Source organism: Danio aesculapii, chromosome 3 (genome assembly GCF_903798145.1).
Source record: "Danio aesculapii chromosome 3, fDanAes4.1, whole genome shotgun sequence".
In the NCBI taxonomy this organism is placed as follows: domain Eukaryota; kingdom Metazoa; phylum Chordata; class Actinopteri; order Cypriniformes; family Danionidae; genus Danio; species Danio aesculapii.
This window is the reverse complement of record NC_079437.1, coordinates 22,621,104-22,693,192: the sequence shown is the minus strand read 5'-3', so window position 1 is coordinate 22,693,192 and position 72,089 is coordinate 22,621,104. Positions and strand designations below refer to the sequence as shown.

The 72,089-nt window shown below is 36.3% G+C and overlaps 7 protein-coding genes across 8 annotated transcripts; all 7 read right to left on the bottom strand.

The window, feature by feature from the left end:
- Nucleotides 1–10,183: 10,183 nt before the first annotated feature.
- hoxb4a (homeobox B4a) lies at nt 10,184–14,431 on the bottom strand. The gene is made up of 2 exons (XM_056453392.1): nt 12,736–14,431; nt 10,184–11,802 (listed from the first exon to the last, which is right to left on the bottom strand). The coding sequence occupies exons 1-2, from the start codon at nt 13,157–13,159 to the stop codon at nt 11,486–11,488; spliced, it is 741 nt and encodes a 246-aa protein (XP_056309367.1). The 5' UTR covers nt 13,160–14,431; the 3' UTR covers nt 10,184–11,485.
- A 9,563-nt stretch (nt 14,432–23,994) lies between these two features.
- hoxb5a (homeobox B5a) lies at nt 23,995–26,664 on the bottom strand. Its single transcript, XM_056453386.1, has 2 exons — nt 25,727–26,664; nt 23,995–25,115 (listed from the first exon to the last, which is right to left on the bottom strand). Exons 1-2 carry the CDS (start codon nt 26,304–26,306, stop codon nt 24,868–24,870), a joined length of 828 nt encoding a protein of 275 aa, XP_056309361.1. The 5' UTR covers nt 26,307–26,664; the 3' UTR covers nt 23,995–24,867.
- Nucleotides 26,665–28,455: 1,791 nt separating this feature from the next.
- Nucleotides 28,456–30,897, bottom strand: hoxb6a (homeobox B6a). The gene is made up of 2 exons (XM_056453393.1): nt 29,967–30,897; nt 28,456–28,896 (listed from the first exon to the last, which is right to left on the bottom strand). Exons 1-2 carry the CDS (start codon nt 30,394–30,396, stop codon nt 28,640–28,642), a joined length of 687 nt encoding a protein of 228 aa, XP_056309368.1. The 5' UTR covers nt 30,397–30,897; the 3' UTR covers nt 28,456–28,639.
- Nucleotides 30,898–37,928: 7,031 nt separating this feature from the next.
- Nucleotides 37,929–42,306, bottom strand: hoxb7a (homeobox B7a). Its single transcript, XM_056453394.1, has 2 exons — nt 41,782–42,306; nt 37,929–38,710 (listed from the first exon to the last, which is right to left on the bottom strand). Exons 1-2 carry the CDS (start codon nt 42,203–42,205, stop codon nt 38,451–38,453), a joined length of 684 nt encoding a protein of 227 aa, XP_056309369.1. The 5' UTR covers nt 42,206–42,306; the 3' UTR covers nt 37,929–38,450.
- A 1,100-nt stretch (nt 42,307–43,406) lies between these two features.
- On the bottom strand, nt 43,407–46,340 carry hoxb8a (homeobox B8a). 2 transcript variants are annotated; one of them, XM_056453387.1, is made up of 2 exons: nt 45,405–46,340; nt 43,407–44,650 (listed from the first exon to the last, which is right to left on the bottom strand). In XM_056453387.1, the coding sequence occupies exons 1-2, from the start codon at nt 45,826–45,828 to the stop codon at nt 44,334–44,336; spliced, it is 741 nt and encodes a 246-aa protein (XP_056309362.1). In that variant the 5' UTR covers nt 45,829–46,340; the 3' UTR covers nt 43,407–44,333. The 2 variants fall into 2 exon arrangements, with proteins under 2 accessions (XP_056309362.1, XP_056309363.1); XM_056453388.1 differs by having other exon boundaries at nt 43,407–44,647; nt 45,405–46,338.
- Nucleotides 46,341–51,605: 5,265 nt separating this feature from the next.
- On the bottom strand, nt 51,606–56,875 carry hoxb9a (homeobox B9a). The gene is made up of 2 exons (XM_056453384.1): nt 56,000–56,875; nt 51,606–53,530 (listed from the first exon to the last, which is right to left on the bottom strand). The coding sequence occupies exons 1-2, from the start codon at nt 56,511–56,513 to the stop codon at nt 53,295–53,297; spliced, it is 750 nt and encodes a 249-aa protein (XP_056309359.1). The 5' UTR covers nt 56,514–56,875; the 3' UTR covers nt 51,606–53,294.
- A 5,102-nt stretch (nt 56,876–61,977) lies between these two features.
- Nucleotides 61,978–65,258, bottom strand: hoxb10a (homeobox B10a). Its single transcript, XM_056453383.1, has 2 exons — nt 64,145–65,258; nt 61,978–62,945 (listed from the first exon to the last, which is right to left on the bottom strand). Exons 1-2 carry the CDS (start codon nt 64,713–64,715, stop codon nt 62,674–62,676), a joined length of 843 nt encoding a protein of 280 aa, XP_056309358.1. The 5' UTR covers nt 64,716–65,258; the 3' UTR covers nt 61,978–62,673.
- Between the last annotated feature and the right edge of the window lie 6,831 nt (nt 65,259–72,089).

The following is a 72,089-nucleotide window of genomic DNA, read 5'->3' as shown; positions in this document are numbered from 1 at the left end:
ACACATGGGCCATATGGTTATTGCAACCTGCAGGCTTCGGCAAGGGCGAACACGGTCAACCTCATTCCGATAATTGTTCCCTTTCCTGTCGACATCCAACACGATTATTGTCTCCTTTTTTCGTTTTAAGCGAACGATGCCAAATTCCGATAGATGGAAAAAGCGTTTTACTTGATATTTTCTTTAGTTTAGAAAAATAAGCTTGCATAATATTTTAGTAGGTCACACTTTAGTCGGTTTTGTTTTGCAGACTTTGTCCTAATTCACATCACCGGTATTTGTTAGAATTGCATTGCAACCCTCCAAGTCACTGCACTTGGCTTTCCTTCTTCGAGGCTTTTGTGTTGTAGGTTGTACACAACCCACGCATAGATAGCATAAAACAACAGGCGCGTGCGCTCCCCTCCCCACACATACACACACGAACACACGGCAGATATAGACGGAAGTTCAATTATAACTATTTAAAAGTGTGATGATAGTATCCATGCTATTCTTAGCCACTGCATGAAAAGGCAGACACTGGCTCGAACATTTCCGGCTAAATTCTCTTATCGCGCTCCCCATGCTCCTCAAATGGATAGGAATCCAGCGTGTTGCCTCTGGATAGCGTTTCTCTGCTCATTTTTCATGTGCTTTCAATCGCTGCTCTGTGTAGACCGTTATGAATTAGAGAGAGGTTTGATATTGATTTATTTCCAAATGGGTAATTATTCGTGCATTAGCAGACAAGGGAAACACCTGGAAAACTCACCTAAGCTAACAAAATAAATCGTAGTTACGTACAACTGCTACTGCTGGCCTAATAAAATGACGAATCTAATGAAAGACAAAAGGACTTAAGTGACCAAAAACATGATTGCATTAAGTCACCATGCTTAGTGACATGAAGTCCACGATCAAAACTTATTACGCTATTATGATTTAGTGAAAGCGAATACACAACTTTAATCGTCCAGCCATTATTGTTTGGTGGCACACACACGACATTCATTTTATTTTTTATTTTTTTATTTTTCTTTATTTACTGCAAATGTAATCCACAATAAACGAAGAGGTTTATCTTATACCGAAGCCGTGCTAAATTATTATTATTATTATTATTATTATTATTATTATTATTATTATTATTATTATTATTATTACTACTACTTCTACTACTACTACTTCTACTACTACTACTACTACTTCTACTACTACTACTACTGTTATTATATTTTATTATTATATTTTTATTATTGTGCCTACTCTCTTAAGTGTTATAATGATTATATGTTATAAACTATTGAAGTTTTTTAAGATGGCTAAACAGAGGCTTAGTTTATACATCGCTCCATCTTGTTGGTGTAGATTTTGATGCAATAAGAGGACAATATGGCGGACATCCAATTCAAAGGCTAAGGAAACTTGCTAGTGATGAACTAGCAGAAAGAAGGAGAAAGCTACACAAACATCTCCTGTCATATATTGCAGGCCTGTCTGAAAACGTTTATCAAAACGCATAATACCTTGATTTATTATTATCAGTATTTGCTTTCTTTAGAGGCTATTAAACAATTTTACATCACGATTTTAATTCTGACACATTACCATGCGACTAATCTTTATGAAGTACCACTAATATACTATTTAATAATTAGTGAACATTACAGGATTATATATTTGATTGCATAATTTTGAATAATCTACACCACTGGCTTTTCTTGTGATAACCCTAAATGTATAACTGCACATACTAAAACTATTTTTCCTGCAAAGATGTGGAGATTTAATGTCTATCAAAACTGACTGGCGTTTTGAATCATTTATGCAACCTCGCCCGTCACTAAACACGTGAAATCAGATATGAGATCTGCCTGACGAGTCCCTGCACGAAAAAATGTCCCATCTCTTCGCCCCCTGCGCATCCTCCAAAATGAGCTCAGATATTGTTTTTGACACACCGCCCGGCAACAAGGTGCGCTGCTAGAATTATACATTTTGAACGTGCTCGCCATGCCGGTGTGCCCATTAATATTTGATAGGAGCCAAGGAGTTATTATAATTTTTGCTATACAAAGGTTTGTTCTATACCCAGGTGGAGAGAAGGTGAATACAAAACATTGGCAATGCAATAAAGCAAAGCATCCATCAACCGTTATAATAATAATAATAATAATAACAGCAATTATTACATATTATTGTTGTTTGCTTTATTATTATTGTTGTTGTTATTATTTTCTGGTGCTGTTGTATTGTTGTTGTTGTTGTTGTTGTTGCTGTTGTTGTTGTTGTTGTTGTTGTTGTTGTTAAGTTAGGTTTTTATCTTGAACTTATGCATGCATTTTTATGTTTATCTGAATAAAATAAAGCTCGATTAACCTCTTTGTTTCTGGTCGTCTTCCTCAGCAGCGCATGTGCATTGCACAGTTAATGCCATCTACAAACCATTAACGCGTCATAAACAAGATTTGCTACAGGTAAAGTGGCTCACTTGACAAGCCTCCTCTTCGTGTGATGAGGTGGATTTAGTTCATATAGCATGCCAGCTAATAAGGCTAGATATTGTGCTATTCTATTCTAGGTTTTCACAGTTTTGAAATCACTGTTGTAAATAGAATTTTTAACATTTACATGGCTGTTGGTAGCTACTTGTATTGTTCAGACAAGTCAGAAAGCCTACTCCTAAATCTGGTAAAATCAGTGTATTTAGCTTGTCCCATATTCAAAAAGAACATAAGAGAAAAAAAAGATCTTTGTGTTTGAAAGGCTAGTCCGTGACCCTCTTTTAGCTTAAATGCAATTTAAACTCTGTCGGTGTTCTAGTTAAGAATAAACTAAAGCAGTAGCTGCCCTTTTCTGCTCAGTAAGTACGCCTATTAGGTTTTCACACCATGAAGAAAAACAGCTGCAGTCCAGGTATGAGACCCCTGGCTATGAGTTTCCTGGCGGGCGCGGACACTTTTATGAGATTTACAAGGCGACGAGGCGTTCCCATTTTGCCAAATTTAAACAAATCTTCCCTTAATTGGTAATTGCATATTCAGTAACTCAAGACCTGCAGCTACTTAGCCTTCATATTAGTCGCTGATCTATTGTCGTAAATCGTTCGCGATAATCAACTTGGGTGCTTAAATCTGAAGGAAGAGAGCAAGGGGTTCGCGGGCCGTTTTCGAATCAGAAAGTCGGCGAGCTTAAACGGTAATCCGGGGAATCTCTTCCTCGTTCCCGCATATCGTTGCTTGCCCATCATTTTCAAAGAGAAATGATTTATCGCGCAGACGGCCATAAACAACACAACTCCCTCACAAATACACAATGGCAGCCCCGCTGCCGCTGACACACATATCACTATAAATCAAGCGAAGTAGCTGGCTGAAAAGACGGTACATAGTGTGAGAGAGAGAGAGAGCGACATGTAAAGGAAAGGAGAAAGACGGTTTATATGGGATGGCGAGAAAAAGAAGGGTAACACGCTGCTGTATATATATATATATATATATATATATATATATATATATATATATATATATATATATATATATATATATATATATATATATATATATATATATATACATACATACATATATTGATATAAATGAATCATGGTGTTATGCTATGACATGTCGCATCACTCCTGTTGGCAGCTGAATTCAAACGATGGAATGGGTTTGTGATACATGCATGACAAGGGATGGCGAGGATGAGTATTTCTGGATGATATTTACCACAACACCACAAAACGGCAAATAAATGCAAGGAGTCGGGTAAGCCTGGAACGGTTGGCGGCGGTCGAAGTGGCGTTCCCCGTTTCCTCGTATACTCACAAGCTTCACACGGTGAGACGCTCCCCCGTCCAAATTTGTTTTATTGCAGCCTCCGTGAGGGTCTCTGCCTGTGCTTTTTTTCGCTCCGCTATAGGGCTTGTTTTTAAAAGGACAGTTGAATTTCACGTCAGACACTAGGAGACCATGTCTGCGATATTCCTGACGAATACATATCTATTCTGCAACCACTGCATTAATTATTTAATGAATCACGTGACCAGGAGGGGGATGGGGGCACCACGGCTTGCACGCTCGCGGGATTACTATGACCCAACACTCCACAGCTACACTACATGCTGTTCTGTTCCTTTTATTCGTAAAATGAAATTCTTCATTCTTTTCAGGACAAGGTAAAATAAAAAGTTTGTTACGGTACATATGTGGTAAACAGTAAAATATACATGGTAGTAGGCTATATAGCAAATAGTCATAATTAAGATTTAAGTTGTGTAAGTTTTCTCTCTTTTATAAGTGTATTTTATCTACGTAGATAATTACGTTTATATGAAGTAGTTTACATTAGTTATCAGCACTGTATATTTAATATTTATTTCTACTTTACAATATTTTTCCAGTCAAATTGTTCATCGAGCTATGTCATGATTTGTATAAATTCTTTGTAAAGTTGCTTTAAATATATATTATATTAAAATAATAAAGAAAAACAGAAATGAGACTCTTTCTCTGTGAAGAAATTCTTACGATAACAAGCACTCTGATGAATGGCTGTTGGCATTACAAGTGATATCACATACCCAATTTTCACCACTGATTCCTTGCCAGCGTATTTAACACTACAACCAGGAGTTTATGACACTTTATCAAAAAGTTGTCAAGTTAATGGTATAAATATTTTTGAATAAAAATCTGTAAAAAAAAAAAAAAATGAATGAATGTAACCATGGTTAAAATTTACCAAATTTACGAAAATGTACTAAATTTACCCAATTAATTTTCAAACTGGTCATTTTATCATCACAATTTTGTTTTTTTTAATTCTCTGGGGGTGTTTGGCTGGCGAAGACAGGTTACATGCGACAAATAAAGGAGAAAAATCTCTTGTGGAGACCCTGCCGTGAGCCCTAAGCAACAATAGTAGGATGCCCTTCTGCACAGCGCTGAGGCAAAACGGAAACAATAGACCTGGGGCTGAGTCAAAAGAAACGGAGCAGTACAGAGACTTTGAAGGTCAAACAATAGCCTGACTTGCAGTGTGCTTCGAATAAGTCTAGCGATTAATTTGCACTGACTTTTTCTGTAGCTAATAACAGTCAAAACAGCTCGAAGGAACGAATAAATCGCGCGATTAAAGTGTAGCCAGCTCCGTGGCAGTTTTTATCAAATGCAATTATACTATTTGCCAAAGAAGGTGAATGCAATAAAGATAAGATTCTGACCGCTGCAATTTTCTTCTAAATGTTCAATTGGATCCATTTCTAGTGTGCAAGGTGTAAACATATGCGATAAACTGTATGTGGTTACATTAAAGCACCTCTGCCTTGCAGAATAAAGTATCGGTGTGCATGCGTTGACTGTTTTGTAAGAATGAAAGAAATTGTGTGATTTCAGAATGCATTACGAACGCACGTGTTAGGCTTTCTTTGGGGACTTTGGTATAAATGAATACGATAGCATGGATTTCTGACAAAAGCGGAGAATTTTGTCATCATGCGCTTTTCGTTATATTAAAAAGCTAAATAGGTGCAGGCTAGTCATTCCTATAAGAAGCTTTATATAATAATAGAATAATTTGAAAATAAATGCTATATTATTCTCGAATTTCTTCGATTTGCTTTTGGACAGCTTGTTTAGTGCAAATTAGTTAAATGGCCAAATAATCTAAAAATTTCGTTTAAAACTAAGTAACTGTAAAATAATTTAGAAACGGAATCAATAAAATACAATTAGAATAAGCACCACAAAATGAAAATATAAAAAATAAAATTATGTTTTTGTTATTGTTATTATTATCATCATTATTAGTATTAGTATTATAAATTTGTCTGTTGCTGTATATGTTTTATTTGTTAGTTGTTGTTAGGACATACATTTGGTGTTACTGTAATATTTGCTAAATGCGCGTCTGCAGTATTATTATTATTATTATTATTATTATTATTATTATTATTATTATTATTATTATTATTATTATTATTATTATTATAGAGAGAGAGAGAGAAATTAGATTAGAAACATAGCTTAATGAATATCCCAGATTTTGCAGGCGCTTAAGTAAACAACGTTTGGCTAAAGGCTAGGTTTAAACAGAGCGGCGGAGATTGATTTACGGCACTGAGCATACCCTCTTTTATTGGCGACTGTAAATCTGTCAAAAGCGGCAGAACGCGTAGTGCCTTCAAAAAAACATATTCTTTGAAAGGGAGAATCGCAGGACAGCTCCTTGTTGGAATAAACCTGTATTTTACGCCAAAATTATTAAAGAGAGTAAATATTTTTTTAAAAATCACAATAGACTAGAATTAGGTTTAGTGTTTAAAACATGTATTAATAATTAATTAATATCTTTTCACGTGATATGAGTGGTTTTATTTGTTATAAATAAATAACAATAATATGCGGTAGGACTTGCTGCTGCTTGTGCAATCTTTAATCTGCACATTAAATGAGTCACGTTTTCAGAAGCAAGAGTAACAAATAAAGCACCTGAATATTCCTCTTTAGTAAGCTCACTCATTACTCTTCGCTATCTCAGGAAATAATGGAATCTGTATCGCAGCAACCATTCGGTTAGTTAAATATTAATATCGAATGAAGAGGAGCCCAGTTGGAGAGATACGGAGGGTTAAAGAAATAAATGCACGCGTAATCTGCATATCTCAAACAAGAGATTAAACATATTTACTAAATAGTTGTAGTAAGCCATGTGTAACTCTGTAATGTTAGCTCTGTAATATTACAGTAATACTGAAGAAATAGTGGATTAGTTATGCAGTAGAGAAGGGGGGTTGCGTTTTGCTGGCAATGTTAACAATGGTGATTTGCCTTACTTAATATGTGTCTCTTTAAAACACACACACACACACACACACACACACACACACACACACGCACACACACACAAACGCGCGCACGCAGGCTCTCAGCCCAGGCCCGCAATGCTGGCGCGCGCGGGCCATATATCTCTGTGACTATGCGGTGCTGACCTCCGCTCCGTGGCTTTTCACAATAATAATTCAGCAATGCGCGAGGGCTATTTGTTTCGCAATTAGCGGCGTGAGCTAAAACAGGCACCACACCATCACATCAGCGGTACAAGGCCAAACGGAGAGCTTTCCAACAAACCTTGAAGGAGGGAGTGGAGACCAGAACAAGGAGAGCAAAAAGGAGGGGGCTTACATGATACAATGCGAGGCGTTGTCACACAAAATAGCCGTCATATTTCTGAAGCGGAAGGCCCTCTTGGCCTCTCTCGCAGTGTTACAGCTACTGAACTACATATAAAGGAAATCGTAAAGTAATCGCACTCTGTGTATTCTGCAGGTCTGGACACGCATGGTGACTATTCGGGCCTTTCTCATGTGGCTCAAACCCAAAGACGGGGGAGAGGTTTAAGGATGGGTCTTTGCAAGGCCACGACTGCTGTTATTTTAAGGGCCCCAATAGTTTACTAGACTGTCTGAGAGAAGAGATAGCACGGTGCCCTCGGGTTACAGTGCCCTGGCCGCGCTGTTATGACAAACTCGCCCTAGAGCTTTGTTGGCCATGTAACACATAGCGCTGTCCTGTCCGCGCCGGGTCAAGGGTTTCAGAAGGGTCAGTCTGAGACTTCGCAACAGACCTAATCGGTCAGAAAAACGTGTCCTCTAGTTGAACCCATTCCTGCCATTCTGACTGCCTGCTACAAGAATTGATTTTTTTCTGTCATCCCTCAGCTTTCCTCAATATCGGTTTTTATATTTTTGTCTTTTTTGCCACGCTTCATGCCACCCAGGTCCGCAGAGGGAGGCGAAAGCTGTAAACCAGAACCACTGGCCTTTTCTCCAGTACGCACAAAAGATTGATTTGCAGAGGTTAAACGGCGGTGAGCGTGTATTGGAGCATTCGTGCTCATCTAAGCAAACAACATGGAATTGAAGTAATTTGCTACAAGTCGTTTGTTTTAGGCAAATAGTTGCTCTCGAGACATTTTCGTTGGTATCTTTCATTCCTGTCTGACCAATAGAGCATCGAATTATTTATTCTCGATACTGACCACTTTGCGCCTGTGTGGCACACGAGCTCTCTGGTGGAATTGAAAAGGCGCTCTGGGTTGTGGAAACGCATAGAGACACAAGCAAAAACCATGAATGAAGTGCAAAAGAAATAAAGTGCATTTAAACATTAGGGCAAAATATCATATTCGCAGCTGAAAGACCTAATCTTGTATACTTTAACTTATACACTGCAAATCTTGCTCACGTGTATATATGACACATTGCAACTCATGCATATTCACTGTGTTGATAGAAGACACATGCGCGTTCACGCGCAGAGGATCGGACAAACAGACGCTTGCATTTTTACACAACATCTCAAAGGCTCAAAGAAAAGAAAACATGCTGCCACTTTAGCTGTGATAGCACACACCTAAAAGCTATCACAAACACACGACAGCCGGTACCCAAAAGCTAACTTTTTGTCAAAGCAGCCATAAAACCATCCGTGCCACAACAGAACAAATGGGCCTATGCCACCCAAGTGTGAGAAGGCCATAAAGCAATTAAAGTGCTGCAAATAAAACAAAATTACTGTACCTTAAACGCTGCCATCTCTGGTCCTGTGAAGATTCTCACTCGCGCTAACATTTTCAAGAGATTCTTTATGGGACATCCCTCGCCAAAAAAGTTTTCTTGTGGCATGACTTGGTGAATAGAAGATGGTAGAGAAGGGAGGGGGGTTGTCTTCAAGTGCCCTTCAAGATTTCACTCCCCTCCTAACAGAAGGTCCGAGCAGTTGTGCTGCCGAATGACAATAGGAGAGAAGACTTGTTTAAAGAGAAGAGGTGATTAATGATTTTTCTGTATAATTCTCACATTTTTCTTTAGGCATCTGTCTGCAAATAATGGCGGTGAACTTTTGAGGCCCTCAAAAGAAATCTGTTCACTCCTATTCAAATCAACGTGGCTAAAAGGTTTTGGGGGAAAATATATATACATATAATAAAATGTGACAACAATAGAATTCCAAGCTTTATACAGATGCCACACGCACATGCATTCATTTATGTTGTGGAGAAGCCTGTATTTTGAATAGACGCTTTACAATTTTGAATTTTGAATTTGAACTACAAATTCTATCTTTGTAGTAAGATTTTACCCAAATCACAAATGAGTGTATGTGTATATATAAATGTTATTTAGCTGTGCTAAATATTCATATCACTGCATAGCTCTTAGAAAAATGGCAAACTCGTAGCCTAGTTTGTACACCAATTCTAATTGTATATTGTTCCTAAAGTGTTTGACCTAGCTGATTTTTTTTATTATTGAAGTGTTTGACGTTTGTGTCCAGACAGCATTTATTAAATAAAGCTGGTGGGTAGGGTGGCAGACAAATGGCTTTAGCGGGTTGTTTGGCGAAAAAGCCTCTCTGATATCAACAAGCATGTAATAGAAAATCTTCTCTGTGCCACGGAATGCAAGAAGACCAATTTAAGGCCATACTTTTGTGTAAAGTTCAAGCCAGCAAACGGAATGTTATTTTCTCCGGCTCTATATTTTCAATACCTGCTCTGAGAAAAGAAAATGAAAATTAATACAAGGGCTGCGCCTTCCAAAAGAAGCCATTTGTCTTCTTGATTATCTATTTGGTTGTCAGGGTTTGAGCTATGGCACCGACCCGCTCCTTTGTAATATAAAAAACACACAGCTTGCGCTGGCAAACAGTACCGAAACTGTTGTGCAAGAATTACACTCATTAAAGCATTAAAAGCCCACGAGCCGAGAAACTATTTAACTTCAGCTTTTTTCTACCATGGATCCATATTTTAGGCGCATTCACGGCGTCGTTGAGCAGAGGGTTTGTGCACCGTTAAATTAAGGAGAGGCGAGACAGAAAGGAAGGGTTTTGTGATTTAGAATAAGATTACAAGGCGTAATGTACCAGGATTACTCGCAATGCAGCGATATAAATCACCAGATATATGCAGTGATCTTCAAGACGAGCGAGAGCTACAAGTCTAACGAAAATGCGGAATGGCAACCCAAATTAAATGAAATAGTTTTTAGCAAAACGCAGTGGACAATGAAATCCCCCATATGGTATATATATATATATATATATATATATATATATATATATATATATATATATATATATATATATATATATATTGAAAATAAGTACATAATTTTAAAAGCACAAGAACACAGGACACATGTAGAAAGATTATACTTTTCCGCCATTTATTAAATTTCTAGAGCTATTTACATATAACAAAGGTAAACAGTGAAAGGTACAAGCAGAAAGGAGACAAAATACAAACATGTAAGGGAAAATTTACAATTCATGGGCGAGAGAACGGATCTTTGGAATGTAAAAATTATCAAATTAAAAATTAATAAAAATAAGAGAAGAAAAGAAATATGGTATGTGCGTATCTCTATGTATCATAAAATAAAACGAGGGTGGTAATGACATAATAAAGAATAAAGGAAAGATATTCTGTATTTGTTCATGCAATATACGCACTTTATCTCTATACAACCCTGGTCACTCTTAACTTAAAATTCATTTCATCTTGCAAACAAACGCAGAGATTAGCTATTACAGATATTTTTCATTTAGTCAAAAGAACTTAAAACGTGTCACTTCATTAAACAAAACAGAAAATACAATTGAGGTAATTCAAATAGTACTTAGCAGTGCTCTCATTAAAATGCTTTGCGTTGTACCGGTTTTGGTTATGCATATCTAGCCGTCCAGCTTCATTGAACCTTTTAATTATATTTAATCTTAATGACAACTAATTAGTGATATTTGTTCTTAAACTGAAATGCGCTAAACAGGCGAGTGAAACAAGTCCCTGTATTTATGATGAGCGACAAATTGACCACACGCACAACAATCCTCAGTCCCATTGGCATTGCATTCCAAATGCAAATAGCAAAATAACCTAATTGCTACAAAATACAAAACTTCATATCAGTTGAAAAACACTCGGCTAGTTATTTTTAAGCCAGGGGAATAAAAGGAGTTACAAAAGGTTTCTTGGCAAAACAGAGCGACTCATTTATTAAGCACAACGCTAGACGTCGAGGTAATGGGCAGGCCTACGGTTCATCCCTTGTACCACAGAGTAAACATGACAAATGGGGCCGAGTTTGGCGTGATTAAAGATGAAACGCGGATCCATCTTCACCAAATCTGAAAACTATCTGCCGCCTTCTGTGCTTATGGAAGGGGCGAGTGAGTAGGAGAGGCGTGCGGGATAAAATGGGAACCAGACTGGGAAGGCAAGCCCATCTGTAGTGGCATTTGTGTTCGAGCCTTCACCCATTTTAGTGTTTAAAAGAGATGAACATTTCTTTGTCCTTTCCCACACATCTTGCTCGTACTTTATCCCTGTTTCTAATGTGCAGGGGAGAGTAGGGAGACACAACGCGGGTAAAATCCACGTTCTACACTCCAGAAAATGTGTCTTTTCTAATTGTACGTGCTTGGGCATCAGTGGAGGGCTATAGACTTGGCGGAGGTCCGCTTGATCGGCTCTGATTGCTGCACAATGTCGGGCCGCCGCTTGAATTAGTGCTTGCAGAGTTACTTCGTATTTTGGTGTTCGGAAGCTTATGATCCTTCTTCCACTTCATGCGCCGGTTCTGAAACCAAATCTTAATTTGTCGTTCAGATAGGCATAGTGTATGGGCAATTTCCACTCTCCTTCTGCGGGTCAGATAGCGGTTGTAATGGAACTCTTTCTCCAATTCCAGGACTTGCTGCCTCGTGTACGCTGTGCGCGAGCGCTTTGGTTCACCCCCTGAATAGTTCGGGCTCACTGTTGGGATAGAAAGAGCGACACGTTACAAAAAGTATGACACAAACAGACACACACATACACACACACAGCCACACATACAGTGAAGTTGGTAGATATACTTTCAAATCACATGCACACGTTATAATAATATAGTATAATATTTTTCTAAAACATTAAGAAAACTATCTGCATGTATTTGCAAGTAAATATGCGACTGTTAAAAGATTAGATTATGCAAAATGGTAAACAAAAAAGGTCATTGTCTGTTTAGGATAACATTTGGGATAGGGACAATGTGTGCTGATTTAATATGTTACACGTTGCATAAGAAATTCTAAAAATACACGGTCAGCATGTATACTACGGGGAACAGCAAGTCTTTGTATTTGAACGACTGACGATTTTGCAAACATTGCATGTGCCTCCTTTTCAACGCACACCATGGCAGCTAGTACATGCGCTAATTATGGTATAATAATAGTTCATAAAAGAGTGCGTCTGTTTGTATTACCATTAATGTTTTATTATCTTCCTCATAACTGTGAATATTTTACCTCTCCATAAACCTTCTTTACCGGTACTTTTTTTTACTAACAATTGTAAAGTGGAAGTATAAAGTAGCCTACACATTAACCCGTCCAGTCACTTAAAATCAAATTACTGAAACATAAAACTTAACTTATAGATTACATGATAACTCATAAACCTCTTCTCGGTAAGAAATTAGAACGAGAAAGTTGCATAGACCCCGAAAGAGCTTAAAGAAGGAGTGCAATAAAAATTTATGGAGGGTGTAATTATATTGCCCTGCAAACAGACGGTCGTAAATCTCGACCAAGGGCAACTTCATAAGAGGAGCAATAGATTTAACGCCGGACATTATGCTCTCTAAAGTGGCTGAGCTGTCTGCGCACGGAAACACACTAGTAAAAGAAGTTCAGCTGCACTTACCGATGTTTACATGGACTTTTTTCATCCAGGGGTATACCACGGGATCTTTCCTTGAGGTGACCGTTGAAGTGTTTTGGCTAGTGGGAGTCTGACCGCAGGCTGGCGGAGGGCTTGGAGTTACCGAGTCGCAATGATGGCTTGGTTCAGGGAGAGGGGTCGAGAGTGCGGTTGTGGGTAGAACGTGACCTCGCGGAGAGATAACCGCGGCAGGCTGCCCCGGACCCTGGCACGATGAGTAGGGTGGGTCGGCGCAGCCCGACCGCTGGTGGTAGATCGACTCATGCTGGAACGAGGGGTCTTGCCTCTGGGCGCTGTAGTAGTCCGGAGAGTGACTGGGTAGGTAGTCGCTCTGGGAATATTCCTCGCAGGGTGGAAACTTAGGGTCCACATAGTTGGAGTTGATCAAATAGGAACTCATGGCCATTAATTTCTTTGAATTGCACACAAAATATACTAAAATTTATATGTATCCCTTTACTCGTTTTCCTGTTTCGTAGAACCCTCCTACTTTCTGTCAAGTGAACAAAGTTAAGGGTCCATGTGACATCGTCAGCCAATGGCGTGGATCTTCGCGATTCCCGGATAAGGAAATGGGATTAGTCAGTTTAGACCGCGCTCGTCTACTTGCATTTCGGAACAGTGCAAAATGACATACTTTTCATACATTACCGTGCCTTTGATGAGATAGTGGTAAAATCAAAACAATAACACGCCGGACAAAGGGGAAGGCATGCTGGATTCTACCAGCTCCACAGAAAGTCACGCCCCCAGTCTCTCAGTTTATCTGGACATTGAGAACATTGACTACACCTCTATAAAGATCTGTTAAGATTTAGCGAACTAAAATGCTGCAAAATTTAGACCAGTGTTCATGAAAAGCGGTATCAAGGGAAAGTGATGCAAGAAATTCGCGTGTGCCAGGCTCTTAAATGCACTCGCTAATAATGGTGAGAGAATGGTCGTGGCGTGAGCAGCGTGTCAGAGATGAATCTAGGCTTGTTTAAGATCGATAGAAAATTCATCAACTAATTCAGGTTACAAAGCCTCCTAAATCACAAAGGAGACCTTCTGCATTTAAACATAGTCTGCAGTCATTTCTCTCCAAACAGCGCGTTTATCCTGTACGCCAAATCTACTCACAATGAATAGTAATTTATATGCTCAATCCCCTATTATCACCAGCAACAAATATTTCTCCTTGCTCACTGATAATGTTTAAACCAAGATAATCAAACAATCACTAAACAATGCAGATCTCTACAAAGTTAATTTTGCCACTAATTAATGCCTTAAATATTAAAGGTCTCACAAAATACGCAAGACATCGTATACGTTCTTCCTATTTACACAACAACTGAAAAAATGCAGTAGTTACAAAAATATCTTTCGTTCGTGCACCAAACGTTCAGTCGTGGTATTAATTACAATAACAAACCAAAGGTTAAATGCCGTCATCTTTGCCCGTTGAAGTTGAATGTAGCCTATACATCAACTACATACTCCCCTAGATACGAATTTGTGACTGTGCGTCTGTTTACACAAATCCGGATCTACAGGGTATATATAGATGACAGGTATCTTCTTGACAGGTATTGAGAAAGCCAGCTCACCTTGACAGCGCTTTCCCATTGTCAAGTTGTTGCACCTGGAACAGTCTGTCTCCAAGGATATCAGCAATCTGTCGCAGCACTTAATGGATCGGTGCTTCCTTTATAAACTTTTCTAATAGTTTGTAGTAAACACTGGAGATTCTTTTTTCTTCATTTCCCCCCAAAATAACAACTAAACTCAACTGAACAGAGGAATTGACATTTTCTTCCTCGTGGCTCTGTAACATCATTTACCTACAATCAGAAGGACATCTATATATTTTACACGGTTTATATATATATATATATATATATATATATATATATATATATATATATATATATATATATATATATATATATATATATATATGTATGTATGTATCCGAAGCGCACACCTACTCTAACTTTCAATCAATTGATTCGTGTACTCTAATTTGAAATCTGAATATTACTTTAAAATGCTTGAAAATTAAAAAACATAATTACAGACGGAGACTTTTACAGATAGTAATGCATACGATAGACAGTAGTGGTTTTGTAATGTAGTAAAACGAACACACGCCAGAAAGTAAATGCGACCGCGACAAATTTCAGTGAAGGTCAAAATAAAGCTGGAGCTACTGGAATAAAACATGTGGGGTTTATGGCAGGTCAGCACTGTTTGCCACCGGCAAACACCAGTCAAACGGCGAATAAATAGTGAGGTGATAGGGTATAAAACAATAAAATATGCATGTAGGACAGTACCAATAGTTCTTTAACCCCTTGACACCAAGCAAACATTTTATGACTCCTTAAAGAAGCGTTTCTCTCGCCAAACACTCGGTCTATCATTTCATGAAAAGCGCTCTGATATAAAGAACATGTAATGTATCCATACTCGTTGTTTTGGGATTGCACCGATAAATCCAGGATGATTTTTAGATGTGCATAAAAGGTAAGATTTCGTTTTTAATTTTGCATTAGATGAAAAATTAAAAAACAATAAAACGAAATAATATTTCGATATACCAGTTTACTTGTTATTTAAAACAGTTGAACTTATCTGATTTATTGGGGCAGTAGGCAATATCACAATATCAATCAACCAACATAAATAACGGAACAACATTATTTGTGTAACAACATAGTTTTGTTTAGCGCATTGCTAAACAAAACGACTGTACTAGTAAATAGTATAATTATAAACCGAGTAAAATTATATTTGTAGCCAACGAAATTTTCAATTTTCATAATAGTTTATAATATATAATAGTTTATAATTTAAGTACCCTAAAAAAAGAAATGAAAATTTATCGAAAAGTACTAAACAAACACCCAAAAGATTAAACAAATGTTGCTTTTTTTTGCCCTTTTCTTTTTTCAAAGTACGTACGTTGAAAACGATTTTGTGTGCGTGTATATCTATCTATCTATCTATCTATCTATCTATCTATCTATCTATCTATCTATCTATCTATCTATCTATCTATCTATATATATATATATATATATATATATATATATATATATATATATATATATATATATATATATATATATATATGTGTGTGTGTGTGTGTGTGTGTGTGTGAATACAAAGGTTTCCAGTCCAGCCTTTGTTCTGCTGCGGTTTAAAGACAAAGAAGTCGGAAAAAAGAATGAAAGATAAACTTAAAAAAAGAAAGATGGAAGATAAAACTCATGTAATAATTCTAGTAATGTTAGTAAATAATAACTAATACTACAAAAAGATTTTGAACGTATTTTTTTATTGAGCAGTTTGAACGTGCATATTATTTTTTATCATATCAAAGAAATCTGTAGCACCCCTAGCGTTTGGCAGTCAAAGCTCTAGCAATTCTTCAAACAGGCCTTTGCCATTTAATTTTTTTTTCAGCTTTCCTGATTCTTTTTTTCTCGTTTCATTTTGATTGTTTTATGGTATTGTTCTTTCCAAACATCTTGCTCTGTTGGAATAATAATTTAACATTTAGATTTTTTAGCTTTACTTCGCATGTAAACTACACACCTTATTTCACATTTTAGCGGAGCAAAACTTTTTTAACAGAATAGGAGAAAGTTCAGCCTTGGTGTCCAATCTAACCCTTTCACCCCCTGAAGTCCCCGACCTCGCCTTCACCCCCGTAAGCCTTCTCCTTCTAAAAGCCATAGGGACCTCGAGCCATCTGCCTCATTATGGGGTTAATGTGTACACCGACAGGCATTGAAAGCCGCGGTTCAGAGACTATAGCCAAGGTAAATATTCACCATATAAAACCCACACACGCAACAGTGCAACTCCGTGGGGCTCGAATTCAAAGTCATAACTCCGTTATGATTGGAGGGGGGACCCGTACTCTCGCCACAGTGTGCGCGAGCACGTGGTCCGCCCAAGCAAACACCTGCAAGAAGAGAGCACGGCGATATGCAAATGAAGCGCCTTTTTCTTTACTTACTTTTTTACTCTGTGCGTTGCACCTCGCGTTTCTGTATTCTCTCGCCCATATCTCCTCTCATTTGCGGTACGCGGTCTTTGTAGGTGATTGTCGTCGCTCCAAAGCCTTTCTTTGCGTTTCAACCGTTCCTGCGAGTCCCTCCGTCTGAACCCCCCCTCACTCCTTTCTCCAAAGCCACAGGTTTAGCCCGTGACCTCGCCGTGATACCTTTGTGTTCAACTCCCTCTCATTGCCGTGGGTCCCCTGGTACTCCTCTTTAACATCACGCGACGATAACAGATAGGCGGACATTAAGACATTCAAGAAAATCTTGAGCCGGCACAAGAGCTCAGAAAAAGCAATAATAAGAAAAAACACTGAGCCACCAACTTCGACCGCAGGAGTCATCGCGCCGTATTTTCTGTTTTCCGTTTCTGTTTTCTGTTATCTTGCTGGCTAGAAGACGGGGCTTTCCCAACACAACGCAGCCTTCTCTGTCCCAAAACAACTAAAAATAAAATGCACGTTAGCCTCAAGCCGCTGTGAGCTCTACAATACCATTGGGCGATATAAGGCATTTTGTTGTGGACTCTCAAGTTTTCATATTAATCTCGCACTTTGGCAGTCTTTGTTAAACAGCGAGGCGTGTCACGAGTCCCAGTACATTTTAATATTTGTTAGACGCACTGACCTCCGGTTCACCCCTTCTCTGGGTCTCTCCCACTCTAAAGTTCTATAGTAATGCATGCATAGTTTGCGCGCTCATATTGAATTGTGCCCAGGTCATTACTTTGAAGAAAAATGGCTCGAGAAAGGGGGTCATTCAAAAAGGCTTTATAACCCACAAATCAGTTCAGCCATTGAGCAATTCTTTATTTCCCTGGTTGTATTCAGAACACTAAAGGAGATGAGCAGCGTGCATCTAAAATCCAAACTATGAAACGGCTGCTTGTGTACTCTTAAATTTGCCTTTTATCTAATCGTTTGTTAACTAAAATTACCAAATGTTTATTTCTAATGATTTCTTCTGAAGTGAACTCGACGCGTAAGCGTAAAATACTACCTCGATTGAAAAAAAAGCTTTACAAAAAATAACCCGTTTAATAATAGAAATTAAGATATTTATATCTTATTATATATAAGATATATATTAATTTATATATTAAAATTATACATATTAATATGTAAAAGAAATGGTGGATTAATTAAACCCAAGCACTTACCCAATAAATTAAATTTGTTCTCATTATTTTAATAAAAAAAATGTATCCGCCAAATTTATATATATATATATATATATATATATATATATATATATATATATATATATATATATATATATATATATATATATATATATATATATATATATATTTGCGCTACGGTTATAACATTGATTAATTGGCAACAACAATAATAATTATAATAATAATAATAAAACCAGGCTATACAAGCCTATTTTTTCGTTCAAGTCGAGAACACATAAAACGTATATAATGCTGGGTACAACACTGCCAAGCAACGGCGCATGTTAGAATGGAATGAAAATTAATTCGATGAACTCTAGCTGAACTCCAAATGGGACGAGTTTTCTAATATAATTATTCACCACTTACGTACGTTGTTTCTCAGAATACCAAGTCGTTCAGCATCGCATCATCCTAACTAGCCACCATTAGTCCAAATGTTAGTGCCGGTAAATTAATATTCATGACCAAATTATCAGTTGCCCGGTTTCTCGGTTTTTTTTCCCAACATTAACCAATTCCAAACATTTTTATTAGTACAATATTTAATGTATCGTATAAAGTAAAAAAGATCAATTTTTTCAATTCGTATAATTTTATTGATCAATTCAATTATTTCGATTATTTTCTATTTTATACGATATTAAAATATTAGTTAAAGAGTTATTACATGATGGGGTGTAGCACGAAAGCACTACTTTTGAGATTTCCAAGATAGGGAAATGTGCTTCTTGGGCAAATTTTCTTTTGTTTATTCGACTAGTGGGTATGGGAACAGCAACTTGTCGACATTTTAAACAAGTAAACAAAATGCCACAGGTGGTCTTCCGTTTCAAACGTGGTACATGTGACCAACCGATCAACAAACAAAATGTGCAATAGAGTCCCTTTATTTAAAAAGAAGGGATTTGCATCATCAAACTTGATATATTATATGAGTATCAAACTTTGAATCCGGTGTATGTACGAATATATGACAAAGTTTTCTTATTCTCACCTTGCTATGGATTTCGATTTCTTTATTTTCTTGGTTTTTATTTATTTATACAGTTGCAGTTGCATAGGCTATTATGTTGAGACAAATGTATAGGTTTACACAATCCTAGACTAACAACGCTGAGAAAGTAATAAAGAAGCATACACAATAAACAATTAAATCGTGTAGCATTTCTTCAGAAACCAATGTAATACAATTAATAAAAGCAACAGACTTTAGTTTTAACAGGTAACTGTCATGATACCTGCCATGATTTTACTATGACTTACAACGACAGGAGTCACATTTCTAAAGAACACCGATCAAACGTTTGGTTATATTTGCCTTTATTTGAAGTAGAAGTAAAGAAGTAAATGCAATAAAACGCAGCATTTTTAAACCAACAGTGCAACACCAGGCCTCCTGAATCAATAGTTTTTTTCTTCTTCTTCCCAACACACTCTTTCACGGGAACGTGCTTTGTTGCAAAGTCAGTTCTGGTCTTTCTATCATTTTTCTAATCTTTTCAAAAGAGACAGTTTAAACTCTCTCTCTCTCTCTCTCTCTCTCTCTCTCTCTCTCTCTCTCTCTCTCTCTCTCTCTCTCTCTCCCACTTTGCCATTGACATCCAGCGATTGGTCAAGCGCAGCGAGTCGACAGCCAACGACCGAGTCACGCAATACGTAAACTTTTCACCCCTGAACTTTTTGACCCCGCCAAATCTCGCGCCACTTCTAACGAGACAACGATTCACCTCCACACTACTCTGGACATAGAGAAGGGAAACGAGCCTCTATTGTACCTAAGCCATAGCTTTATGCTGTTTTATTGACTACAAATGCATTGAACCATGCTATCTCACTATGTTATGTCCACAGAAAATGTTGTGTCCTATGAGGATCATTTACATCACGGGGGGACCGGACTACAAAGTATAGATAGTGGAATTTAGGATGGTATTCTGTGTTCACAATTAAAATACCATATTCTAGAGCTAATTATTTTGTGGAAACACGGCGTCCAGCAGAACCTAAGCAACCTCAATCATCATGATCTTGGTCTAAAGCGGGCTCTGCTGGCGACTGAGGAGAGTTACATCTGAAGGGGGAAAACGTCAAACGAAGTAGGGAGGAGAAAACAGCCTTAATGTATTTATATTTAAGACAAACTGTTTATAGAATTGCTCGAAAGAAAAGTCTTATAGATTCATTCTGATTAGTTCAACAATTATAAATAAATCACCTTACAATGTGTCTAGCAAAATTGTGCCTTAAAGTTTAATGCAAAAAGTTAATTGTAATAACCCATTACTAACACAGAAGTATTTATCTGTTGCTTGTAACCCCGTTTTATGATTTTTCATTTATCTTCGCCTTTTTTTGAGTCATTGCAAGTGTAAGTTTGAATGTCTGAAAGTTTCGACAAAAATTTATTTCTTATTATAGTTTGTTTTCTCATTGTAACGTTTGCCTCAATAAAAAAACATTGTACTTTATAAATGTTTTCTAATTAAACACTTATTTATATTCAAAAAAAATTTTTAAAATGCAGTTGAGTTTAAATGAGCTTATCCTGCTTTTCTATTATCTAATTAAGGTAAATTTGAATACGTCTTAAACCAGGCTATATGAATAATCCGATCTAATGAAGTCGTGGTTTAGACATGAGGTGTAGGCGATGCGAATTTTAAATCTTAATTGTTTGATCTTGTGTTTGCTAATTACAGATTGAATTGATGTTAAAACTATAAAGAAAATAATGCTATAAAACATCAATCAGCAAACCTTTTTAGGACAAACATCGCGTAATTTTGCTTTATGTGGACTGGTTGTATTGTTTCGCGCTTGCGCCTTCGCAGCAGCTCCCGTCTGCTGACCCCTGGATGATCCCGTCCCTATGCATTATGGATGAGATATGCTCGCAGATTGCTCCTATCAATATGCAAAAAGCATTAGTCTTAAAATTGCTATTTAAACGTTCAAAATTGCTGCGTCTACATGGTTGAAGCCTAAAGAACTCAGAAATTGATTTTTAGTACCAGATGCTCAATTGCAGAGAATGCTGGAAAATCCTGTTAAATAATTCTTGGAAAATAATTAATTTTATACCGTAATACTAGTCGTATGTGTCTTTGGACTAACCTTTAAAACCGTTTTCATAAACTGTAGTCTTTGATCCCCCGAGTTTGTGTCAAAACGTATCACACACACCCTGCAAATATTTCTCTGACGCACAAACACACCTTGAATTAACGCCCAGTCACCTTAGTTACTCACAGCGCATATAAACACTCAAGGGATATGGATTTTCCTCTCTTTGCATTGTTATATTTTCACTGTATGCTATAAGTAAGTACTTGATTATAGTGAAAGTACTGACGTTTGACTTTCTGAGTAATTTTCAGGAGGATTTATTTGTATTTTTTTTATTAAGTTTTCGCTTGCAGGCCGGAGCCCTCCCCACTCATATCATTAAAAGGAAGCTGATGAAAAATGAAACGGTAGCCCTCGACTCATGCTCACGACCACAATTTCGCCTTCCTGTTTACGGCCTGAAACTTCCTAACTCTGTTGCTCGGACACACACTCATAGACACAAACTCTACTCTCTCTTGAGGTCGCGCGCTCTCTCCCTCCTCTCTTTCTCACACACAGCAATGCCAAATGGAGGGCTATAAAATCTGTAACACTCATTTAAAGTAGGTTGTAAAACACCCTGAAAGTTTAACATGTATTATTGTGCAGGTAATGTGGATGTTTAGAGGAGCGGGCAAGAACAAACAATTTTTCGATTAGCAAAATAAGCACTAGCGTTATTCATATGCACATCAATACATATAATTTGCTAAATGTTTTCTAATGAAGGCTGAGGCTTGAAAAATAGCTAAAAGTGAGTGCAGAAAATCAATGTTCAACATATTATGTCACATTTGAACATAGTTTTTTTTCTCAGTTTTGTTTATACTGAAATAGCACATAGTTTAGATGTTTTTGGGAGCTAAAATTGTTTATTATTTGTAGTTAATATATCGATAAAGAGATATAATATCCATTAAATAATTTAGATAATTAAATACTATTAGGTAAATGTTGGAGAATTAGAATTATGTTTTAAAACCGTAATTAAAGTTTTGGTAATTGTACATTCCCGCTACACTCTGAACATCTTTGGTATGATTTACAAGTCAAGTATTTTTAGAGGTACAGTCTTAGTTTCTCTGCTGCAACAACAACAACACAAGCAAAAGGTCATTCGCACTGCTATGAGTGTAACAACGAAATAGACTCTAAACAATACACTTAAGTGGAACTCTAAGCTGATTTGAGGCGACAAAAGTGGTCTGACAGAACGATTAAAAATATAGCATTTAAATGTATAGAAAGTATAATTTAAAAAAAGTATAATTATACTGTGAAGATATCATGGTGTATCAAGATACTTTGCTCCAGTTGCTCGTTAAAAAAAAGTACAACTATGTGTTCTCTACGCACTTCCTCCCTGAAAAATACGGGGGCGTGGAAGGAACAAAGCTTTTCTTGTAGAACCTTAGGGGAGGCATATTGTCATATTGTTGTCTCTGTGTGTGTCTCTTGTGTGTGTGAAAGAAAGTGAAGCCCATGGAGATGGTTTTCACCTTTTCTTAAATATGATTTGCTCTAATGTGTATTTAACCAAAGAAATTTTCACGTCAAGACTTCTCGGGAAGAAAGTTAATGAGAATTTTTAAAAAAAGTAAAAAAGAAAACGTGAAAATGCAAGTCTACTTTACACACGCGCACGCATATATATGCCTACTTTTTACACATACACACAGATTATATATATATATATATATATATATATTAGACTATATTTGTCATATATCTGAGACCGTCAGAGTGTATGCTATACTTCCCTTAACTATTAAAAAAAAAACTATTTCATAGCAAAAAACGACAAAAAAAATATATTTATCGATATTTTGAAAATGACAATCGAGAAAGCTAATGTTAATTTGCTAATTTGTTAACTAACCTATAGTACACGTTGCGATAACGTTTTAGCATAAGACAGATCTAATGACAGGACCTCTTCTTGTCGTCAGAGAAACAAAATGATTGACACTTCTACTAGAGACATACCCCTCCTTTCCTGCCCACATCTTCCCAGATCAAATCACCACCCAATGTAGACTTAAAATGAACTTACTTTGAGTGTACACGGTCCAGTATCCATATTTCCACCTCCAAATAGTTAGAACCGGAGAGACATTCACTGACTAGACACTGGCACTGTAGTGGCCTACTGGTACGTTCTTTCTCTCACAACTGACCCTTTAGAATCCCCTCGAAGCAGTTAAACCGTCACTTGCATTCTAGAATGTGAAATATATAGTACATTGTCAACTCCCCAAAACCATAAAACTAACTTTATGGACCCCACGTGACTTTTGAGAGCCAGTAAGGGGTATCTGTCTGTGGCCTGGGCGATTTTTACGATCTAACTTCAAGATAAAACGCTCATCCGTTTGACATGTAAATGTCATAGCTACTTTTTGTGTAGTTTGGGCAAAGGGAAAAGCAAAAATACAGAAGGCAAGTGACCGTTGGTACACTGCGGGGACCTCCACTCGGCTCTCAAAACTTAGAAGTAGAGAACAGTTTGGCACGCATGGTAAGTTTAAAGGTTCAGTGTTTGTTTACTAGGACGCAGAAATAAGGGCGTTTGTAGATTATATAAACAATCTGGAAAATGTGTATGCTTCGTATAATTAACTGTATTTTTTAAACGTAATCTGTACACGCCAGGTTTTACTGAAAAATTCTAAAGTGTGTTTTCTCTTAATAGTAAGACCGCTGTCGCGTTTTGAGTATGAATTGTCAATATAAAACTTCACGGATCTGCATTGTGGCAAAATATTTCTGTCACATAATGGACTTTTCAGAATTTGGAGTTTCAGAGAACATTTGAGTGTGTAATCGATAACTGTCAATCACTGACAATCATTAATGTCTCGATTGTGTTTGAAGAATAGTCAAGAAAAGTAGAAGATTTGAATATGAGGAACTTTATTTTTTTACTCCAAGTTAAACTACAAACAAATACAAAAAGCTTTTTGGCAAAATGCTAACAGGCAGTTTGACAGTACTTTTTTTCCACATTGCCGTTCATTCTGCCCACTACAAATAGCCAACTGATCACAATAAAAATGTTCAATATATACATCCTTTTTGGAACATAAACATGATCCAGTAATATACAATTATATATTTGGAATACAACTATACACACGTATGAACGGGTACAAGAATCTAGCGAGGTCTATTTACACCATTTATTTATTTATTTTTTTCCAAAAAAAATAATAATAATAATAGAAGATTGTGAACACGTGACAAATCGATTGTGATTACTTAGACAATGATTAAACAGAGGACCATGAAACATAGGCTTCTGCTAAATTTACAGCAGTCACCTCTAAACTAGAGCTTCACTTCATACAAGGGCAGATGCGTTTCTAAGCTGTAAACTCAAAAGGTAGTTATACACGTGTATAGGTAAATAAGTTATAACATTTAAGAGCTCACATGCTAACTCTCAAGAAAGCATTAACATAGCACTTGACACATAAACAATATTTATAACAAGAACAACAAGCGTTATATTGATAGCTTCTTTCCCTTCAGATTTATTTACTTGCCAAAATTATAGTCACCATAAAAGAACAACATATGAACACTAATTTTCGTTTCATTATAGCAGTACCACAGTAGAATTTTAAAATGCCTAAAACATCCATAACATGCCGAAAGGTGCCGCGATGTACAGTACTCTGTAGGTAATGTTTTGAGATCTCTTTTTCATCTCGTTTTCCGCGTAATTTTTTTTTTGCACACCACGTAGCAGGACTTGGGATACAACTATGGTTGGAAAGCGCTACCTGCGGTAGCCAGACTCATGCTCTTCAGTTTATTGTCCTTTTTCCATTTCATCCGCCGGTTTTGGAACCATATCTTAATTTGACGCTCTGAGAGGCATAGAGCGTGGGCTATCTCTATCCTCCTCCTTCGGGTGAGGTATCTATTGAAATGGAACTCTTTTTCCAGCTCTAGCGTCTGATAGCGGGTATATGCAGTTCGGGCCCTTTTGCCGTCTGGTCCAGTCATATCTGAATAATGTGGACAAAACGCAAAGGGGAATAAAGATTAGCAATAATCGGCCTGCACAATATTTCAACAACAGTTTCCAACAACTTTTTGCTACAGATACTCATGAGTGGCACGTTTTGCACCTAAATGTGTACAGGCAAATCACCAAATCGTACAGTGCACAGCGCCTTACTTTAGGCTCAAGGCGTTTGTTTTTCCTTCGTTAGGTAAACCTCAAAACTTTATAGAAATAAAGCAGCATTTAACATACGTAATAATTACTCAAATACGTTATTTTTTCCGCGGCTTGTTTATACAACCCACAACCCTCGGCTTCTCCCCATGTTGTTTATCTCCGTTTTATTACTGGTTCTCAAACACTAATCACATTCCCACACATCATAAAGCTGAACTTTTCACAGAAACAACAACTTGTAAACCTTCCTGCCTCGCTGCCCTCTCTTCCACCCCGCTCCCATTCTCTTCTCTACAGTTTGCGAGGCTCCACACTTGATAGATTTATGGCACTTTCACGAATATCTCAAATAAAGGCTGTTACTGACGCCACACTAACATTAAACCAGTACGCATTTGCTAACAAAAAATAGACATAAACATAATACGTATGTACCATGGCTAATATGTAGTTTCCTCATCCAAGGAAATATTTGGGGAGCTTGGCCATCGGACGTCGCCGAGGTAGTGGAGGTTGCCGTGGTCTCTTGCTTCTGTTGTGTCCGGGGTGCAGAGTTGTTCGCTCTGTGAGACGCCTCCTCGGTCTCCGAAGAAGCACTGGCCTCGTCGATTTCTGTGAAATGTGTGTTGTTGTTGAGATTATTACCCGCAGTGGTGGTGCTTTGGTCGGAAGGGGGCGAAGAGCCTTTGGGTCCAAGGCTTTCGCTGTTGGAACAAGGCAGCGGCTCCGGAGACGCGAGCGAGCAGCTTGACGGCTGCCGGAATCGCGTCTCCGGAGCTGGAGACTGGAAGACCCGGGAGTTGTCCCCAACCGCCCCAAAGTGGCCAGTGCTGGTTGAACGATTGACGCTTAGGTCCATTCCATTGTAGTTGTAGCCGTAAGAGCCTGAATGCATGGTGCCGGAGTCCCTGTACGAAGCGTTCATAGCGCTGCTGCTAGTTCCATAATTTAGTAACTGATAGTCAGGGCCATTTGGGTAGCGCCCTGAGAACGAGTTTACAAAGTAAGAGCTCATTTAGGTTGTTTTAGAGGGCTTGATTTGTAGATCTTGGTCGTTATAACGCTGTGCTTCACGATTTATGATGTATTAATGAATTATAGCAATGCACTGTACTTCGTTTTTGCTATGTATGCGGCCAAATATGGGGGTGGGGGTGCGTTTGAGAATCACGTGCTTTTGTTGACCAGTCGTAAATTCTCACTGATGACTTCAAGAGGTAATTCATGCTCTATGGTTACAAATGATGACGAGACGGGGAGTCGTTAGACTTGAGTCAACGTGTTCCTCCCATTGCAGGGATTTGCTGGAAGTAAGCGGACAGCGTCACCTACTGGGAATGAAATTCATTGCATTCTCACAACATATATTCTGCGCTGAATGCCACTTTAATCTTATAAACGTAAATAAAAATTATTTTGCTTGCATTTTGGCAATAACGTTAATAACGTTTGTTGTACCTATTGACCATTTACACATACAAAATTGCACATAATTTATAATGCATGCTTGATATGAAAATATAATCTAGTTTTAACTATCATGTGATTCTGGATAAAAGGAAATAAAATAATTATACTCGGAACACGTAGAGATTATATTAAATGTTAGGCCTTGGAATATCAACTGTTGTGATGGTGTGAACCTAAGTCTACTTTGGTTCGAATTAAAATGTCTCTACCTATAATATAAATGAAGGACTTACCACTAAATCAATTCAATTGTAAATCGGGGGAATTACACCAAATTTGCCTAAATGTCAGTATGTCTTATTGGTCTTACCGCAAATATATTTCTTCAACGTAAAAAGCGGTGTGATTTCAAAAGTTCCAAAGATGAGTTTCTGGTCAGACACTGGATATAAGGAATGTGAGATCATGATTTATGTTCCAAAAAGACATATGTTTTGTTGACAAAGTGTCAATTGCTGCTTCGTGTTATACGCATGATATAAATCAATACAAAACGTATATACACTGATGGTTTTGTTAAAGCCAGAAAAGTACACTTGAAATACACTGACCCAATTATTGCATTGATATTTTAGCAATATTTAATGTCTGGAAATGCACAGAATGAAAGACTAGCAGATTTACCACTATTTGTAGCATTTGAAAAAAAAAGCGTGAAGCTCTGTAAACACCAATTTGTGCATAGATTAACTAATTGTGTATCTGGCTTACATATAGGCCTGTAAATATAATTCTTTAACCCATTTCTGATGGTTGGTTGTATTTTGTTGACGCAATTAGCAAACTCCACCTGAGATATTTGGGTTATTGTCGCTTATAGCCCTCCAGGCTTTATGTCTGAGGGTGAGTGACCAGCGCCGACAGGTCAGCTTTCTCTTTTGGTTATCTATTAAAATCTGCTGAACCTTCTCACCTCACACTTTGTTGGAAGTATTTTGGAACCAAGTAGTCAATGTTAAACCTCTTAATAGTGCGAAAAGCGAAACCAAATCCCTAACTGTTGAGTTTTTGTTCGTTTTATTTGTTTCATGAAATCAATAAAATACTATGTAAAATAAAACATCATACAAACAAATATAAGCACATTTAAAAATATATATTTATCCGCAGTGTCATACTAGTTTAGTAGAAGTGTGCAGTTTTACAGCGCTGTCCATACAGACTTAATTTACGCCAACTTATTTCTCTTTGCATCATTTACGGGTCATTAGATCACTACATTTGTTTAAGCTAGTTTTTTCTTTGACAAAAATGTATAATAATAAAAAACACAGGCGTTACAGTGCAACGAGGATCAATTATTTCATTTTTTTCACCGTCATCAGATAGCATATCATGAAGGCGAAAGTTTTGCTTTATTTTTAATTTATGTCTTTAATAGCAAAGAAACAGCGCGTATTATATATAACATGTAATATGGTGCACATTAATATACGTAAAGAGTGTTCTGTTGTAGACTGCTGTTTTTTTTACGTTCCTTTTGAATCTTTAGCTACTTCCACAGCTTTTCCCCCAGACTCAATAAATTATGTCAAAGTGTCTGAAAGTTTAGCTTGCAAAAAAATAGAAGGTAAAAACATTTTCCGTACAATTGAACTTTTTTATTCTTACACAGCTTAAATATAAACACGAATATGACACAAATTTCAAATAGCTTCGTTCCACATGGACATTTCAGTCATAAGAGCAAATCAGAGTCAGAGCGCACAAAACCACATGTTAAACGACATGTAAAAAAAGAATCACAAAAAAAATTACAATGAGTTAACAGGAATGCTACAGTTGCTAACTTGATGGAAAGTCTTCATTTGTGTTATAAGAGAGTCTGGTGCCCTCTATGCCATAGTTTTCTTTTGGGGTATTTTATTATTTAAAATTTCATTCTGTCCTCTTCTCCTCCTCCTCTTCTCCACTGGTTTGTGAACAGTTGATCAGTTTGTTCTCCTTTTTCCATTTCATTCGCCGGTTTTGGAACCATATCTTTATCTGACGTTCCGTCAGGCACAGTGCGTGCGCAATCTCAATGCGGCGTCTTCGGGTCAGATACCTGTTAAAGTGGAACTCTTTCTCCAATTCTAACGTCTGGTAGCGAGTGTACGTCTGGCGACCCCTTCGACCAGCATTACCGAAGGTCCCTGTCCATGAGATAAAAGAGAAGAGTCAAACATTAACACCGAGAGCGTGTTTATTACAATGATAAATGCGTCCAGAGAAAACAGCTCGAGGGTGACATAATGACAAGAAACTCTATTCAGTGCGTTATTTATGCATGTAAATACAGCCTTCACCATCGCACATTTTTGCTATATTACATTTTAATACATTCATGCGTGTTTCTTATGATAATTTGTAATAATTTTACATTAATATGTCACACAGGTTTAGACTTCAATGTGCATAAATAAAGAGGTCTTAAACCATTATTTTGAGATGAGGGATAAGCTGAGGAAATGTTATTCTCCTTATTTTCGTGACAGATATAAACAAAAGATACAGGTCTATTTATATGATCCAAATCAAACTTAGAATCTGAACATAGACGCCATGCGCCTAGTACTAGTTTGAGCACTTGTCAAAGTTTTGTTTGTGACTGAAACGTGTACGTGTACAAAGATGTCTGTTCACGCTGCTGGTTTTTGGTTTATTTGTCTTATTAAACACGTAACTACTGTCAACCGGCAGGGCTATCAGAAGGAAATGATATCTTGTTATAGATAATTGACAGAACGTTCAGCTTCTGTTGCTGGTACAGTTTCGTGAACTATTGCGTAGTCCATTCAGAATATATTTCATTTTTGTATACTACCACGCACTGTCTATTGTTCTTATAACAAGAAGACACAAACAGCAACAGATGTGTCAACACAAAAACAATGGTCATTTTATTAAGACAAGCGGTGGTGCAGCAGCTCCTCTGTTTATAATTAGAGAAGCTTATTCGGTGATTTAAATTATATGAGCCTTGCGGCGAACATATTTCTAAACGTCCACCCTCAAAAGCAAGTACTGTACATATGAGAGATTTCACAGAACTTTACAGGAGTGGCTTTGCTTTCAGTATGACTATAGAGAGACTGTAGAGAGAAGGCGCATTTGCACTGTATGGGCTTCCGGCATTTTACAGTGAAGCTGTAACTTAGGCTACGTATAGTACGCAATAGCTACGTATTAAAAATGAAAGGCAAAAAAGATAGCATTAACTTACCGTTACACGAGTTCATCCGTTGCATCCAAGGGTAAACCGGCGCTGACGGCTTCTGTTCGTCGGCCTCAGGGTAGATGCTTTTCCCCGTCGAGCCCGTGCAGTCTGTCTTGCGATGATCCTGACTGAGAACGAACGAGTGCTCCTCTATGCTGGCGAGGGCGCAGGCAGGGTCCTTTTCCCTGTAGAAGCTTGCTGTCGCATAATCGCATGGACCAGCGGCGGTTGCCCTGCTGTAAGCGCCGTTCGCTTGTTGGTAAAAAGAGGATGGGTACGCCTTCTCTTGGACACTGGAACCTCCATAAGCAGCACCGGGATAGTGTCGTAAAGGGTCTGTGTATCCGGAGGAATATAACGGTATCTGTCCCAAGAAAGACTCCTGTCCTCCGGGCAGAGTCACTGGGAAAGTTGAGTTTACAAAATAGGAACTCATTGGGAGGGTACGGCTCTTTTGCTTGGTTTATGATTTGTTGTGTTTTATAGTCCAAGTGGTTTAGCTATTAGTAGTTTATCGGAGATTGGGTTTGAGTTGGGGGGGTGGGGGGTGTTCTGGGTGGCTATGTGCCAGTGCGGGACAGAGGGAAACCGTACCATCTGACCAGCCACTGACCAATAGCAAGCGGACGTGCCTGCAAAATAGCACCCTTGAGGGGGGCTGTGATTGCACGCGCCGGGGGACCCCGGAGCAGAGAGCTAGCTTTTTTTAATCCGTTCTCCCTTTCCTTCCCGTTCCTTCCAATGAGATTGCACAATACGAATCACATAGGAATTTTAAAACGCTAAATTGAATACATCGACACGTTGTGCCCCCGCATATAGTCTGCTTTGATCCTATCATACCATTGGAGAGTAGCGTGTCAACATACAAGCCCCGGAGTCGCCGATTTTCCAAACATACATTATTCCGTACAATATTAGATAATTATTCATCCTTCCTTATTTGTATTTCAAATAGGTAATTTACTAGGCCTTATCATACTAGTAAGGCACAATAGATATGATGATCATATTGATGATCGCGGCTTCAGCGCTTTTTTCAACACTGTAATTTAATAGTGATTTATAAATAGTAAACGACGTGTTAAAGAAAACCAAAGCCTATATATAAACAGTGCAAAGTAAATTAGCCTGAGCGAAACTATTTAACAAGCAAATACTATTATTTACAAAATTTTGCTGATTTTATAATGTGTTAAAATCAATGATAACGTAAATTATAAGTATTCATTATGACACTTTTTTAGTTGTGAATGACTACATAACAATCCACGTTGTCCACAATTTGTTAAGAAAGAAATGGTGTATAGTTTTGTTAAATGTATTTTATACTAATAAAACAGACTAAAACCTTCAGACAGCATTTCGTCCAAGATGTTTCCTCCTTTACAAAAATTAATGGTTTAAGACTGCCAGCAAATAATTCAGCTGTGTTGTAGCTTTTTTTGTCGACGTTGCGCTGCACTGGCCGAACGCGCGTGTGTTTTTCATTAACCAAAAGTACAGTTATGGTTGCCGGGTGTCCTGTCGCTATACGACCAATAAACCATTTGTGGCACAACAAGTGGATATTTTTAAAGGTGGTGCACGGGGGGTTGCGTGCATTTTACTTTCATTTCGGTTTCCTCTGACTAGGATGTTGCGTTTCCCTTCGCATTGCAGATTTCTGTCAACGGAAAGCGTCTATTGTGTTTTCAATTGTAAAAATGAGAAAGGGGAAGAAGAGCCCGGTCGGTGTTTGTTAATTATTAATGAACAATAACTGCGATCACACGTTCTATAAATTCTTAAACAATGCTTCCTGAGTTTGTGCTAGGTTCTTGTGCGTAACTCAAAATACAGGCCTGGAGTGTCTTTCTCTAATTGTTAACTTCATTATTCTTCTCTTTTTACATGCATTTTTATCCTCATCGAAGAAACACAGACGCCAACAACAATGGATTACAGTGGACTAACAGATTTGATACTTTTCTGAATAAATCTGTGAAAGTCTCTTATTTGGTGTTGAGGAGTAAAAGTCACATCCATTCGGACATGGAGTGACGCGTAAATTCTGTAAAGACATTCTGTACGTTACCCCGAGCGTGGAGTGTATGTGAGTATGTCAAATTTGCATCGTTAAATATTAATTCAATACACGTGTGTGTCTTAGTTTTTAAAAGTCTGTTCTGTTAAAGCAATGCATATGTGGACCAATAAAACATTTTTGAATGGTTTAATTTTCGTTGATTTTGTAATTTTAATGTTTTGTTTGTAAATAATTTATTAGCTACTGTGTAAAAAGTTTTATTAGTACATGTAAAATACCTCACGAATGCAACTGTGGATGGTGTCAGATATTTGCTATATATTACGAATTTTAAAAAAGTAAGAGTTCAGATGTCATACAGGCCTTGCTGCAAATTATGTCCGTGTGTAAGATGTGTTTTAGTGCTTCTATTGTTTCTTTAAATATGGTTGCAGCATTTCAAATATATTCCGCTGTCACGTGCATGAATTCATTTCAGTGCATTTCAGTTTTCTAAGTTTGTACTTACGACACGATAATGTGCTTCATGTAACTGTTTAACATTTCTCCCAAATACCGGTACCTTTTTTAGTTTGGTTTAATTATTTCTGTACATGTTTTGTTGTGTTGAATTTATGTATAGCAATATATCTGGCAAATAAAGTTTCATTAACAAATGTGTGTGGATTTTGCTGTCTGAGGTTAGGGGTGTTCAACAAACTCTTGCCTTAATGTGTTCACCTAATGTTAATTCAAGAAAGCTATTCTACAGTACGCACATGGATTTAGCTGCATTGAAACCCGTGCGTCCTAATGTATAACAAAGTATACAAGTATATGTATAACTGTTAGTTATACAATATACGAAAAAGGCAGTTTGGTGTGTTTAAATCATACATCAAACACATTTTGTCTAAAAATAAAAGATTAAAATTGTATTTATAAGTCCATGTCATATTTCTTTAATATTATAAACCTTGGGGATAAACGCGTTATTGAATTTAAGAAGCTTTGCCAGCCACCCATAACAAGGGATTCCGGAGTTTGTGGATGGATAATCATAACAAATATACCCTTCTTGTGACTGTTTTCATTAACAATAATTACGGTTATATATGTTAAGTTGCATTAAACGTGTACTGTATATTTATGTTTACTATTTTTGTAATTATCTGTGTAGGTACTGAATGGCTGCATTAGCACAAACCATTAAAGTAAAATATACCGAATGCAAATAAAAGGAGATTGACTGTACTTTTGGCATTATGCAAACTCCGGCTTGTGACTATAATTGCTTGCAAATGATAGTACTTAAGGTGCAAAACAGCAGAGTTAAACATACGTAAGACAAGCATACCGAGAGACAAACCATATCACAAATTCACTTTTTAGGACATTAAACAGGATATCATTCAATCTCCAAGCACTCCCTCTCACTTTTTCCTCTCCCCTCTCTCTCTCTCTCTCTCTCTCTTTCCGATTACTATGCCCTCTATACCCGTCCAAATAAACACTTATTGCTTGGAGTATTTACTTCCCTAAGAGAGAACGCCAAAGAAATAAAAAGGTCAACATGACTTTAAAACTGGCGAAGGATGTAGGTTTTGGCCAGCGCACTCACAGGTCGGCTTGCATTTAGGCCTCGACGCACTCCATTCCCTATAGAGTAGAATAACCTTGGAGTGGTCAAATGCTGATATTCTGGATAGATTACAAGAAGCAAAAGAGCAGAAACGAAGGAATATAACCCCTCCAGGCTTCAGTTTTTTTCCTCTGTGTGTGTGTGTGTGTGTGTGTGTGTGTGTGTGTGTGTGTGTGTGTGTGTGTGTGTGTGTGTGTGTGTGTGTGCGTGCGTCCACAAATCTCCCCCAAACGCAGACACTTCAAAGAGGAGCAAGAACAGCTAGGAGAATTTACAGCCTCTACATTCTTTTACGTTTCACTGCCACCGGGCCGAAAACCCCTCCCTGTCTTTCCTGTTATCTGCGGTTGCAGTATGTGGGCTTTACTGAATACAACATTTAGGAGGTTTTATTAATATTTAGGAACTAAAACACACATCTGTTGTACGTGGCGAATGTTGGTGTGATTTAATAAAAGAGGAAGAAAGATACTATAGGCGCACACAGTTGCACAAGCACTCACACGACAATAAAATGTGCTTTAGAAGAACACTAAAACACATTCTTACACTGCCATAAACGTCAAGTCACGCGCTTGCGCGCGCACTCACATACACGCACACGCACTCTCCTTCTCTCTCTCTCACACACACACACACACACACACAATTCAGCAAACAACAGTGCACTGTAATAAATTCTCTCTCTCTCCCTCTCTTTCTTACACGCTCACACACACATACACTGTGCAATAAACACACCCTCCAAGAAGTCTGTGCTGGTAAATCGCAAGAATAAACACTAGATGGCGCCAGATAGCGGGGAAAAGGCTTATGAGCTCTGAGTTCTGATATCGGCTCTCAACAACATGGTGTCCAGATTTTTGCACATCGGAAAGTGAAATAAGAAATACCAAATCAATGTTTTTTTACTACACACGTTTTGATATATAAATGGATAATTTAATTTTTATCGAATTAATTTGTATAACAGACAGAGTAACGTCTTCTAACATGTGAATTATATGCAATTAATTAAATACCAGTTGACAGAGTTGACAGACAGACAGACAGATTCATCTTTTATACGCCATGAGATTTTAAATAAAACATTTTACACAAAATGTGAACTATTGGACGGCACCAATCCAGGAACATTGCATGGATGATAAGAATGAAAATCAAAAGCGTAAATGAGTCAAACACTGCTAGGAATCATTACATTCTTCTCACAGCAGCCGGTAGAATAACCTGGAAGATTTATTCATCTGTTCTGGAAGTGAACGTCAACCTATTCTAAACAACCCTTGAGTATTTTAAATATTTTACATGCATAATGTGTTTTGGTTAGCACTAATGGGTCAGTAAAAGGATTTTTGTATTATTGCATTCTGTCGTTGTTGTTGTTATCATTATATTTGTGCTAATTTATTATTATTGTTAGCTAATTTGTTGTAATTAGCATAATAATAATAATAATAATAATAATAATAATAATAATAATAATAATAATAATAATAATAACAATAATAATAATAATAATAATAACCATAATATTAATAACAATTATTGTTGTTATTATTATTATTATTATTATTAATATTATTATTATTATTATTATTATTATTATTATTATTATTATTATTAGTCGTCGTGTTTAATCACATTTATATGAAGCTTTAAATGTCGCCCTAGATTAATATCTCAAACATAATAAATAGCTCAGGAATATAAGATCCGATTGGCAAGACACCAGCTTCTTCAAACCTCGCCCTGTCGTCGCAGCCACGACTGCGCTCCATAATATAAATATAATGATGCAAAGGACAAATCTGAAATCCGTACATATGCATCCCTGTAAGTGCACCTCATGCATTAGGTCCAAACACCTTAGCCCTGACCAGAGGGAAACACATGGAAAAGCAGCCAAGCGCTTATGTCTGCTCCACCCAAGATGGAAATGAAAAATTGGATTTAGATAGTGTTTACTAATAAGCCGCGCGTGCACAACAGCTTAGAAATAGAGTACTTTCATCCAGTGCGCATGATTAGACACGGTCGAGCTCTTACATCAGAAAAACGGTGCGGTTGCGAGACAATGTCAGACTTACCTTTGTTGATAATTCGTCAATCAGCTCCAAGACAGAGAGGCGCAAACCACTCGCCGTGGCTAGCGCTCGGTAAGTCCTGTTGCTACTCTTGGTCCCGCCATTAAAGCGAAGCAGTGAAAATGACAGCGGCACCACAGCTTCCATCCGTTTCACCCGCTTTAGTCAACGGGAGTCAGACCCCCGTATGAAAAATTAGATGAGACCCTACTGCGTGTCCATATCTCAATAAAGACTCCATCGCAGTGGTTATCCCAATCACAGGCGGCCACATTAGCATAGCAGAGCGGAGAGGAGGCTGTTCTCTCCATCTTCATTCTGAGAACATCAGCCTGAGCAATGCTCTCCGACTATGTATTTTCAGAGTTGCTCAAAATATACTAAAAAACAGAGGAACAACCTTTAAGGAGCACTGTGAGCTACATTAAGTGCGGCGGCCAAAAGAATGCTGCAATATAACCACTTGGGAAATCATAAAAAGTTCATGTTCACGGTTACTCGTCCACATGACCATCCTCGGCCAATCCCAGGACCCAGGCACTCATAAAGTTCTATCACAAAGTTGTAAATTTTCATAAAACAACAAGGAATTTATTGCATTTCTTCATGACTGTTTTAACAGCAGTAGCTCTGCCGTCGCCATCTTTTCTCCACACAATCGCACTGAATATAATGTATTTTGTGTTTTTGTTTCCAAGCATTATTATACTTAATATAACTGTTAATACGCTTTTTGTCAAACGTTTAGAGCAATATACTTGATTGTGTGTTTGTTTTTTTAAAGACGAAATGAAACAATGGTGAGGTTTGGCATTTTTAAAGTTTAAAGCAATTTACGATTGTGAGCTTTAAAATAAAAACGAAGCCATCCTTATCTTATCAATTGAGATCAAAAATACAACAGTGATGTTGTAGACTTATAATGCTGTAAACTTGGTGACTAGGTCAAATTATTAACTATTTTATTGGATCGGATTTTGTATTAATATGTATATATTAATAAGCAATACAAAATCCGATCCAAAATATATATATATATATATATATATATATATATATATATATATATATATATATATATATATATATATATATATATATATATATATATATATATATATAAATATATATATATATAAATATATAAAGACACTTGTTTGTACGAGTATTTCATAACAAATGATTTAGAAAAACTATGTTTGTCACTTTATTGCAGTGGCGTTCAACACTGCAGTAAACTATACATAGGCAAACATTTCGCAATGCGACAAAAATAGCAGATATATAGGTTAGCATTAAAGCAGTCAGTAGTTTGGAGGTTTGTTGCAAACAAATTAAATATCTAAATTATGAGTCACCTAAAGTGTTACAGTTTTGTCCAAATCGGAAAAGGTATTGTCACCAAAACCTTTACTGCTGCTAAGACCCCAGAAAAGACCAGCCGCTTTCCCATTCTGCAGATTTTTTTGTCCTTTTTATGGCGTTTCCGGCTTTTTTATTGATGCACTAAACACATTAGTTTACAACCCCATAATATAAACGCCTTCTTTTGGTCTCGCACGATACAGATTCTGTCACTTCGTTGAGCACTTAGCTTGACCTGAAGAAAAAAATCCCAATAAACGAATGCTAAGTCACAATAAACGAAAACTGCTGTATTAAATTATAACAACAATACCGACTGTGATGATTCTAAAAATATTACATATTAAAACAAATTATACGCTCTTCCCAATTTTTTAACTGATTTAAGAGATGTTTTTTTTTATCACCGCTAAACCTTTTTAACAATCTTATCTAATTATTTTATTTTGTTTTATTATTTTTTTAAAGTTTAAATTATTAATTATCAAAATAGTGTAAAAAGCTTCAAAAACATTTATAATATATAATATACAATATTTTCGTTGAGTAAAATAGAATTATAGCCCTATCGATGGTGTGGAGAAACTTGGAAGTTGATAGAAACTGATAAATGAACAAAACGATATGATGAATAAAAGACTTCATATTATTATTATTATTATTATTATATATAGAAAGAGAGAGTCATATGTCCTAAATGTTTTCATGACACCTCCCAAAATAAGCTTTTTTACAAATTTAAAATAAAAATACGCTAACTATTGTATTATGTTAAGGTATAAATGCTGTTTCAAACTATAGAAACTAAAAACAAGCAATTCACAAGAAAGAAAGAACACCCCTTGATACGCAGTAATTTAAACATCTTGTAGTCAACAGAACAGTTTATTCTAACACAGACACAAATATGACCAAGGGCAAAAAATTAACCAGACAAACATTTACACACACAGATACAGAAAAGGGGTATATCAAAATTCGGAAAAATTAAAAGTAGCTTGTTCCCTTCTGTGTTTGATCTCAGTCGATAATAGACCGAACGAATAATAGGTCACAAATACAAGATTCACAAATGGTATGAAACATATGATATTAATAATATGGTATTGTGCCTATATATACATAATTTAGGCTATTATACAGTATTAGTATTCACGTGTTAAATTTAGTTTATACATCTATATTAAAATGTTTTAAAATAGTTCGTAGTACTATACTTACTAGTCTAGCACATTAACATCTCTAACATAAGTTACATAGGTAGACGATATAGACACGTTGCCTACAGTATTGTAAGTGTCACCTTTTTTATTCAGTGTATCCTGAATTAAAGCAAGTCGAATCAATAATATTGTAGCATAGTCTTATTATGTCTTCAACTTGCGTTGCTAATCTTCATCCTCCTCTTCCTCGTCGCCACCAATTTGATCAGCAGCAGGCGAGCAGCGGCCAGTTGATTTGTTCTCTTTCTTCCATTTCATCCTCCTGTTTTGAAACCAAATTTTGATCTGGCGCTCGGTTAAGCACAGGGCGTGTGCTATCTCGATACGCCGCCGTCTTGAAAGGTAACGGTTGAAGTGAAACTCTTTCTCCAGCTCTAATGTTTGGTAGCGGGAATAGGTCTGACGGCCTCTTTTCCGGTCAGCACCTGTGGAAAACGCAGAATGAGGTTCAGAAATCATAATACATATGCAAAAAATATACCAACAAAACTAGTAAAGAAAATAAATATTGAGAAACGCTAACATATTTTTTGATAGTTAAAATCAAACCGGTCATATTGCAAATTCTGATTTAGGACACTGGTTTTCAAAAACTACTGATTTGTTAAATAAAACTTTATGTGATATAATTACTAATTTAAGCAAAGCAAAATAAAATTAACAAAAACAGAGAAAAACATTTCCAGTAGGCCCTATATTCAGCTATTGTAATTATCAAAACGCATTATGCTTGATTCTTATAGATGTATTATTAACTTATAATGTATTTGTATTATTATCCCAGGGATTATGTAGACATTTTTTGAGATTACCATTAGTGTCTGTAAATTTGAGATACGATTTATTCGTGTTTTCTTTTTGTTTATTTGCACATTGCCTATCAGAAATAAAGCAGTGCCCACCTTGATTAAAATATTTACATTTTTACATTTTTTGCACACATATATTTTGAGATTACGATTAGTGACTGTAAATATGAGATACGATTAATTCGTGTTTTCTTGTTGTTGTTTTTTTTTTTTTTTTTTTTTTTGCATAATGCCGATCAGAAACAACGCAGTGCCCGTCTTGATTATAATTTTTACATTTTTTAATTATTTTGCATAAGTATTTCTTTCTTTGAGATTGCATAAGCTTCAGTAAAATGAATAAGTAAATAAATTACTCAAATCGTGCAGTTTGCAATGACACAAGCAATTTACGCAACCATTTTAACTATATTGCATGCATTAAGATTAAGAGACATAAGCCACACAAAATCAAAACTTTAAAAGGTAAAAATACAATTTAAATATGAAAGAGGAATGTAATACAAAAGCAAATTTAAAGTACACAAATACCCCTGCTGTAAGTGTATTCTCTGGCTTGCACTCTCCCGTGACTCTAATGGAGCTCTGGCGTTCAGACTTCCTTCTAAACATGACCAAAGTCAACAACAGGATCTAGTTAGTTCCCGGACATATAAGCGCTGAAGTGTTCGTCTATCCATCTAGATAAAGAAACCATCTTCGTAAAGTATCCATCTTTTTAGCTGCAGGTTTAAAGAAAAAAAATCTAACTAGACTTTCACAACCTTGCCCATGCACGGTCAGTGACTTTATGCTGTCCCTGCATTTCCGTTTCCAGCAGACTGTCGACAAATGGGGAGCTCGTGTGCTATTTGAACTTTTTTATTGCACTTTTTAGTCGTTTGTATCTTACTTCCGTCTTGTCGGCCACGTCGTGTCACTCATTGTTGATACTAGTCATGCACATGCAACTGTGCAAATGCATGAAAAATTTGGGCAAAAAGCAAGAGAAAAACAAAGCAAAAAATACAAGCGTCGTGCTAAAATCTAAGCAAATGATACCGCTATTTCGTTCTAAAACGAAAATTAAGTGCATAAATTATGTGTCTTCACAGAACGAAACGCTTTTACACAAGTTAAAACAAGGACGAGCATTGTACTTGGTCACTGTTCAGGGTCCCTGACATGCACAGTATGAATGATAGACATTGGAAAGAGAATTTCATCTCCTCTGCCTGAATGTGTCTGTCTGTGAATAGTGAAAGAGAAATAAAGAGAGGGACAGAGCCCATCTATGTGAAATATCAAACGAGAGAACGAAATTGACTGAAAAGGCAGCTGGCCTTTATAAGTAAAAGCATAAAACCCAGTGGTTAGGAGCTAGGGCTTAGCATATATGTCTGCTGTTTTAAAAATGGAAATAAAGAGAAAACTTGTGATTACATGTTCATATACTCGCTGATGTTTATTGTAGGGCCTGATTTTTATTAATTCCGTTTTTGATGCACTATAGGACCAAATATGCAATCTTTACTGCTGTTTCGACGTGATGTTAGTGGAATGATTGTCTTTTAAAATCTTTACAAAATAGTAATAAACAATAAAAAATAACATAATTTATAACAATACTGTTAAAATATATAAACATCTTACCTTTGTGGAAGTTAAAAAACAATAATAACAATAAATCAATTTTTAAAAGCAGAACAGCCGCCGGTAGTATTAGGATGAAAATAATGCAAATTGTTATGTCTCTCTATACCTAAACAGAAGGTTTTGGTTGATTATGAGACGTGTATTTCTCTCAAAATAACATTGACATTTCACACAAATCTTCAACGGACAGCGAAAACGTATACACCTTCGGCCGGCAAATGTCAACAACTTTGCTAATGAGGTATCTGTTTCAAAACTATTTATGTTGTTGTATTTTTACACTGGGAGCTAACAAGAGAAGAAGCGCCCTAGGTTGACAGTTGACTGATAGGAACGTCGGTGCTCGCGGGGAGTTCCTTGAGGGGCCGCAGAAAATCATTAAGAGATAACTTGTCTAGCTCTTTTTCAAATTTATCAGCTGGGACTTGTGATTTCAACGTGTGAAAAGTGCTATTACTACGAAAAGGAGCCGGTTTGATAAAACCCCCCTATTTAAGCAAATATTTTAGTAATGGAACTGGCCTAAGATCATGAATTGTATGTTTTATTTTCCAGCACATACCCGTATGCACAAGCACATACATGTACATACAATAAACAGACGCATGCCCACGCACAGACAGTTGAATTACTCTCAGTAAGTTAAAACAAGGGTCCACCCAGCGGTAACATACTCTAGAAACGCAGGGCTCCGCCCTCTATATCGAAAATGTAAGGATTTTTTATGGCAGAACATACTAACTTGGAACCATCCTGACACGCAGCAAAACATCCTACCATGATGACGCACAGTCGCAGCAGAATTTTGGTTATTTGTTAAAGCTAAACATAATTCACCCACGCCTCTCATACCACCGCCTCCTTTTTCCACAAAAAAGCTGAATACTACGTACAAGGGATCTTGAATTATAGTGACTAATTAGTCATAAAAAGATCTGAGGAAAAGAACACTTTCAGAAATGACTTAGTCGCTCCCCTTAACCTGTCTCCCTCCCCCTCTACATACACAGACGCACACCCCTGTCCTTAAGAAACGTTCAGTTTTCACAGACCTGTGCTCCTCATCCACGGGTAGATTCGGAGGTTGTTTTCGTTGATTTGATGGTAGCCCCTCTGCTCTTCCTTACCACTGCTTTGCGCTTTACAGAGATCGCCAGCGCTCACCATGGGTAGATTCGGATGGTCAAACAGAGAGCTGTGCATGTTCAAAGAGACAGCTCCCAGCTCATACGCAGTAGGATACATGCCTTGAGTATGACTGGAAAGACTAGTACCGTTAGTGTACATGCTCGACAGGGAGACAGAAGATGATGAAGAGACCGGTGCACCGGTTGAAGCCGAGCCGTAGCCGCTGGCCCGCTGCGAACTGCACGAAAAGGCGCAAGAAGTTTGCTCGGGAAACACGCCAGTAGAGAAGGCTGAACTCGCCACTTGGTATTTGGAAAACAGCGCGTTCGCATAATACAATGAACTCATAATTTGAGAAGTGATTTATATGCTAAGAAGTTTTAGTGTCGGTTTTACGAGGTCCAATGATATATTACAGAATTACAGTCTAGATTTACACCAAAAATCACCCCTTTTTCCTCAGGGGCCACGTGATGGGCAGCACGTGATGATATATCCTCCAATGGGTGCACAGCTTCCAAGAGCCTTGTCTAATGTTGAGTAGGGCTGCGTGGCCGACCATCCACATAAATTTGTTAAATTTTTCACTTACAGCCAGCGGTACCTACAGACAACCCAAACACACAGGAGAACAGACAAATCGATAGTCTATTGAGAAGGTTTTTGTAATCACCCAAATCAGTGGCAAGCAATAAATTACTGTGGGTTGTACAAACTTATAAATGAGTTCAGGTTGTCCAGATTTAGGAACATGCTTCCTGTTTGGGAGGCCAACACACAAATAAGAAATCCATTTATTTCGGTATTGATTTTCAACACTATTTTCTCTCTGTCACCGGTCCTGCTTAAATCCCAATCTCATCATGGCCTTTCTGCAATGTCTCTAGCCTACAGTGTGTCTGTGTCAAGCGCATGATGACTGGGGCCCTTACTTGTTTCTGCTTCAAAGGACTCCTATAGCCTGAACAGTCACCACAAACTAGCGATTTCCATAGCGACGGGCTGGTCCAGTGCGTCCCAAGCAGTCTCTCTGTCGATAGTTAGCAAACATAGAGTCTTGTCGTAGAATCTACACTCTCTTAAGGTTTGAGAAGCCCACATGAGACAATAATTCACCTGACGTGGTGTGCTCTCATACTCAAAAATACCCACATTTAAGAGAGTTCAGCATGATTAAATTTCATTTTGAGAGTTTTTTTAATGTAGTTTCACGACAGTAGATGGCTGTTTCTGTTTAGTGGCGTATTATGGCCTGTCAAAATATTTGAGAGGTTTTAGTTGTGGTTTAACATGGCGGATCTCTTGTTCACGTACTATAAATCAAGAATAAGACCACACTACATGACATTTCACTTAGATTTGTAATCATTACCTATTTATAAACATTATTTTTATTGTAATATTCCATATTTTATTGTATTATTCCACATCTTATGTAGAGTTAGTTTAACAGAAGCATCAATTTTGTCTGGTATCCGATAAGGTTTTGACTCCAGCAAATACTTCGGAACCGCACATTAACGAGAAATGATGTCGAGGACACATAGTGTCACGGAGTCTCGCTTGTAAACTTTATTGTGTCCACCTTCTTATGGTGTCTTCAGTTTTAGACACTAAAATACAGTTAGGAATGACAACACAACACATAGTCATCTGAAAAATTACTTCACCAGTAAACGTAAACGACAACAACTTGATGCGTAGTAAACAATGGATCACCATAACATTTTTTTATTATTTTTTATTATAATTATTCATTTTTATAATCCACTGTGCGCATGCTTACCCCAAGAAAGGAAGACAACAAAAATACCATCGATTTAAGAAGAACCAAAGACGTGTAAAAAGAGATTCTACGGCATAAATAGGCAGTTTCATGTTGTTGGAAGTCAGTAATTTCTACGTCATCATAACATATAAGTGAGAACAGTTAAAAGTGCACCATTTAACTTAAAAACTATACAGCTGCCAAGGTAATTGTTAATGACAATATCCTAACAATAGAAACATAAGTTTCACGATAATTATTCCACAAAGAAAGGAGACTAGCTTTAACACTATCATACTCTCTGAACAACAGGTAAAAAGTAGAAATGCTCCTTGTCCTTCGTCTTCCTGATGTTCTGTGGGCATCACATTAAAATTATTCATTCGTCTAGTCCCAGTATTTTTTCTGTTCCTTCCTCGAGTGAAAGATGTAACCACCCGACTTGATTACAATGTCTCTATGAGACAAGCCTGTCATGCAAGCACCGTTATTCTCTTCATCATAGTCTGTTTGATTTTCGCTATATATTCCTTGCAATTTTGATTGACTGAAACACGTACACACACACACACACACACACGCACGCACACACACACACACACACGCGCGCACACACACACACACAGATAGAGAGAGAGAGAGAGAGACAGATAGAAACGATCTCTGCCTCACTCTCACACACTACACACACACGCGCTCGCATCCGCTCTACATTTGTTTTGCCTTGTCGCAGTCTTCGCCGGCTGACTGTGTACCGGATGCCTGTTCTTTCTCCCGTTTCTCTTTTTCGATCTGCTCTTGTTCAGACTTGCTGCTTGGAAACTTGTCCTTGTTGTTTTCCTTTTTCCATTTCATGCGACGGTTTTGAAACCAGATTTTGACTTGTCGTTCTGTCAGTCCTAAAGCATGTGACACTTCAATCCGTCGCTTGCGTGTTAGGTAGGGATTGAAGAGAAACTCCTTCTCCAATTCGAGCGTCTGATAGCGGCTGTAGGTCTGACGGCCTCGCCTCCGTCCGGCAGCTACTGGCAATAAAAAAGTTTATAGATGTTAGACAAATCAAAATGCGCCAAAACATAATTTTAGAATCAAGTATCAAAATAAATGTAACCCAAAAACTCCACAAAGGTTGCATGCTTGCATGAACATTAGCAATACATAATGGTGTTGCATTATTAGTTTGAGTAGGCTTTTATTGTACAATGGAGACTCCCCACAGTCTTACACAGTGATTATTCTAAAAGCTCCACCATTACAAATATAAGTAGGCCTATGCCACAACACTAATACACAATAATGAGCAACACTAACCCTACAGTATAGTCGTCAAAAAGCAGTTTAAACTATTTCACAGGATCAAATGATTAGGCACAGCCGTAAATGACATAATCTTTGTGAAACTGTGTAGTGAAATAAACTCAGGGGCTCACTGTAAGTCGTTAAAGGCTGCAGTAAAACTTTGACCTGGGTGAGAAGTGAGAGATCAGCTGTGGGGCAAAGTCTCACACATGGAAAGAGCAAGAAGAGAAAAGGTTTTTCTCTCGCCTTCTTCTTCCTCTTTCCCCTGTCTTTCTATGGCAGGGTCATTAAACTGTAAAGTGATTCACAAGTTTTGAACACCATAAAACAATAAAAGTGGCTATTGCCCCCTCCTCTCGTGCACACAGGAAATGCAGTTGTAAAGCTAAATTTCACAGAGATGTTTTCGAGGGGCTAACTCGAGGTTCTGTCACTTCAACAAACACACACAACGCGAGTTGGCTGGCTTTTCTGTCTCACCTTGAGGTCGCATCCACGGGAACAGTTGTGTGGGCGACGGACTCTGTTCTGTGTTGTCCGTCTCGTCGCCGATGCCCCCCGCGGCGAGCTTGCAGTCGCTATACTGAACCAAGTCGGCGTCTTGAGCACCGAAAAGTGTTTGCCTCTGGAGAGCATCATAACCGTAGAAGTTACCCGGCTCGCCGTGACAGGTTACCGCACATGGACTCTGCTGGTAAGGCGCTGCGGAGAGCGTGGATGCGCCGTGGTGGTAAAACTCCTGAATTTGAGGAGCATGCTGGAAAGTGGCCCCGGTGCCTGGACCATACACGACGGTGGGTCTCGTCCCTAGGTCCTGAGCAAATCCGCACTCATAATAGTTCGGTCGTAAAGTGTCTCCACTTTTGTACTTAGTGAAGAGAGAGTTGACGAAATATGAGCTCATCTTTTAATGTTGTTGGTGGTGGTACTGATTTTGTTCAAGAGATTACGATTGAATGTCTTTATATAAGCGCAGTAGCTCACAGTTACTGAGGTAACAATGTTGCAGCAAAGCGTTGATTTCCAATTACTGAGCGGCTTGCGTGTGTATACCTTTTGTTAAAACAACTTATCTAAAGCTTCCATTGGCATGTTCCCACTGTAAAGTTCCAGCATCACAATTCCGGCGAATGGTGCCAGTTCCCAATCAGTTTTCTATGATTTACTCGGCTGCAAATGAGTAGTTTCATATTTTGCGGTGTGTTTTCATGATCATTTGCATCTTCTGTCGGGTCCTCGTTCCATTGGTTTCTCGCATCCCCACACGGACACCGCTCTGCGCGATTCTGATATGAAGGGAGTGAGAGAATGAAAAAGAGAGAAAAAGAGAAAGCGGGTGAGAGAGAGCTGAGAGGGAGCGAGCGCAAGGGAGCAGGAGAGAGAAGGGGGGCCAGGGGAGAGAGGAGGGGAGAATATGCACATTAATATGTTCAAGCGGGTAAGTTAATGAGAAATCTGCCGCTTTGCATCAGATCAAGTGCATAGCCTCCGCCCCTCCCCCAACCTCAACTTCTCCACTCCAAACCCTTTTGAAAGATTGATTTTTTAATTAATATTATTATTATTATTATTTTTTTTGCATAGACAACCTAAAGTGATGCATATTTAGTCCTTAATTTCCAAATCTCTAATGAAGTCGAGTGTCCCATTTTTTTAAATGTCAGGGTCTTGACGGCCAATTTTAAAAGGTACACGATTTAATTGGTATCAGATTAAACACATCCAATAAACCTCATAAGCACGTTCAGTTTTACAGGAATAAGCGCATTGAATGTGGCACGCGCGTCAAAAATAAGCGAGGTAGGCCTAGTCGTATTTAATATTTTGACAACAGTATTTTATTAATATATTTACAGAAAGAGGAGGATGTTGAAATGGACCTGCGCGTCAGGTGTAATGGTAAAAGTGGTTGTAAATGGTTTAACAAACTATAAAATGCAATAAACGCCCCTACTGTTTGTTGTTGACGTAGTGCATCAAAAAGCTGTTAGGTTTTTATGAGGTTCCACGACCAATGCTCTAAATGCTTACCTTCAAATCTTATCCATGCAAGGACTGTAAGTTCTTTAATTGTCATTTTTGTTTTGTTTTCAGTTCAGTGCGCTATTATGCTTAGCAAGAGTAGATCTGACTAACATTAGCAAGATTCGATTGGTGAAATAAAGCGTCAATATAAATTTCCCATGGCAAAAAAAATAGCAAAGTAAATAAATAAATAAACAACAATAAATAATTAAACGATTCTACATTTCTATAACAGTTTAAACATTGTGCCTGGTGCGTTCTGGTTAGGGTAAATTGCAGATTTCTAATTGTTGCAGTGAAACTAGATTCGTATTAAAAAATATACCTATATATATTTAAGTAAACATACAAAATAAAAACCTGTTTACGTTTTTCCCTTTTTAAATATAGAAACATGTGCTGCTTGTTTTTTTACAACTTGATTTGCTTCTGTAATAAATTACTGCAGAGCGTTTGAAAGCAATATCTCACCCAAAACCATCACCTTTGTCTCAATGTTACAAATTCCGTTTAGGCTTTGTTGACTGCTATGTACAGTGTTAATGTTTCAATATTACGGGTTAATCTTATACGAGGTAGCCGCATTTTGTTCTTACTCATTCATCTTTTTAAAAGGATAAAGAGTTGTTGTTGTTGTTTTGTGTAAAGCTTGATTAGCAAAAACCTGATTTGGCTTTAGTAAAACTCGGCTTTAGTAATCTGCATGTAAACATGATAGACATTGTGTTGTGAATACTTTCTTGAAAAAAAACATCTACTATACGAATATTGTATGTAAATATTGAACCTAATACGAAATTGATGATGCAATTTATATAACGTCACATTATTTTTTGTTACTCTTATTTATGTTTTCAGAGCAATTCAAGAATCTATTGTGTTTCTTTTGTTAATAAAGCATTTTCTAACTCATGTTTTGCGTGTTTTGTGTGGTGATTTTACAACTTAGATTACAATTATATTATATATTAGAAATAATATATCAGTATTTAAAACAATTACTAAGACATCATATCTAAAATCGAAACGTGTATTTTGTGGGTAGCATTACAAAATGAGCAGAGATATAAAGATAAACAGGTACAGTTGTTTAATTTATTTCTCTGCTCTCTAGACTTAATGCTCAAATTATAATCCAAATAAAATAAAATAAAAAAATCTAAGAGTTTTATTTTATTTATTTATATTTTTTATTTTGTTGGAGATTGTGTATAAAAATAAATGTATATTTATTAGTATGCAAAGAGAATAAAATTGAAAAGAGAGTCTGGTTGTTTCTCTGGGAGTTTATCATAAAGATTAAAGAATCAACTGAGGTTAATGTTCTTCGTCTCTTTCAAAAGCTCCGCTGTGACGGAGGGAAATTGTGTGAATCTTACTTTAGTCAAGTGTAATACCGCACATGTCTGCAAATGTTTTGGCCCCAGTGTTTCCGTTTTGGCGACGGAGGGTGGTCAGGCAAGCTCTTTTTGGTGGAACAACATTGCCATCAAGCGTCAGTTGTGTGTTACTCCATGGTCAAATTCCGCTGTAATAAGACGGAAGTTCAAAAGCTAATGGTTCTATAAACAACGAACATAAAAACAGAATGAGCGAATTAACAGCTCAGTAAGTGCAAATTCGATGATGTAAAGTACTTATTTTAATTCTCTATAACAAGGAATCCATTTAAAAACCCACCCCTGTAGGATCTAGTCTTGTGTGGTTTTTCACCATATATTGAAAATTAATTTACATTGAGTTGGAACACCAACACTAATGTTAAACTATACAAAAAAAGTGTTACTTCAGTATAGCCTTCACATTTTTAAACTTTGTTAAACTTAGATTAAAATTATGAATTAAATAGTGCTATAATAATGATGATGATGATGATGATGATGATGATGATGATGATGATGATGATGATGATGATAATAATAATAATAATAATAATAATAATAATAATAATAATAATAATAATAATAATAACAAACCGTAGCTCAAATATAGCATTCCGTTCGTGGATTATATGAAATTTCCATGTAGGCTACTACTACTGGCTATTAGGCTGCCGAATGCATCACAAAAAAACAAACTGGTATAGTAAATATAATAATCATAATTATTATTATATTTTTTATTTTAATATTACATTTAATATTTTAAATTTTAATGGATTAATCATATTATATTTAAATAATTATTTAAAATATGTTTATTATTCCGTGAAAAAAACAATTTATAATATAATATATATAATATAATATAATATAATATAATATAATATAATATAATATAATATAATTATATTATATTATATTATATAATAACAAAACATAATTTAATTTAATATAATATAATATAATATAATATAATATAAGATAATATAATATAATATAATATAATATAATATAATAACAAAACATAATTTAATTTAATATAATTTAATATAATATAATATAATATAATATATATAATATATATAATATAATATAATAACAAAACATAATTTAATATAATATAATATAATTATAATATAATATAATATAATATAATATAATATAATATAATAACAAAACATAATTTAATTTAATTTAATAATAATATAATATAATATAATATAATATAATATAATATAATATAATATACCTGTATGACTAACATTTAGTTAGTCAGGACAGATTTTATTTTTCTGATGTATGTTTCAATTGCTTTGAAATGAAGATAAATATTAAGATTTCTATCTATTCGGAAGCCATTACATTTTTATTAATACAACAACAGAACTGGACACCACAAAATGGCCATAATTATTCACATATTTTTACTATTCATGGTTACAATACAGAGCAGCTTATAATAAACACTTTTTTGCCTTACTCAAACTGTAGTTGCATTTTAGACTCTGTTTTCGCTAGAGAATGTAATGTAAGGGATGGATGTGAGAATGAAATATTTTTCTTTTTAGCAACCGGCCTTTTGTATTTCCAAGACACAATCGGATGTGTGCCCACAAAATGGCGAAGTCGAGTCCGCTCCTAAAGGTTGTAAACAAATTAACGTTGGTCACCCCAGACGTCTCGCCAGAAATCCTTTTTGTGGCGGTTTATGGCCCGCTATAAGGACTGTAGTGCGTTCGGAAATGGAACAAAGGGTGGGCGTCGATTGAATTGGGCTCAGGGCTCTCATGTGGAAGTCCAAATCTCACCCATCCCGACCCCCTACCCTGCAAGGAATCTGCACGGCTAAAGAACAAACGCTGTACACAATAAACGACAAATGCGAGAAGAGAGAGAGGGAGAAAGAGAGAGCGAGAGCAGACTCCCCCGACATGGAAACGGTGTTTACGCAAATTATTTTGCCTTAAAGTTATTAGTAGCTTGCAACGATTTTCACATTTTCTTCTTTTTTTTTCAGGCGTAGTGTTTGCTTTACAGCCATTTAGTTCTTAACCTTCAGAAATTTATACCCTATAAAGTTTTATTACAGTCATATTATTTTATTGCGGCGCACCACATTGAATTTCTTTCTCTTTTTTTATGACAGTCGACTTCCCATTTCCTCTGAACACTGAGCGTGCATCCTTTCTGCAGTTTGTTTCCGTTCAAAACACCAAAATAAAGGGCGTTAATTGTGTGGCAGGGCTCAAAATATCTCTTTACGCCTATACAGTCGCCAGTACAGACTTATGCTGAATTAATGTGTCGAGTAGTCATTTGTGAACACATCTGTGAGCCAGGACAATTGGCGATGTCTTCAAAAACATTTAATTGCTACAATCTGTTGAACGCAGTTTTTTTTATACATATATAAAGCTGTCTCCTTTTTCAGTTTGCATTTGTGTGCGCTTCAGAATACACGGAATATTGGCTGTTTAATTATATAGTTTATAGTGTTATAATAATATATTAAAGCAAAATACTGTTAAATTTGACTGGATTCTGAAAGAAAGTCAATATTTGCTGTTGTATTTTAGAATCTTTCTCAGGTGCAGACTGTGATCTTCGGGTCTTACAAAAAGTTAGTAGGCTACTCCAACCCACACATAGACCTACCTTATCCCTTTTTTGTATGCATTAATCTATTATACCTTGCTTCTGCCGACAGCATATCCTTAATGGTTTTTGATGCATAGCTTGCATCTGGAGGATGTGGTAAAGCCAAATATAACACGACTAATATCATTAGGGAATCAAATGAAGAGAGCCAAAGAAAAGATGAGTCGTGGTTATTCTCAGTATTTTTTCTTTCCACATATGAGTTGCACGTTTTTTCATTGTGAAGATATGATCGGCCGTACGATAACATATTTGCAACATATGACTCTCATTATAAAATGAAGTCACATTATAAAATGAATTAGAAATGAAGTAAACATAAAGCGCTGCACCACAAAAAAGAGACAAAATTTGGTTGGCTTGCAGTAAAGCATAAAGGACGAAGGTGTTAAATTGGATGATATAATTTGTCACGTGCTATAAAAGCAGATTTTATTTTCACCTCAATGTGTGTAGATCCATGTGCATTGAAAACCTGTCGTAAGCACATGCAGAAAAATCCTCATGCGGAGCCAACTGATTAGCAGATACAACATAAAATAAACATAATTCAATTATGAATTAAACCGTATCTTTTACAACCTGTAACTGTTTTTTAGAAATGACAATACCTGTATTTGTGATCTATATGTAAACTTTTAATGAGTCCAGCATCAACAGTGCAATGGCACACAAAAAACTATAACATGAAAAGAGACGGAGCATTGTGTCCTACAATTTAGACGCTGTGTTGGGAGTTAAATTGGGTCTTTGCATGATGTTTAAACAAATTGACGATGTTATTGTTTGTTTGTAAATACATTTGTGTTAGACAGTGTCAGAAAACAGCACTAACTATTGTTTCTTCCTGAAGAAATTGTTATTTTGTCACTAACAATATAAAGAGCGATTGACATCAGAAGATAGGCGCGCTCTATATTTTAGTAAAGTCATATCACAAAAACAAAACATAAAAATAAAAAAGCTATATGTAAATACATAAAAGTACATTACTGACAATACAAAGAAAGGACATGATTCTGGACATATACATGAAACTTGTAAACAAATAGGAAAATCAAAGGTTACTTGTATCAGCTCATTCAAGTATGAAGTATTGAAATTGTTTTTACAACATATAAAACATTCAATTCAAAAGGGAAAAGAATTAACGTATTTACAATAAATTAAAGTTACGGTACATAAAACAGCTTCAAATTAACACTTTTTTCCTCAATAACACGTACATAAGAAAACTACACAATACGAGGCATGCGCAAATTTATGTAAACAACTGCGACCAAATCTGTGATTAAATTTGTTACATTTAAGCACGAATTAATTCTATGGTTACTGGCACGCTACAAACATTCACTCGGAAGTTGAACTCTAATTGTATAAGTATTTTAGAAAGTATTTTAACAGAAATGAATAGATAAACGATTAATTTGTGTTTAATTTAATCAGCTTGATTCTTGAATTTAACCCAAAACAAAACAAACACAACTGAAGCTATCAAGAAACATCTTAAGAAAAACTGGGACAGTATTATTATTATTATTATTATTATTATTATTATTATTATTATTATTATTATTATTATTATTATTATTATTATTATTATACTCGAGTCACCAAAGATATGTGATATTTTATAATTGTGCAAGTAGTTATCAAATTTACTTATAGTACACTTCAGGTTCTGAAAGCTTGTTAGCATACGCACTCTTTAAAAACAACTTCACAGATGGCATCAGCACTACCAAGCGAAAGATATCAATAATAATAATAATAATAATAATAATAATAATAATAATAATAATAATAATAATAATATAATAATATCTGTGTTGTAAAAGAGAACTCACGTGTCGTTTAGCAAACCTCATGAACATGCTTAACAGAAGCAAATCGTTCCTTGTATATAGAATGAGGCTTATGTTACATACATTTTCTATTAGCACACGTCAATGACAAAAAGGAATGATCAAAAAGCAGAATTACATAGAACAACTTTATAAAAAGAATAATATTCCAGATTAGTTAGCTTGTTGAAAGCAGTTCTTAATCACCTGTTTATTTCCTGATGCAATGTTCGTTTCTTTCACACGTCATAAAATGCCATAATGGTAGGGAGAGATGGCATGATGTTTTCATCATCTCACCTCTTCCTTTTACTCTAGGCTTAACAATGTCCAGTCATACGGAAAATGGTGTGTGAGTGCGCGTGTGAGTTTTCTCTTGAATGCATTGAAACACTGGTGTATCAGCTTCCAGATTTAAAAGACTCTCTGTAAATGGCTCGAACGCCGAGTACCAGTCTGCGTTATTCTTTGGGCTGGTCCTTATTCATTTTCTTCATTTTCATCCTTCTGTTTTGGAACCATATTTTTACTTGTCGCTCCGTCAAGTTCAGTAGACGAGCAACCTCGTGTCTCCGGTCTCGGGTGAGGTACATATTGAACAGAAATTCCTTCTCTAGTTCCAAGGTTTGATATTTTGTGTATGGACAGCGCTTCTTTCGGGATGATCGAGCGTGTAACCAGTTGGCAGATGGGTCGTCTGTAAATGACAATCAAAAACAAGTGCGCATCATACCATCAGTACAGTTTTGAAACAAACAACAACAAAAAACACAATTCACAATGTAAATTATCATAATACAGCGCATGGGCCTTATCTCATTTAAATGCATGTAAAATAACCAACCTGTGATTTATGAAAATAATTAGGAAATAAATGCAAATTAATTGCAATCCAAACTATATCCTAACCTGAGGCAGTCGTACAGCTCTACGCCTAAACTACTAGCAAGCAACTTTGTACAAATGCCATATATGTTAACCTGTGATGATCCATATCATTCATCTTCCAGTTAATTAAAACGTGGAAGCACTGAACAATACATTAAGTTAATTTTAAGCAAAGTTTAAAGAAATATGAAAACTACGGAGGGGGAAAAGGTTTAATTTTGAGCTCTACAGGGAGTTCAACCATTCTGGAATGCTCTATAAAATGTGGTCACATGTGACATGAGATTATCTCCTTTTTAGGGAGAAATGTGGTATGAATTATGGAGGAAGAGCATCTCTAACGAGGCGTCTTCTCCCTCGGTGGTTTTGTCGGGAATGCAGATGGGAGGCTAAAGAAATTCCGTTGTGCTGACTTTTGTTGACATGCACACTGAAAGCTCAATGTTACAATGACTCGAGATGAGATTCACTGTTTGATGATGTCAGCCGTACCTTTGTGGGTTCAGTGACGTAATGTGAAGATTTCTACCGTGCATGTACTTCATACCCACTTAACGCATATACTAATATCACTGCATGAAAAACCTTCAGCTTTTGGAACATATGCCTAACTTAATTTTCTCGAAAAGACAATATGTTTGCTAAAAGTTTAGAATAAACGCGCATCCCCTTTTGTAGATGGGGATTATTTGTTTTCCCTTTTTATGTGTCGAAACCCAATCGCTTTGCCTAAAGGCATGCACTTCAAAAACATCAGCTTTCTAGGATATCTTACATCTTATGACGCAATTGTAATTTATAATGATGGAATGCGATACACGCTGCTAAAATGATTAATGCGAGTGTCATGTCAACTGCAGGCCTCACGGACTCGTCTCTACCTTCGCGATTTACAAGACAGGTCAAAGACATAATCCCTGACGATTAAACACTGAGTGTATCAGACTATATGAGGGGGAAAGTGACTAATTAAAATCCACACATTGTGCAAAGTTGTAGAATATGGCTAATTGGCTCTATATGTAATTTGACCGAAAACGTTTTCATTGACAGTAGACCTCTGACCTTAGGACGCTTACTATTGCATTTGCAATGTTATGATTGAATCGCATTTTATCTTGAGAGTTTTCTAACGCAACATAGCCCCAAAGAGCTGGTAGGATTAATGGGGATGTTGGCTCCTCTGATAACTTAATAAACTTGAGGGCTGTAACTTTTTCCTTCTCATGAGCACAAAGCGGGACGTGTAACTCCCAACATCATTGCCTTTGCCTACAGTTTATTCTGGAAAGCCGCCCGGGGTAGCACATTGGGGATTTCTATTGCGCACAATTCCATTAGTTCACAGTGCTCCAGCCTATTTCACGGATTAAAATCAATGCCCCTTTTCAAATGCCTTGCGCCAAAAATCGAAAACGATCGTTTAAAAAAATCCCTAAGAATTTAGTTGCGTTTCTGAATTTATTGTAATAATTCAGCAATAAAACTACTTACATGGCTATAAGCTAAAATTATTTTATGGATTATTCTCTGCATCGGCTTAAACCCACTCTTGAGGGAGCTAAAGAACAGGCAACCAGGTCAGGAAAACATAACACCCCCCCCTCCCACCACCAACCAGAGAGACTACATGTTTAAAAAATAATCATTTATGGAGTATTAACATGATAGTGTTATGAAATATAGCTGGACTTACGTGTACTTGATATACACGTGATGATAAAATTAATTACCAATATTCATAAAACCAAAAATATTATTATGTAAACCGAATGAACATTAAAATAATTCTGACCATAAACTAATAAACATAAGATCAACGTTTGCACAATAAAGAATAATTGAGAGACACTTTTGCGCAAAAAAAGAGCAATTTAAAGTCGACCAAAAACTGTCTGGTGCACTAAAGTACAATAACGCGCAAATAAGCCGAAAAAGCAGGAATAGACTAATAAATTACCCAATACTAAAATTAACGCATAAACATGATTTAGGAACGCTAATATTTGCGTGAAAAACTGTACATGGCCCTAGCTGGTCTAAAAAAACATCCCTTAGCCATGCATATATCCAAGCTAAATCAGAGCTATATATGCTATAGTACACATATGTGTAAACTAAAGATGCGATGAAACCCTACATGCCGGCGAAAACTAGAGAATGCTACATGATCATACTTGGCTGCGTGAGGTGTCTGTTGCTCTCCGTTGCTTTGTTCTAGTTTTATGACAGCATTAAACGCTTTACAGAGTGTTCACTTCCTAGCTTTATAACTTACTTTGATCCGGTCCCTCTTTGTCCTCGCTGCCTTCGCATATGTCCTTATTGTCTTCAAATCCTGCGCTGTGACCAGAATTCATCTCCCGTGCTGTCGAGGACTCCAAGATATACTCGTGCTGCCCAACGAGTTTTGGCGGTTCCCCGAGATGTCCCAGGAGCGGCTCCATCTTGACCTGTCCCTGCCCGGGCAGCGGCTCTGCTCTCGGGGCACAGTCGAGCCATGTCCGGAGGTATCGAGTATCCGTTGAAGGCACTGGTTGTGTCGGTATGTAGGGATGGTAGACCGCTGGTAAGCCATTAGACGCGTGGGAACTGAATGGACTCCACGAAGAACTGAACACTGGAGGCTTGGGCTGAAAGCTACAAGAGGGAAACTCGGGATGCTCGCCGGGTCCCGGTTGTCTAGCGCTGGAGTACTGTACATTGGAGAAGCGGGACGCGTTCGGATCTTCTCCCTCATGACTTATAATAGAATCGACATAGTAGTTGCTTAGAGTTCCAGAAATGGACATTCTCGGACATTATATAACGTACTGTTCATTAAAGGGAAAACATGTACAATAGTAATGTGCTTTACTCCCCTCTTTACGGTAGTCCTCTCTACTCGCTCGCCAACGAAGTAGAGCCGGGCTGCTATGGTGTGCGCTTCGAGCGAAGTGATTGGTCAGACTTTTTTTCGCGAGCCTGATAAAGCGTCAATGGGGTGTAAATCAATCCGCCAAGAGGCTGTACGGAGCTCTCCTCCTCTTGCGCTCTCTATATTTCCCCTCTAAATAAATTGTCTTGTTTATGCAATATGCAAAATGGGAGTGTGTCCATATATCTCCAAATATCTACAAGCAGTCCTGAAAATGTCAACTTAAATTATGAAACGTTTTGACATTATGTATAAAAATGCATATGCGGGGCAATGGTCCACAATAATAAGGGAGAGAACATTTTTTGTTTATGATTTGATGTGGCATTATGTGATATACAGCATAAGTGCTGAATGGGAGTTTGATCATATTTGCTTGATAAAAGGTATGACAACAATTATTTCATACAGAGAATTTATTGAGATATTAAACGGGGCCTCAAAAGGCATCATACACACGAAATAATGACGTCTGCTTATAAAGTTTACTCAACCGACCCCCCACCCCCCTAAATATTTTATACCCCCTACGTGCTTAAACCTCTTCTTTCTTAGAGTAATAGGAATACGTTGAGATAATGAACAGTTTTATTGGGAAATTAACAGTCATTTTTTCTTAACGAGGGTATTAAACACCACAGTGCGACAATCCCCTTGTATTTATGGAAGAAACTACTTGAACTTTTTTGGTCGTTTAATACTATAATAAAATACTACATCAGGCAGCTTTGATTTTTATAGGCCTGATATACTGCCTGTGGCGAGGACCGTGAACGACTCCGCTGTAGTACCTATTCCATGCAGTCGCTCATTCCACACACTCAACATAAACAGGATTTTTTCTTTATTCAAATACACACCAGTTTATCTACTTTCTCTCTCTCTCTCTCTCTTTGCGGCAGAGAATCTTAATTACGCTTGCAAAAAAGTTAAATGTTTCAGAATAGATTTCACTAATTATAGTGAATGGCTATGATTCAAGCAATTGCTGTGTATTTTAGACGTGCCTGCACTTGCCGCTTAAAAAATAGGCTGAGAAATACTTGATCCTTTTGTGAATGACTATTTGATCCTATTGAATCAACTGGAAAATAAGTTGCAATAAGTTGCGCTATAGGATCACTAAAATGCTAATTACAACAGAAAAATGCCATGCTCTTAAATTGCAAGATTGCCGTTTTAAAAGGTCTTTAACAACACCCTGTAAAAAAATCAGCTCGTCTGCGGCTCACTGCCACACGTTATGAATTCACGATGCTATGCTTTATTGAAATTACACAGAGGGAAACAGAATCTCAGAAATATGGACTAGATGTTTCATTTTTATCCTACATTGCTATCCATTTGGTATATTGCATTACATATTTTCTGTGAGTATTCTCATACTGTAAAGCAAATGCATAGGCTATTGAATACTGTAGACTATTGAAAGTGCTTGGCGGTTTTCGGAATAAAATGGCACTAATAATACATTCATTTATTTTTTGTGCATATTTTTGTAAGATATGCATCATTTTTACACACACTACAGTTGAGGGTAAAATGCTAGTATCTTGAAAAATATCTGGTAAAATATTATGTACTGCAATCATGGCAAAGACAAAAGAATTCAGTTATTAGAAATGAGTCATTAAAACTATAATGCTTAGAAATGTGTTAAAAAATAATATATATATATATATATATATATATATATATATATATATATATATATATATAGAGAGAGAGAGAGAGAGAGGAGAGAGAGAGAGAGAGAGAGAGAGAGAGAGAGAGAGAGAGAGAGAGAGAGAGAAGAATTCAGTTATTAGAAATGAGTCAAGACTATAATGCTTAGAAATGTGTTGAAAAAAATCTCTCCGTTAAACAAATTTAACAACGGGGGTTATAATTCTGATACACACACACACACACACACACACACATATATATATATATATGTGTGTGTGTGTGTGTGTGTGTGTGTGTGTGTGTGTGTGTGTGTGTGTGTGTGTGTGTGTGTGTGTGTGTGTGTGTTATACAAAATATATAAAATGAAAGTAGCAGTTCGCAATATTCATGCGTCTGTGCACACGAATACGCCAATGAGTTTGGTAGAAGATCATCAAGTATATTTATCTAAAATGGGTTAAATGTTGCTTTTGGCTCGGTTTCTTGATAAATTGTAAAATTAGGCTTACAAAATATATCAATAAGAAATTAATGTAACTCTGATTCGCTGTCAAATCCCTGCAAGGCTTAGTTTGATATGTCTTAATATTAACAATATTGCATAAGCTGCCTGTTCATTTTTTTATTTATTGAAGTTGGCCATAACTAGAAGGTCATACGGCACTTCAACTGATAGCTGAGCTTCTTAAATCTTGTATTGATTAAGCCTAACTGAATATATATATATATATATATATATATATATATATATATATATATATATATATATATATATATATATATATATATATATATATATATATATATATATATTATATATTTATTTATTTATTTATTTATTTATTTATACACACACACACACACACACACACAAAACGTATATATATGTTTTTTATATATATATATGTATGTACATGTATGTATGTATATATATGTATATGTATGTATATAAACCCTAACGATGTTATTAAATATATAACGCTGTAATTGAGAATGAAACCTTTTCTTTGAGTATTTTTAGCTTGTATATAACAACGACTTTACCAAATGATAGAATATAATTAGTTGTAAGAATAGAATATACTCAGTTTTCTGCTATTTTATTAGCCGCCACAAACAGTCTACAAACGTTACCATGATCAGATGCTCATTTAAAAAAAATTTAATACACCAAATATATTTTACATTTTAGTGACTTAATGTATATTTTTGTAACAGGTCTTGAAAACGACCAAATGTATATTCTTATCGTATATTATTTACAAACCTATAACAATTTTCTAAATATTGCAGCGCTGATAGTAAAACCATAGTTTAATCCAAATATTATTTTTCTAGCAGAAGTAATAACCGTGTGTATTTAAAGGTCAAATAAAAATAAATAAATTTAACGATTTGTTAGCTATAGTCACGTGTAACGTTTAAACTACTCAGCTAACTCAGAAAGAGCTATACATACACTATTACTATTGCATACAAAACTTTTTACACATATGAAAATATGTGCATTTTTGTATCATATGTGATTTCATCATAGATCAGGTGTTTGAACAATTATTTCATGTGAAACATATGTATGTGTGTATATACTTATGATACCGCACGAAGTGTTGATTCTATTCTAACCGCAAAAAATGCATGTGATCATTAAACGTAATAAACTATTGTATGTATATACAGAATGATCTAATATATAATTAAATCATGTTGGAATATCTCAAACTTAAATGCGTTTTAAAATTATGCAACATTTGCTAACTCACCGGCGTGGAGTAAAAAACAGGCCATTGTGGAAAAACGAGGGGAAAGTAATAAAGAAATGGTGTGTCAAGTATTCATCTTTAAAACATATCGATATTAGTTACAAATATAAATTACATATATTAAATGTGCAAGAAGTATAATCAGTCAAAAACATCAAAAACACGATATCTTGGCTACAGTAAAAACAGTCATATCTGTAAGAATGGCAAATTCTTAACATTATTAAATCAATGTTTTTCAATGTTTTCAATCAACGCGACAGTGTATATCCTTATTCCATGTCGAACGGACAATGGTGCGTTTAACTGGAGCAATTCAGGCAGTTTCAGGTTCCTGTGAAATTAAACGTCCAGCCCAACAACTTGAAACTACCTAAATCACAGACCAGCTTGGTTTTCTCCGTGTTCAAAGGCAAGACCCTGAAAGGCTGCCAGCAGTCTAGCATCCAAAAGTACTGAACCAGATGAGCACTCATATTTCAGTGCTATGTCCTTTCACAGAGCACCGTTTAACTGAGGAACCGTACTAGAGGGCACTGGAGCTAAAATCTCAAAAAGTCAGCCGAAACATTTCTGACCCACAGCGGGTCAAAGAGATACTGGAATTGCGAGAACTGTGTAAAGACATTGCTAGAAATAAAGTAATTTAAGTTCACAAGCATATCCGGTTCTCTCCAGACTGTCAGCAATAAAAGGGTCTATTGCCCCTGTTATAAAAAGAGGCCCCTGCCTGGCCAGTGACGTTGAGGATTGTCCCATCTCAACATGGCGGTTCACCAAAGCAAAAACAAAAGAGGATGAACTAGTCATGCAGCATCAGCATGTTTAGGATTTAAACAGAACGAAATAAAACAAATATAAAGATTTGATACATTTCATATTCACTTACATAATTGAAACCTATAAATATACTGCATCTCCTAAAGATGTAAGGATAAATATAATTCCCAGTGCGAACAAATATTCACATTTCACTATCATGTCATATTAAATCATAAATCCTATAGTGTACATATTTAAACAAATGTTCTCAATATTTTAGCCATGTTTATACAAACCTGAAAAATTAGAGTCAGTGCAGATGAAAGTATAACGTAAAATGAATCCAGATGCATAAATACAACTTTTCCTTCATTCTAATACACAGGAAATTGATAGCAGATACTATGTTTTATCTGTAAATTAACACATTATTTACTTTAATGTATTTCTTGGGGGAAATCTGACATTTAAAAAAACAGTTAAATAATAATAACAATAATAGTAATTATATATTGTATATTATGTTGGAGTGAATGTTAAGACAACGACCCACGATGATCTATCAAAATTACCTTGAAAAAGTTTAGTTTAAATGAACTTCAATTGAAGTACCTATAGTCTGTTTATATCCCAATTTAACTACCACTCTACATCTATTAATAAAATAATTACTGGCAAAGGCTACAACCAGTCCAAAACCATTATTCAAGTTTTGCATCTATTATTTTTAAAATCGCCAAACTCTTATGTTTCGTTCTTCGTTAGTATTTTTCTTCTTTACACTGTGAATAACTTCTTAAATTGCAGTAAGTAAAACTAAATAAATACATAGGTAAATTGTAATTTAAAATGTATAGTCTGTATTTAATAACTTTTGAATTTGATTTAAACCACACTGAACTGATCTAAACTAAACTTCGACTCTGAAATCTGGACTTTACTAGAACTATGTTAAGCTGATTTGACACAATCTACATTGTAAAAAGCGCTATATAAATAAACATGAATTAAATTGAATAATTATTGGTCTACTTATTTTTCACATCTGTCACATTGCTAAAACACTGCAAATATAATAATAAATAGACACATTTTAATCATCCATGCAATTTTCAAAATGACTTCTGTCGTACTTTACGGGGAACATTTTATTGTCACGTAGAGCAATCTTTTATTTAAACGCTCTGCTTTTTAAAACACATAAACAAATGAAGTATCACAGCTTAAGTACATTCAACCATGCTTCAGCAGAACAATCTTTCGAGCCATTATGGTTACTAAACAACACAACTTTTTAAAACAAAACAACAGTACCTGTGCTTGCTGTATATTCTTATCACTCAAAATATAATTAGATTCATTTTAATACCTTTGTTTAGGCCACTCCGTAGTTTCCGCAAATGTTCTTATGCTACTCAAGTAATAAATACTAAGGCTGTGTAAAAATTGCTATAGCATTTATAACCTGCAAAAACAAAGAAAGAAAAACTCATACAGTGGGAAATCATGAGTCGGATAGCCTATTGAAAATTACAAAATATTTGCTCGGTAAAAAGGTCGGTCACAACCTAAACGACATCAATAAACAGTGTTCAGGGCCTGTCCAAAGCCGTGTCTAATTTTTTTTTAAACATTCGTTTAATCTCCATGCGAGGAATTAAATTTATATCCCTTACATTTGCATCATAGAACACATTGTGAACCACCGTAGTAAGATTTGACAGATCGCTTCCTCCCGTTAATCCATCAGAAGCAGCAGTTGCATCATTCCACTTGCAACGGATGATGAATAAAATGATTTGTGCGCTGAGTTCGGTCTATTCAACCGTATTACATGACATACTAGACAGTGAAACTTGTGCCAGGGTCCCTTGTCCGGTGCTCTCGAGTCATTCTTTTCAGTTTCATCCTGCGATTTTGAAACCATATCTTAACCTGGCGGTCGGTGAGATTTATGCTCCGGCTGATCTCCAGGCGGCGCTCGCGAGTCAGGTACATGTTGAATAGGAATTCCTTTTCCAGCTCTAAGATTTGGTGTTTGCTGTAAGGACATCGCTTCTTTCTTCCCGATTTCGCCGACAGCCAGCCATTTGCAGCGTTTTCTGAAGTCACATCTTAAGATATAAAAGAAAGAGAGACAATGGCATTATACAGACGCCCTTCACAGTGCGCAAACAGCAACTGAGTCTGACGCTTGCGGCCATTACCTGGCTATGTCCGACATTTTATGACAGGAAATAATGTAAGCACAGACTGCGCACTATGTCTGCGAGAAGGGGGAGAAAAGGGGAAAACAGCCGAGAAGAAAAAGAGAGAAAGGGATACATTTTTGCAGTTCTGTTGCAGATAGCATCTCAGCTAAATTAACATTGTATTTTTTATTTATTCTTTTTTATTATGAGAAGCCATAGTCTTTTTTTGACTAATTTTCAAATTACTTGTTCATAAAATGTATGTAATAAAATAGCCTATTGACATTCATCATCCAAAAGCAAATATAATTTACATTTCTTCAAAGTTTTGTCCTTTATAATGCAACTTTTGACCTTTTTTTAAATTAATAGTGTTGCTGTGTTTAGATTTTGGACTAAATAAAGGGAAATGGCTAAATTAAATTGTCAAGCCCATACTGTTGTCTTTTATGGTTGCTTCAAAGCACAAAGAATTTGCTTTATTTAAAAAAAAAATATATATATATATTATATATTTTTTTGTTGTTGTTGTTTTTTTTGTTAGCCTACCCCTAAGCTGTTTTGAGACTTTTATATTGTATAAAGTTATGTAGGAATGAAGGTGACTTGAATTTACTTAACAAGGTGCACACAAACACTTTTGTCTAGACATTTAGGCCTCTGCTATGTTTGCTAGGATTCTTAAAACGGATTAACGTGACCAAAATAATACACAGAAAGGCTATTTAAATGGCTGTTCTTGTTTTGTTTAGTTTACATCTAGATATGCAACACATATAGACTCAAATAGTAATTTATTATATTCTAAACCTCAGATTCTGAATCCAGAAGTGGTTTCCTTCTTATTACTTCAATAAAAGTGTCCTTAAGCAATAGCACACCTGGCCCACACTATATGGTTTCCAGTAGACAATGGCAGCCTTCCGCTGTTTTGATGTTCAGAGAAACGACGTGCAATTTAGTCTGTCTAGGGTAATTCGGTGCAATAAATTCATTTTCAACCCTGGTTCTCTTTGTGTCTCTGTGGCTACAACCTTCAATTGCTTTCGGAAAGAAAAAATCTGGTTTTGGTCTTTGATGGACTTTACCCAGTGTTTTCTTTCAAAACCCTTTTTACCCACCTTGCGTCTTCTCTCTTTGAGTTTTATCGCTCCTGGTAAAGTCTGTCTGGAGGTTATTTGGTTCTATGTCGTCTTTACTTCTTTGACTGATGCTCAGTGTGGTAATGATGCTCCTGTTGGTTCTGCTTTCACTCCACTGACTTGGGTATTTTGTGCTTTCCATTGCTAAATATTGCATATCATGCTTATTGTCAGTTTCTGAACACGGAGGTGCGGACAAAGACAGACTGTGCAAATGTTGTAAGTCTGAGTGGGAAGAAAGCGACGGACTCTCTGGATCCGTGTCGGTATTGAGTGATAAGAGTTTGTGTCCGGAGTAAAAAGACGTTTCTGGACGATGGTTGTCCGCACCGTTCAGAGAGCTCATATCTGTCATGATTCTGCTGAAGGCGGAGATGTCGAGAGGCTGCCTGGCTTGCCCTGTCTGGTCCAAAATAAAATAGAGTGGGTCTTCTTTTCGACCTGAAGAAGTGAAGGGGCACGCGCTGACGTGGGGAAGCTGGACGGGACTTGGTTGCTCTCCATCCCAGCTCGCAGCTCCATGGACAAACGGGTGACGCTGCAGAGCCATGGCTTACTGAACCGGGGATGTCTGAATCTGGTTTACTATCGAGTGCGCTGGGGTGGTCCCGCTGTTTTGGACTTGGCAGTCCAGGTTAGGACGTGAGCCTCCGTTCGCCCCACGCAAAGGATCCTTTAGACCTGGGCTATCAAAAACCTTCCACTCGGACAGTGTGACAATCACCGCAGAGAATCTCTCGGAGTATGACATTGCTGGAGCATATTTTGGGCCAAGGCAACAGTGTCCCTTTCAATTGGCTTTTCAACCACCATGGCGCACGTACGCTTCATTCTGCTGCGAGCTCAATAGAGACTGGGGTTCACGGGCAAGCTCCTCCCCTTGCAGAACTGCTTAATTCAAGTGCTTCTTCAAGCTCCCATCCCAAATCATTATTTCACTCTTTTCTCTTCTTTTTATTAATGCGATATCAGTACTGTAGGGATATGCTGTCAAAAGTGCCTTTGAAGAACATCTTATTGAAGGTACATCAAGTATTATAATCTAGACGACTGAAACACTAGTTTAGTCTTTAGAAATTATGTAGAAATATTTAATAAAAAAGAAATATTGGGCTCAGCGCTCAATATTCTTAATTAAAATGTAATCATACATACTATTTCAATAATAACAAATATGTAAAATAAATAAATAGATGAACAGATAAATAAAGCTTGCGAGGCAGAGATAAACACAAACGTAACTTATTTTTCGTACTAACCTCCTAGTTCTGTTTAATATTAATAATGACGATGATGATGATAACAGTCAATGTAATTTAGGTATTTATGAATCTTTTATATGTATTATTATTAGCATTATTATTGTTATTACTAAATAGTTAACTAATAGTTAATTTTGGTTAAGTTATGTCTTTTGATTATTACATTTATATTTTCAAAAAGGCGAACACAACGTTCTAAAAATCCAACAGTATAATCTTTTAAATTTGGACATTTTGTGTCATTTATTGGTTATTAATAACAAATTTATATTTTTAATAATGCTCTTAGTTTTTAATTTAGGATATTTGATGGATTTTATTTATGACCAATTTATTTTTTATTTAAAAGACGAACAAAACGTTCTAAAAATAACAGCATGCAAGGTTTTTAGCTTTTATATTTTGGTCAAATAATTACTACACCGACGGAGACTTTAGAACTTTTTGTTCCAACAATCGTGCATCTGTAAATAAACAATGAATTAATACTTTTAAATAAATGGAGAGATTTGAAATAATTTGAAAACTGCTCTTCCCACTTTATTTTAGATTGGAAATGTAAAAAATATTGATACATACAAGCTAGCCTTAATTAATGCTGACATTAGCTAAGCTAGTAATTTTAGCCTACATTTTATAAAAGCTTTACATAGGCCTACATCTTAACGAATTTCTCGGTCTGACCTTATTGCAGCTTTTAGTAATACAAGCACGTGAATTTCATGGTCAGACTACGTGCTACATCGAATGCTGAATTGAATCTTGTTAGTTATTTTAAATTATTATCTTTGCTCATGACATTATCACATTAAAAAGCACCAGACAAACAAAAATAACCGTTTCTTGCGTGAAACCCGTTTGCTAATAACTAAAGTGCGCGCTCGACGTCAAGCTTTTCGACGTCAAGTTTTTCGACATAATATACAAGATGAATAATATAATATATTTTTTAAAGTCTACATCCTGGGTTCCAATAAGTAATTTTATCTTAAATGTCAGATATTCTCAGTGCGTAGCCCGTAGCTTATTTAATTTTAAATTTAAATGATTTAAAGCGTGCTGTATTTCAGTGCAACAATTAGAAAGCAAAGACGTATTATAACTAACCGGACAAATATGACACAAATATATTTCACAAATGTCAAGATCTGACATGTCATAATTTTCAATTGTGAAATACATTCCGTTAAAAAGCAAGGAAGACGGGTAATTTAGAAACGAGCAGATTCACGCTCCAAATCACTGGCCAAACTATATTGATAAATAAGTAACAAGATAAAAGAACAAAGAACATCTGTATAAATATAGTAAATGCTTACATTGTTCTCCAGTCGTCCTTTTTTAAACCTGAAAAATAAAAATAGATAAATGGGTTTCCTGAAGTTTTCATAAATCCAAATAGCTTCGGAGCGAAAAGGCCTTTGGCCTTCGATGTACCACGAATGATGACTTGCTGTAAAAGTTTGACGTTGACATCACCTGTCTCGACTAGTTGTTTACTTTGTGTCTGGCGTGCTGCACTAAAACTATTTCACATTTTCTGACTGCCATGGTCTCTGAATGCCATTTTCTGACCTCCACGCTTTTGAACACATCCTTAAGACCGTATGCTGTTCCTCCACGACTGTCTTTCTCTTAAAATAGCGATAACGAAAAGGAAGACTAGATTTTTCATATATTCTACACATTCCGGTTTTATAATCACAAACAGAATCGCTGGCCCCTTCCAAATGGTGAGAAGATCTTCGGTCAAACTCGTATAACTGTAACCATGACAACCAAGCCACCCCATTTGCTGTAAAGTTTACTGCCAAGCCGTCTCTAAATAGCATGTGTCTGGTGTGTGAAGCAGAGGGGAGTGAGCTAATTCAGTTTTTTCCTAATAAAGTTCAAGATTGAGGTTGAATAATTAACAGATTATTTCCTTAGGTCGGTGTGATTTGCAAACATTGTTTGAGGTGTAGCAAGAATAGGAAAGAAGTTATTATTATTATTATTATTATTATTATTATTATTATTATTATTATTATTATTATTATTATTATATGCAGTGAGAGTAGAATTGCGTGCAATAATACCTCTGAAAGCATGGACTAATCTTTTGTGGCATTAGTTTAGTGCCATTTATACACCTTAAAGTGTAAACCGAGAATGAGTGTTTATTTAAATAAGCTGCTGTCATGATAAATTAATCGTGCTTATGTTATCTTTTAATTTTATATTCATTGCATTAAAATTAAACCTTATATACAACCTAATTCCTTGATGACCTTATAGGCTACTTGATGTCGTAGCTAAACTAAAGCGATTACATTTTAAACGTGCTCCACAGAAGAACCATGTAAAGAAAGACACGCTAATGCGAAACACAAAATACATAATTTTTCTAACATCTGTGCAGAGGCTGGAGACAAAATGCTCACCATTAAAGCTTTGCATATAATGCTCAAAAGATGTGTAGCGAATGTCTTGGCGATGAGACAAACGTACAACTGTGCAAGGATCCAAGCCAGATCTGCAAACAATTACAAGTTCAAATGCATTAAGCAACATAACTGATATGAGCAGCATGTTGTGTGAACGTCGCAGTTATGTGTGTCAGATATGCATATATTTTTGTATAATAACTAGCTTCATGGGAAGACCGCAACATTTTTTCAGTCAGAGATAATTAACGCAGAGACGTACGAGAAATATTTGTTTGGCCGGGGGGGTATATAGCAATATTCTAAACATATATAGCCTGTTCACATACATCATTATTATTATTTATTATTACTAAATTAATTATTGCTAGGCTATTTAAAGATAGTTATGATTCAGATCCAATTACTGCAGTTATCTACGGCGTTTCCTCTTAAGTGTGTTTCTCATACATCGTACCACGTTTATCTACTAATCCGTTTGACCCTTGGAATTAGGAAAATACACAATTGTGTACACATCCAGCTGCCAAATCCTACTTGTCTTCGTTTTGACTTTCATTCGCCAGCAGGAGGCAGCGTGATCAAAAACAATGATGTTTGCCTTTGTATTCAAAGTCATGTGAAACCCAATTATAAACACCATGTTCATTGGAAACAAGCCAAATGAACAAGGACAAATCAACACGTTGATTTGTAAACTTTAACACTCCTGAAGTAGGCATAAACTATCGCGGATTTACGCTACGATATAAAGAGACACAATATGGGGAAATGTGTCCTAAAATGTAAAACTCTTTCGAATATATTGTTGAACAATTATTTAACCATATCAGAAGCAACTTTCGTGTTTTTCCTCAGTTATTAGTTTATAGTTTGATTAAAATGACACAAATACGCTGCTGTTTTAATCTCCAGAATGTTTTAGGCAATCTTATTTTTAATGCTTCGCTAACTAGCATACACTAAGTTACACTACGTTATAAATGTGTGCAGAAGGGAAACATAATATTGCATTACAGTGTGTCCCCCTAATATGTGAACTACTGTTCTACATATAGGATGTATTTTCTTAAATGTGCTTTTAATTATTTTAAAAAAGATGTCCATGGTGTCACAATTCCCTTTCATATTTTGGAGTAAATAATGAAATAGTCTATTGTATAAAATGAAATGTAACAAAACACATTTGTAGACAAGTATGTAAATGATCTGGATAAAAACACTGCGAATTCCACGTCGATTCACACAAACTAAGAAAGTGTGTTTTATGGTTTATCAGTTTAGTGGCTAATGCGTATGAATTCATACGAATCGAACTAAAATATACGATTTGTCTCTAAGTCGTGGCACCAAACTACACGCCTCAAAATCAATACGAATTGCCGCAAGATAGCGTTGGTTGTGCATGATTACCCCTGACAACAATATAATCTCCCTTTGACAACATACTTAGTTTACATTTCAGTTTGCACATAATATACACTACCTGACAAAAGTCTTGTCGCCTATCCAAGTTTTAGGAACAACAAATGATAACTTCACTTCTAGTTAAATATTTGGCATCAGAAGTGGCTTATAAGAAAAACAAAGGCCTTTAGATTACGTTTATTTTACCAAAATAAAATATGATAATGCCTTTATTTTAATCCTTGCCTTATTGCCTTGATTTAATTAGGACAGTAAGGTCTGACTTTGCTTAGACAAACGTGTTGTCACTTAACAGAAACAATGTACAGTATAGAATATAAAATCATGGTGCAGTGGAAAATAATTATTATTGAGCATGACTCCCATGAGCTTGGACGACTGCATCCATACATCTCTGCATTGACTCAAATAACTTATTAATAAAGTCTTCTGGAATGGCAAAGAAAGATTCTTTGAAATCAACTTCAATGCCTCCTTCATCTTACCTCAATAATGTTCAGTTCTGGTGACTGGGCAGGCCAATCCTGGAGCATCTTGACCTTCTTTGCTTTCAGGAACTTTAATGTGGAGGCTGAAGTATGAGAATGAGCGCTATCTTGCTGAAGAATTTGCCCTCTCCTGAGGTTTGTAATGTAATTGGCAGCACAAATGTCTTGATACCTCAGGCTGATGTTGCCATCCACTCTGCAGCTCTCTCGCACGCCCCATACTGAATGTAACCCCAAATCATGATTTTTCCTCAACCAAACTTCAAACTTAATTGAATCTTGGGACAATGTGGGTTCCAATAGGTCTTCTGCAGTATTTGTGATGATTGGGATGCAGTTCAACATACTGTATGATTCAGTTGAAAAACCTTCTGCCACTTTTCCATATGACCAACTAGAAGTCAAGTTATTATTTGTTGCTCTTACAACTGGGACTGACGACAAGACTTTTGTCAGGTAGTGTATATGTATACAATATCGTGATAGGCTATATAGCAATATTTCTGTACATACATTTGTCAATTTGTCAATTTTGTATTCTCTACTTGCGTATTTCTTTATTATCTGTGTTTTTGTCACGTCACTGTCATTTTGTTACACTGTGGATACTTCTGTCTCCACAGAACTCCTTGTATGTGTAAACATACCTGGCAATAAAGCGCTTTCTGATTCTGATCTTTCTCCTACATGAAAGTCATGTTAAAATCAGTCTGAATAAAAATAAAACAAACCTTCTGTTCTTCTTTTTGTATTTAATGTAGCCTAGATTGTTACACATAATTCCACAACAATATGATATTAACTCTGCGGCAAAGTTGAAACGAGTAAGAATGTGCTGTGAATGGCTCCTTCTCTTCTGGATGTGAACATTTAGATGCCCCAGCTCCATATGCCAAACAGAAACTACACACTGCTCCATATTAGCGCCACCTGCAACCAATGCAGACATTCTTACCCCATCACTCATGTATTAAGCTCTTGACCGGATAATGCTCTTTGAAACCAATTTAAAGTGTGTATAAGTCTTTAGAAGATATCACAAACTTTTTCTAAAATGCAAACCAGTTTAATTCAGACAGATAATCTTAGGAACTTCAACGTATTTAGTTTTTCAACCTTGTCAAAGATTATTATGGTTAATGCAATGGTTGTGCAATGACTACAAAATTGTGCTGCAAAACTATTAGAGGTGTCTCAGATGACTAATCAATATCAAAATTTCCAGCTTCCAATAGACACGACAGTGTATTCCAATTGACCACATAGTGACTAAATGTATTAAAATATATGAACATGGCTGAAATAATCTGAAGAATTATATTGTTCCATCATTAGTCATGCTGCTGAATATTAGGCTGTAGGTTATGTCCTGTGCTTCTTATTTTTAGCAGCCTTTTGTCTTAAGAAATTCTGGTCTTACATGCTTCAATAAGTAATATTTAAATCATGGACACAGTTTGCTACAGTCTCTGAAAAAACATCCAAAAAAGGCTTATTTTTATATGAGCTTGCTTAACCCTACGACAGTAGCTACCCAAAAATAGAAAAATAAAAGTAATTTATAACTCTGTTGATACTAAATTACAACCAAAAAGTTATGGTGGTGCAGTGGGTAGCACGATGACCTCACAGCAAGAAGGTCACTGGTTCGAGCCCTGGCTGGGTCAGTTGGCATTTCTGTGTGGAGTTTGCATGTTCTCCCTGCGTTCGCGTGAGTTTCCTCCGGGTGCTCTGGTTCCCCCCACAGTCCTAAGACATGCGCTATAGGTGAATTGAGTAAGCTAAATTGGCCGTAGTGTATGTGTGTGAATGGGTGTTTCCCAGTGCTGGGTTGAGGCTAGAATGACATCAGCTGCGTAAAATATATGCAGGATAAGTTGGCGGTTCATTACACTGTGGCGACCCCTGATTAATAAAGGAACTAAGTCGAAAAGAAAATGAATGAATGAAGTAGTCATTGCACATAATGACCACAAGGTTGAGCTATTGCATAAAATTTTACTTAAAAGTGGCTTTTCTGTTGTAGATGGAGACAAAGAAAATAAGAGAAAAAGAAAATTTCCAGTCAGCATGTTTTTAACTTTGCTGACAAGATACTTTATGAATAGCCAAAATCTCATATCGCGATTCATATACTTTTAGATTTACAAAAGTTTCTAAATTGAAAAGAATCATGTAAATATATCGAACGTGCAAAGTTGTGATAAATGAGCTCTTCAGTAAACTGCCTGATCATGGCTTAAATTAATAATCTAAGATAATAAATAATTTAAAAATGCATTTCTAATAAAGCTTCGAATTTAATATTTAATTTATATGC

What these genes read in the sequence shown, in the direction of transcription:
- hoxb9a (XM_056453384.1), bottom strand. Translation starts at nt 56,513, where the DNA reads ATGTCCATTTCTGGAACTCTAAGCAACTACTATGTCGATTCTATTATA. An exon ending in CAAAGAGGGACCGGATCAAA is followed by an intron (nt 53,531 to 55,999) that starts GTAAGTTATAAA and finishes TGTCATTTACAG; the next exon opens with ACGACCCATCTGCCAACTGG.
- hoxb7a (XM_056453394.1), bottom strand. Translation starts at nt 42,205, where the DNA reads ATGAGTTCATTGTATTATGCGAACGCGCTGTTTTCCAAATACCAAGTG. An exon ending in CCCGTGGATGAGGAGCACAG is followed by an intron (nt 38,711 to 41,781) that starts GTCTGTGAAAAC and finishes CGTTTTCCACAG; the next exon opens with GTGCTGACCGGAAAAGAGGC.
- hoxb10a (XM_056453383.1), bottom strand. Translation starts at nt 64,715, where the DNA reads ATGGCTCTGCAGCGTCACCCGTTTGTCCATGGAGCTGCGAGCTGGGAT. An exon ending in TCAAAGAGAGAAGACGCAAG is followed by an intron (nt 62,946 to 64,144) that starts GTGGGTAAAAAG and finishes TTATATCTTAAG; the next exon opens with ATGTGACTTCAGAAAACGCT.
- hoxb6a (XM_056453393.1), bottom strand. Translation starts at nt 30,396, where the DNA reads ATGAGTTCCTATTTTGTAAACTCAACTTTCCCAGTGACTCTGCCCGGA. An exon ending in ACGGATGAACTCGTGTAACG is followed by an intron (nt 28,897 to 29,966) that starts GTAAGTTAATGC and finishes TCTCATGGACAG; the next exon opens with GGACCTTCGGTAATGCTGGT.
- hoxb8a (XM_056453387.1), bottom strand. Translation starts at nt 45,828, where the DNA reads ATGAGCTCATATTTCGTCAACTCTCTCTTCACTAAGTACAAAAGTGGA. An exon ending in CCCGTGGATGCGACCTCAAG is followed by an intron (nt 44,651 to 45,404) that starts GTGAGACAGAAA and finishes TTTTATTGCCAG; the next exon opens with TAGCTGCCGGACGGAGGCGA.
- hoxb4a (XM_056453392.1), bottom strand. Translation starts at nt 13,159, where the DNA reads ATGGCCATGAGTTCCTATTTGATCAACTCCAACTATGTGGACCCTAAG. An exon ending in AAAAGTCCATGTAAACATCG is followed by an intron (nt 11,803 to 12,735) that starts GTAAGTGCAGCT and finishes CTATCCCAACAG; the next exon opens with TGAGCCCGAACTATTCAGGG.
- hoxb5a (XM_056453386.1), bottom strand. Translation starts at nt 26,306, where the DNA reads ATGAGCTCTTACTTTGTAAACTCGTTCTCAGGGCGCTACCCAAATGGC. An exon ending in GAAACTACATATTAGCCATG is followed by an intron (nt 25,116 to 25,726) that starts GTACATACGTAT and finishes CACATTATTCAG; the next exon opens with ATATGACTGGACCAGACGGC.